This window comes from Danio rerio, chromosome 5 (genome assembly GCF_052040795.2).
Source record: "Danio rerio strain M-AB ecotype USA chromosome 5, GRCz13ab, whole genome shotgun sequence".
NCBI classification, from domain to species: Eukaryota; Metazoa; Chordata; class Actinopteri; order Cypriniformes; family Danionidae; genus Danio; species Danio rerio.
Genome location: NC_141025.1, coordinates 58,342,110 through 58,414,198, shown reverse-complemented (window position 1 = coordinate 58,414,198; position 72,089 = coordinate 58,342,110). Strand labels below are relative to the sequence as shown.

The 72,089-nt window shown below is 38.5% G+C and overlaps 2 protein-coding genes and 1 long non-coding RNA gene across 6 annotated transcripts; 2 read left to right on the top strand and 1 right to left on the bottom strand.

Annotated features, from left to right (window-relative positions):
* Nucleotides 1-26,158: 26,158 nt before the first annotated feature.
* Nucleotides 26,159-56,190, bottom strand: LOC137495523 (G2/M phase-specific E3 ubiquitin-protein ligase-like). 4 transcript variants are annotated; one of them, XM_087254190.1, is made up of 9 exons: nucleotides 55,762-56,190; nucleotides 53,453-53,507; nucleotides 30,533-30,568; nucleotides 30,294-30,383; nucleotides 29,894-30,201; nucleotides 29,626-29,804; nucleotides 29,209-29,381; nucleotides 28,919-29,133; nucleotides 26,159-28,837 (listed from the first exon to the last, which is right to left on the bottom strand). In XM_087254190.1, exons 2-9 carry the CDS (start codon nucleotides 53,473-53,475, stop codon nucleotides 28,602-28,604), a joined length of 1,260 nt encoding a protein of 419 aa, XP_087110316.1. In that variant the 5' UTR covers nucleotides 53,476-53,507; nucleotides 55,762-56,190; the 3' UTR covers nucleotides 26,159-28,601. The 4 variants fall into 4 exon arrangements, with proteins under 4 accessions (XP_087110316.1, XP_087110318.1, XP_087110319.1 ...); XM_087254192.1 differs by lacking the exon at nucleotides 30,533-30,568 and adding an exon at nucleotides 53,817-53,951 and having other exon boundaries at nucleotides 55,762-56,188; XM_087254193.1 differs by lacking the exon at nucleotides 30,533-30,568 and having other exon boundaries at nucleotides 55,762-56,181.
* Nucleotides 36,985-41,838, top strand: LOC141385610 (uncharacterized). Its single transcript, XM_087254184.1, has 2 exons — nucleotides 36,985-37,142; nucleotides 38,025-41,838. Exon 2 carries the CDS (start codon nucleotides 38,040-38,042, stop codon nucleotides 40,986-40,988), a length of 2,949 nt encoding a protein of 982 aa, XP_087110310.1. The 5' UTR covers nucleotides 36,985-37,142; nucleotides 38,025-38,039; the 3' UTR covers nucleotides 40,989-41,838.
* Nucleotides 36,985-45,007, top strand: LOC147844402 (uncharacterized). The gene is made up of 2 exons (XR_015491819.1): nucleotides 36,985-37,230; nucleotides 41,888-45,007. It is a non-coding gene; the product is annotated as an uncharacterized LOC147844402 (long non-coding RNA).
* Nucleotides 56,191-72,089: the final 15,899 nt, after the last annotated feature.

Below are 72,089 nucleotides of genomic sequence, written 5' to 3'. Positions count from 1 at the left end.
TCTCTGCTGGCTGAGAAAAGCTCATTTTCAACGTCCAATTCAGAAAGTGATAAAAACAGATCCAGCCATAAAATGCATCATTCTTTTTTGTTTTAGACAACATTTCATGCACTGTTAAACATGTTAAAGCAAGTTGCAAGTGAAAATCTATGTCTCTGACTGAGTTTGCATTACTGTGATTTGACCTCTCTGCTGGCTGAGAAAAGCTCATTTTCAACGTCCAATTCAGAAAGTGATAAAAACAGATCCAGCCATAAAATGCATCATTCTTTTTTGTTTTAGACAACATTTCATGCACTGTTAAACATGTTAAAGCAAGTTGCAAGTGAAAATCTATGTCTCTGACTGAGTTTGCATTACTGTGATTTGACCTCTCTGCTGGCTGAGAAAAGCTCATTTTCAACGTCCAATTCAGAAAGTGATAAAAACAGATCCAGCCATAAAATGCATCATTCTTTTTTTGTTTTAGAAAACATTTCATGCACTGTTAAACATGTTAAAGCAAGTTGCAAGTGAAAATCTATGTCTCTGACTGAGTTTGCATTACTGTGATTTGACCTCTCTGCTGGCTGAGAAAAGCTCATTTTCAACGTCCAATACAGAATGTGATAAAAACAGATCCAGTCACTAAAATGCATCATTCTTTTTGTTTTAGACAACATTTTATGCACTGTTAAACATGTTAAAGCAAGTTGCAAGTTAAAATCTATGTCTCTGACTGAGTTTGCATTACTGTGATTTGACCTCTCTGCTGGCTGAGAAAAGCTCATTTTCAACGTCCAATTCAGAAAGTGATAAAAACAGATCCAGCCATAAAATGCATCATTCTTTTTTGTTTTAGACAACATTTCATGCACTGTTAAACATGTTAAAGCAAGTTGCAAGTGAAAATCTATGTCTCTGACTGAGTTTGCATTACTGTGATTTGACCTCTCTGCTGGCTGACAAAAGCTCATTTTCAACGTCCAATTCAGAATGTGATAAAAACAGATCCAGTCACTAAAATGCATCATTCTTTTTGTTTTAGACAACATTTCATGCACTGTTAAACATGTTTAAGCAAGTTGCAAGTGAAAATCTATGTCTCTGACTGAGTGTGATTTGACCTCTCTGCTGGCTGAGAAAAGCTCATTTTCAACGTCCAATTCAGAAAGTGATAAAAACAGATCCAGCCATAAAATGCATCATTCTTTTTTGTTTTAGACAACATTTCATGCACTGTTAAACATGTTAAAGCAAGTTGCAAGTGAAAATCTATGTCTCTGACTGAGTGTGATTTGACCTCTCTGCTGGCTGAGAAAAGCTCATTTTCAACGTCCAATTCAGAAAGTGATAAAAACAGATCCAGCCATAAAATGCATCATTCTTTTTTGTTTTAGACAACATTTCATGCACTGTTAAACATGTTAAAGCAAGTTGCAAGTAAAAATCTATGTCTCTGACTGAGTGTGATTTGACCTCTCTGCTGGCTGAGATAAGCTCATTTTCAACGTCCAATTCAAAAAGTGATAAAAACAGATCCAGCCATAAAATGCATCATTCTTTTTTGTTTTAGACAACAATTCATGCACTGTTAAACATGTTAAAGCAAGTTGCAAGTGAAAATCTATGTCTCTGACTGAGTTTGCATTACTGTGATTTGACCTCTCTGCTGGCTGAGAAAAGCTCATTTTCAACGTCCAATTCAGAAAGTGATAAAAACAGATCCAGCCATAAAATGCATCATTCTTTTTTGTTTTAGACAACATTTCATGCACTGTTAAACATGTTAAAGCAAGTTGCAAGTGAAAATCTATGTCTCTGACTGAGTGTGATTTGACCTCTCTGCTGGCTGAGAAAAGCTCATTTTCAACGTCCAAATCAGAAAGTGATAAAAACAGATCCAGCCATAAAATGCATCATTCTTTTTTGTTTTAGACAACATTTCATGCACTGTTAAACATGTTAAAGCAAGTTGCAAGTAAAAATCTATGTCTCTGACTGAGTGTGATTTGACCTCTCTGCTGGCTGAGAAAAGCTCATTTTCAACGTCCAATTCAGAAAGTGATAAAAACAGATCCAGCCATAAAATGCATCATTCTTTTTTGTTTTAGACAACATTTCATGCACTGTTAAACATGTTAAAGCAAGTTGCAAGTGAAAATCTATGTCTCTGACTGAGTTTGCATTACTGTGATTTGACCTCTCTGCTGGCTGAGAAAAGCTCATTTTCAACGTCCAATTCAGAAAGTGATAAAAACAGATCCAGCCATAAAATGCATCATTCTTTTTTTGTTTTAGAAAACATTTCATGCACTGTTAAACATGTTAAAGCAAGTTGCAAGTGAAAATCTATGTCTCTGACTGAGTTTGCATTACTGTGATTTGACCTCTCTGCTGGCTGAGAAAAGCTCATTTTCAACGTCCAATACAGAATGTGATAAAAACAGATCCAGTCACTAAAATGCATCATTCTTTTTGTTTTAGACAACATTTTATGCACTGTTAAACATGTTAAAGCAAGTTGCAAGTTAAAATCTATGTCTCTGACTGAGTTTGCATTACTGTGATTTGACCTCTCTGCTGGCTGAGAAAAGCTCATTTTCAACGTCCAATTCAGAAAGTGATAAAAACAGATCCAGCCATAAAATGCATCATTCTTTTTTGTTTTAGACAACATTTCATGCACTGTTAAACATGTTAAAGCAAGTTGCAAGTGAAAATCTATGTCTCTGACTGAGTTTGCATTACTGTGATTTGACCTCTCTGCTGGCTGACAAAAGCTCATTTTCAACGTCCAATTCAGAATGTGATAAAAACAGATCCAGTCACTAAAATGCATCATTCTTTTTGTTTTAGACAACATTTCATGCACTGTTAAACATGTTTAAGCAAGTTGCAAGTGAAAATCTATGTCTCTGACTGAGTGTGATTTGACCTCTCTGCTGGCTGAGAAAAGCTCATTTTCAACGTCCAATTCAGAAAGTGATAAAAACAGATCCAGCCATAAAATGCATCATTCTTTTTTGTTTTAGACAACATTTCATGCACTGTTAAACATGTTAAAGCAAGTTGCAAGTGAAAATCTATGTCTCTGACTGAGTGTGATTTGACCTCTCTGCTGGCTGAGAAAAGCTCATTTTCAACGTCCAATTCAGAAAGTGATAAAAACAGATCCAGCCATAAAATGCATCATTCTTTTTTGTTTTAGACAACATTTCATGCACTGTTAAACATGTTAAAGCAAGTTGCAAGTAAAAATCTATGTCTCTGACTGAGTGTGATTTGACCTCTCTGCTGGCTGAGATAAGCTCATTTTCAACGTCCAATTCAAAAAGTGATAAAAACAGATCCAGCCATAAAATGCATCATTCTTTTTTGTTTTAGACAACAATTCATGCACTGTTAAACATGTTAAAGCAAGTTGCAAGTGAAAATCTATGTCTCTGACTGAGTTTGCATTACTGTGATTTGACCTCTCTGCTGGCTGAGAAATGCTCATTTTCAACGTCCAATTCAGAAAGTGATAAAAACAGATCCAGCCATAAAATGCATCATTCTTTTTTGTTTTAGACAACATTTCATGCACTGTTAAACATGTTAAAGCAAGTTGCAAGTGAAAATCTATGTCTCTGACTGAGTTTGCATTACTGTGATTTGACCTCTCTGCTGGCTGACAAAAGCTCATTTTCAACGTCCAATTCAGAATGTGATAAAAACAGATCCAGTCACTAAAATGCATCATTCTTTTTGTTTTAGACAACATTTCATGCACTGTTAAACATGTTAAAGCAAGTTGCAAGTGAAAATCTATGTCTCTGACTGAGTGTGATTTGACTTCTCTGCTGGCTGAGAAAAGCTCATTTTCAACGTCCAATTCAGAAAAAGATAAAAAAAGATCCAGCCATAAAATGCATCATTCTTTTTTGTCTTAGACAACATTTCATGCACTGTTAAACATGTTAAAGCAAGTTGCAAGTGAAAATCTATGTCTCTGACTGAGGTTGCATTACTGTGATTTGACCTCTCTGCTGGCTGAGAAAAGCTCATTTTCAACGTCCAATTCAGAAAGTGATAAAAACAGATCCAGCCATAAAATGCATCATTCTTTTTTGTTTTAGACAACATTTCATGCACTGTTAAACATGTTAAAGCAAGTTGCAAGTGAAAATCTATGTCTCTGACTGAGTTTGCATTACTGTGATTTGACCTCTCTGCTGGCTGACAAAAGCTCATTTTCAACGTCCAATTCAGAATGTGATAAAAACAGATCCAGTCACTAAAATGCATCATTCTTTTTGTTTTAGACAACATTTCATGCACTGTTAAACATGTTTAAGCAAGTTGCAAGTGAAAATCTATGTCTCTGACTGAGTGTGATTTGACCTCTCTGCTGGCTGAGAAAAGCTCATTTTCAACGTCCAATTCAGAAAGTGATAAAAACAGATCCAGCCATAAAATGCATCATTCTTTTTTGTTTTAGACAACATTTCATGCACTGTTAAACATGTTAAAGCAAGTTGCAAGTGAAAATCTATGTCTCTGACTGAGTGTGATTTGACCTCTCTGCTGGCTGAGAAAAGCTCATTTTCAACGTCCAATTCAGAAAGTGATAAAAACAGATCCAGCCATAAAATGCATCATTCTTTTTTGTTTTAGACAACATTTCATGCACTGTTAAACATGTTAAAGCAAGTTGCAAGTAAAAATCTATGTCTCTGACTGAGTGTGATTTGACCTCTCTGCTGGCTGAGATAAGCTCATTTTCAACGTCCAATTCAAAAAGTGATAAAAACAGATCCAGCCATAAAATGCATCATTCTTTTTTGTTTTAGACAACAATTCATGCACTGTTAAACATGTTAAAGCAAGTTGCAAGTGAAAATCTATGTCTCTGACTGAGTTTGCATTACTGTGATTTGACCTCTCTGCTGGCTGAGAAATGCTCATTTTCAACGTCCAATTCAGAAAGTGATAAAAACAGATCCAGCCATAAAATGCATCATTCTTTTTTGTTTTAGACAACATTTCATGCACTGTTAAACATGTTAAAGCAAGTTGCAAGTGAAAATCTATGTCTCTGACTGAGTTTGCATTACTGTGATTTGACCTCTCTGCTGGCTGACAAAAGCTCATTTTCAACGTCCAATTCAGAATGTGATAAAAACAGATCCAGTCACTAAAATGCATCATTCTTTTTGTTTTAGACAACATTTCATGCACTGTTAAACATGTTAAAGCAAGTTGCAAGTGAAAATCTATGTCTCTGACTGAGTGTGATTTGACCTCTCTGCTGGCTGAGAAAAGCTCATTTTCAACGTCCAATTCAGAAAAAGATAAAAAAAGATCCAGCCATAAAATGCATCATTCTTTTTTGTCTTAGACAACATTTCATGCACTGTTAAACATGTTAAAGCAAGTTGCAAGTGAAAATCTATGTCTCTGACTGAGGTTGCATTACTGTGATTTGACCTCTCTGCTGGCTGAGAAAAGCTCATTTTCAACGTCCAATTCAGAAAGTGATAAAAACAGATCCAGCCATAAAATGCATCATTCTTTTTTGTTTTAGACAACATTTCATGCACTGTTAAACATGTTAAAGCAAGTTGCAAGTGAAAATCTATGTCTCTGACTGAGTTTGCATTACTGTGATTTGACCTCTCTGCTGGCTGACAAAAGCTCATTTTCAACGTCCAATTCAGAATGTGATAAAAACAGATCCAGTCACTAAAATGCATCATTCTTTTTGTTTTAGACAACATTTCATGCACTGTTAAACATGTTTAAGCAAGTTGCAAGTGAAAATCTATGTCTCTGACTGAATGTGATTTGACCTCTCTGCTGGCTGAGAAAAGCTCATTTTCAACGTCCAATTCAGAAAGTGATAAAAACAGATCCAGCCATAAAATGCATCATTCTTTTTTGTTTTAGACAACATTTCATGCACTGTTAAACATGTTAAAGCAAGTTGCAAGTGAAAATCTATGTCTCTGACTGAGTGTGATTTGACCTCTCTGCTGGCTGAGAAAAGCTCATTTTCAACGTCCAATTCAGAAAGTGATAAAAACAGATCCAGCCATAAAATGCATCATTCTTTTTTGTTTTAGACAACATTTCATGCACTGTTAAACATGTTAAAGCAAGTTGCAAGTAAAAATCTATGTCTCTGACTGAGTGTGATTTGACCTCTCTGCTGGCTGAGATAAGCTCATTTTCAACGTCCAATTCAAAAAGTGATAAAAACAGATCCAGCCATAAAATGCATCATTCTTTTTTGTTTTAGACAACAATTCATGCACTGTTAAACATGTTAAAGCAAGTTGCAAGTGAAAATCTATGTCTCTGACTGAGTTTGCATTACTGTGATTTGACCTCTCTGCTGGCTGAGAAAAGCTCATTTTCAACGTCCAATTCAGAAAGTGATAAAAACAGATCCAGCCATAAAATGCATCATTCTTTTTTGTTTTAGACAACATTTCATGCACTGTTAAACATGTTAAAGCAAGTTGCAAGTGAAAATCTATGTCTCTGACTGAGTTTGCATTACTGTGATTTGACCTCTCTGCTGGCTGACAAAAGCTCATTTTCAACGTCCAATTCAGAATGTGATAAAAACAGATCCAGTCACTAAAATGCATCATTCTTTTTGTTTTAGACAACATTTCATGCACTGTTAAACATGTTAAAGCAAGTTGCAAGTGAAAATCTATGTCTCTGACTGAGTGTGATTTGACCTCTCTGCTGGCTGAGAAAAGCTCATTTTCAACGTCCAATTCAGAAAGTGATAAAAACAGATCCAGCCATAAAATGCATCATTCTTTTTTGTTTTAGACAACATTTCATGCACTGTTAAACATGTTAAAGCAAGTTGCAAGTGAAAATCTATGTCTCTGACTGAGTTTGCATTACTGTGATTTGACCTCTCTGCTGGCTGAGAAAAGCTCATTTTCAACGTCCAATTCAGAAAGTTATAAAAACAGATCCAGCCATAAAATGCATCATTCTTTTTTGTTTTAGACAACATTTCATGCACTGTTAAACATGTTAAAGCAAGTTGCAAGTGAAAATCTATGTCTCTGACTGAGTTTGCATTACTGTGATTTGACCTCTCTGCTGGCTGAGAAAAGCTCATTTTCAACGTCCAATACAGAATGTGATAAAAACAGATCCAGTCACTAAAATGCATCATTCTTTTTGTTTTAGACAACATTTCATGCACTGTTAAACATGTTAAAGCAAGTAGCAAGTGAAAATCTATGTCTCTGACTGAGTTTGCATTACTGTGATTTGACCTCTCTGCTGGCAGAGAAAAGCTCATTTTCAACGTCCAATTCAGAAAGTGATAAAAACAGATCCAGCCATAAAATGCATCATTCTTTTTTTGTTTTAGACAACATTTCATGCACTGTTAAACATGTTAAAGCAAGTTGCAAGTGAAAATCTATGTCTCTGACTGAGTTTGCATTACTGTGATTTGACCTCTCTGCTGGCTGAGAAAAGCTCATTTTCAACGTCCAATACAGAATGTGATAAAAACAGATCCAGTCACTAAAATGCATCATTCTTTTTGTTTTAGACAACATTTCATGCACTGTTAAACATGTTAAAGCAAGTAGCAAGTGAAAACCTATGTCTCTGACTGAGTTTGCATTACTGTGATTTGACCTCTCTGCTGGCTGAGAAAAGCTCATTTTCAACGTCCAATTCAGAAAGTGATAAAAACAGATCCAGCCATAAAATGCATCATTCTTTTTTGTTTTAGACAACATTTCATGCACTGTTAAACATGTTAAAGCAAGTTGCAAGTGAAAATCTATGTCTCTGACTGAGTTTGCATTACTGTGATTTGACCTCTCTGCTGGCTGACAAAAGCTCATTTTCAACGTCCAATTCAGAATGTGATAAAAACAGATCCAGTCACTAAAATGCATCATTCTTTTTGTTTTAGACAACATTTCATGCACTGTTAAACATGTTAAAGCAAGTTGCAAGTGAAAATCTATGTCTCTGACTGGGTGTGATTTGACCTCTCTGCTGGCTGACAAAAGCTCATTTTCAACGTCCAATTCAGAAAGTGATAAAAACAGATCCAGCCATAAAATGCATCATTCTTTTTTGTTTTAGACAACATTTCATGCACTGTTAAACATGTTAAAGCAAGTTGCAAGTGAAAATCTATGTCTCTGACTGAGTGTGATTTGACCTCTCTGCTGGCTGAGAAAAGCTCATTTTCAACGTCCAATTCAGAAAGTGATAAAAACAGATCCAGCCATAAAATGCATCATTCTTTTTTTGTTTTAGACAACATTTCATGCACTGTTAAACATGTTAAAACAAGTTGCAAGTAAAAATCTATGTCTCTGACTGAGTGTGATTTGACCTCTCTGCTGGCTGAGAAAAGCTCATTTTCAACGTCCAATTCAGAAAGTGATAAAAACAGATCCAGCCATAAAATGCATCATTCTTTTTTTGTTTTAGACAACATTTCATGCACTGTTAAACATGTTAAAGCAAGTTGCAAGTGAAAATCTATGTCTCTGACTGAGTTTGCATTACTGTGATTTAACCTCTCTGCTGGCTGAGAAAAGCTCATTTTCAACGTCCAATTCAGAAAGTGATAAAAACAGATCCAGCCATAAAATGCATTATTCTTTTTTGTTTTAGACAACATTTCATGCACTGTTAAACATGTTAAAGCAAGTTGCAAGTGAAAATCTATGTCTCTGACTGAGTTTGCATTACTTTGATTTGACCACTCTGCTGGCTGAGAAAAGCTCATTTTCAACGTCCAATTCAGAAAGTGATAAAAACAGATCCAGCCATAAAATGCATCATTCTTTTTTGTTTTAGACAACATTTCATGCACTGTTAAACATGTTAAAGCAAGTTGCAAGTGAAAATCTATGTCTCTGACTGAGTGTGATTTGACCTCTTTGCTGGCTGAGAAAAGCTCATTTTCAACGTCCAATTCAGAAAGTGATAAAAACAGATCCAGCCATAAAATGCATCATTCTTTTTTGTTTTAGACAACATTTCATGCACTGTTAAACATGTTAAAGCAAGTTGCAAGTGAAAATCTATGTTTCTGACTGAGTTTGCATTACTGTGATTTGACCTCTCTGCTGGCTGAGAAAAGCTCATTTTCAACGTCCAATTCAGAAAGTGATAAAAACAGATCCAGCTATAAAATGCATCATTCTTTTTTGTTTTAGACAACATTTCATGCACTGTTAAACATGTTAAAGCAAGTTACAAGTGAAAATCTGTGTCTCTGACTGAGTTTGCATTACTGCTTGATTTGAACTCTTTGCTGGCTGGGAAAAGTTCATTTTCAAGGTCCAATACAGAAAGTGATAAAAACAGCTTTAGCCACTAAAAAGTATCATTCTTTTTATTTAAGACAACATTTCATGCAATGTTGAACATGTTAAAGCAAGTTGCAAGTGAAAATCTGTGTTTCTGATTGAGTTTGCATTACTGCTTATTTTGAGCTCTCTGCTGGCTGGGACAAGCTCATTTTAAAGGCCCAATACAGAAAGTGATAAAAACAGCTTCAGCCACTAAAAAGCACCATTCTTTTTGTTTTAGACAACATTTCATGCACTGTTAAACATGTTAAAGCAAGTTATTTATTTTGACGTCTCTGCTGGCTGGGAAAAGCTCATTTTCAAGTTTCATGTTAAAGCAAGTTGCAAGTGAAAATCTGTGTCTCTGACTGTGTTTGCATTACTACTTATTTTGACCTCTCTGCTAGATGGAAAAAGCTCATTTTTAAGGTCCAATACAGAAATTGATAAAAAAAAAGCTTCAGCAACTAAAAAGCTCATTCTTTTTTTAGACAACATTTCATGCACTGTTAAACATGTTAAAGCAAGTTGCAAGTGAAAATCTGTGTCTCTGACTGAGTTTGCATTACTGTTTGATTTGACCTCTCTGCTGGCTTGGAAAAGCTCATTTTCAAGGTCCAATGCAGAAAGTGATAAAAACTGATTTAGCCACTAAAAAGCTAATTCTTTTCAATTTAGACAACATTTCATGCACTGTTAAACATGTTGAAGAAAGTTGCAAGTGTAAATCTGTGTCTCTGGCTGAGTTTGCATTACTGCTTATTTTGACCTCTCTGCTGGCTGGGAAAAGCTCATTTTCAAGGTCCAATACAGAAAGTGATAAAAACAGCTTCAGCCACTAAAAAGCATCATTCTTTTTGTTTTAGACAACATGCCATGCACTGTTAAACATGTTAAAACAAGTTGCAAGTGAAAATCTGTGTCTCTGACTGAATTTGCTTTACGGCTTGATTTGACCCCTCTGCTGGCTGGGAAAAGCTCATTTTCAAGGTCCAATACAGAAAGTGATAAAAACAGCTTCAGCCACTAAAAAGCATCATTCTTTTTATTTTAGACAACATGCCATACTCTGTTAAACATGTTAAAGCAAGTTGCAAGTGAAAATCTGTATCTCTGACTGAGTTAGCAATACTGCTTATTTTGAGCTCTCTGCTGGCTGTGAAAAGCTAATTTTCAAGGTCAAATATAGAAAGTGATAAAAACAGCTTCAGCCACTAAAAAGCACCATTCTTTTTGTTTTAGACAACATTTCATGCACTGTTAAACATGTTAAAGCAAGTTGCAAGTGAAAAATCTGTATCTCTGACTGAGTTTGCATTACTGCTTATTTTGATCTCTCTGCTGGCTCGGAAAAGCTCATTTTCAAGTTCCATGTTAAAGCAAGTTGCAAGTGAAAATCTGTGTATCTGACTTAGTTTGCATTACTGCTTATTTTGATCTCTCTGCTGGCTGGGAAAAGCTCATTTTCAAGGTGAAAATCTGTGTCTCTGACTGAGTTTGCATTACTACTTATTTTGACCTCTCTGCTGGATGGAAAAAGCTCATTTTTAAGGTCCAATACAAAAATTGATTAAAAAAAGCTTGAGCAACTAAAAAGCTCATTCTTTTTGTTTTAGACAACATTTCATGCACTGTTAAACATGTTAAAGCAAGTTGCAAGTGAAAATCTGTGTATCTGACTGAGTTTGCATTACTGCTTATTTTGACCACTCTGCTGGCTGGGAAAAGTTTATTTTGACATCTAATGCAGCAAGTGATAAAAACTGCTTCAGCCTTTAAATAGCATCATTCTTTTTGTCTTAGACAACATGTCATGCAGTGTTGAACATGTTAAAGGAAGTTGCAAGTGAAAATTTTTGTATCTGACTGAGTTTGCATTACTGCTTATTTTGACCTCTCTGCTGGCTGGGAAAAGTTTATTTTGACATCTAATGCAGCAAGTGATAAAAACAGCTTCAGCCACTAAAAAGCATCAATCTTTTTGTTTTAGACAACATTTCATGCAGTGTTGAACATGTTAAAGCAAGTTGCAAGTGAAAATCTGTTTATCTGACTGAGTTTGCATTACTGCTTATTTTGAACTATCTGCTGGCTGGGAAAAGCTTATTTTGACAAGTAATGCAGCAAGTGTTAAAAACAGCTTCAGCCAGAACCCATTCTTACCCGGAAGGCGTCAAAAACTGAAGTATGGTTAAGCCCCTTTCGCGTCTGTATGAGGACGCCGAAGGTGCCCCCTGGCGTCACTATACCGACGGAAAAGTAATTCCATTGCTTTTAATGGGTTGCCTGAGGCTTCAGTTGGAGACGCTGAAAGGCTCGTATAGTGACCAATAGATGTCAACGCAATATTTTGAACCTGGTTTATGCCTATTATCGCAGTTTTTTTTTTTTTAATATGTGGTTTTTCTTTTGTTCATGAAAAGCGTCAGTAAAAAGGGTCGAGACGACTGTAAAGGACTCGATCAACGTGACTTTTGTTACGGTGAGTTCAACATCGCTCAGCTATTGGTCGAAATGCAATACTGGTGAGTCCTCTGATGAGTTCAACACTTTCCCAAATGAGGCCAGACACGATACATGATAGGTTAATGCTAAATAATGTGTTTTTTTATTTTTATTGGAGATTAGTTGGTGTTGATAAATATGTTATCATTTACTTTATATTTAATGAGTGAAATTATATTCGATTGCCCAGTTTATGGTAATTATGCCTAATAAAACTGATCGACTCATTTATATTTGTATTATTTTTTACTTTTAAAAAATATTACATTTAAAGCACTAAGTTTAAAAAAAATTGCTGATATTTTTACTTTTAAATTATTTATTGAAGTTGGGGTCATTACATTTTAACTACAATCTATTTTTTTTTACAGTCTATGGTCTCTCATTCCCAAGATTCATTGCTATCCCAAGGTCGACTGCCGTTTTTCACTCGGTAAGTAAAAAGTAAACAAATAAAGACAATTTGTGGATTCAGACTAGGGTTTGTTTAGAACCTTTATAAAAAAAGGGTAGCTATCTCCTGATGCAATTAAATACTGCAGACTTGATATAAATAAAGCATGTACCTTAAACTAACGACGTTATCTAAACTACATCCAAGTTCATTTATTAAAACATATATTTTCCCCACATATAGTCGTCCATAGCTCAGAACAATATAGTTATACATTTGAAGATGAGGAACAGTGTTACCATATCTGTTGTTTTCCACAGCAGTAATCGTCCAAAATCCATTTAAATGATACAATATGCAATAAATATTACCTCTAATAATACAATTGTATTCATAATTGCATCAATATTAAAGCAAATCAAGTGTTTCTCAGAAGTTTAAAGGCTAACATTACATTTTAACTACAATTATTTTCCATGCCTTCCAAAAATGATCAATCTACTATATATATATATATATATATATATATATATATATATATATATATATATATATATATATATATATATATATATATATTAGGGGTGTAATGATATTAAAACCGAACCGAAATATCGCGATACACCTGCCACGATACGTATCGCGAAACTCTCGTGGCGTACCGCGGTACTCTCACGCCCCCTGCTGCCCATTGTTGAGGTTGACGTCACTTGTCTCTAACTAATTGAACCAATTTAAACACATCTTTAATATCATATTTGATTAAATTGAGGATTTGTTCTAAATATTATATTCCAAAATTAGTATTTTAGTGCATGTTATGTCATGTGACTTGAGTAAGCATCACACTCGTTACTACTGGACGCAGGATGGCTGCTTTACATAGTACTGAGATTGCAGATCCCCCAGACACATTTAAGTCATCTGTGTGGAAACATTTTGGTTTTCCAGTTGAGTACAGGAATAGAATTCGTGTCGTAGACAAAGTGCATGCCTGTCTGTCTCAACTGTTTCACGAAACTTACTTGTAAGGAAAAACATTTAAAAAGTGTGGTAATTTCACAATGTGAGGGTGTAAGCAACAGAACTGCCAACAAAAGTGATTTAATGTACAAAAGTAAAACCAGAATAATGCCCAAATGTACAAAAAAGAGAATTATTTACACTAATAAAAATAATATAATAAAGTAACAAATTCAAACAAAAGTATCAAACAAAAATTAGTTAAACTCGAGCAAGGGGGTGATAGTAAAGACAAACAAAAGAAATAAATATAATAAAACAATTCTAACTCATGAATAACCCCTCTTACCTCGCTAAAACTGATGAAAAGAAAAAAAAGGTCTTCAGCGCCGTGCGCCGCATTCTTCCCTATACTGGATAAAATAAACAAAGATGACCTTCACCTCTTACCTGATGTCTTTAACAATACATTTTCTACGTGTTTGCAAAATGGAAATCGTATGACATTTTCCCTATCCACCTTACACTAAGACTGAACTTGAGGAGATACAGATATATTGTCGGAGCTAAAAAATAATATCCAAATCAATTGAAATAAAAATGTACAAACCTCACAAAATTTCTTAAAGTGGGCAAAAGTAATGCAAAATAATTTTACCCAAACGAAAGTTAAGAAAAAACAACGTAAATCATAATCATGTCAGAAAAATACACGAAAAACGAGATCAAAGGAAAAAGCGCTCTCTCTCCCGCTCTTCCTGACATGCTTTTTACATTCCCGCGCTGCGTCGCCAAATGATGATAGATCGGTCTCCTGACCAATCAGCTGTCAAAAAGGCGGACCTACAGAAATGACAGACATCAGCTGTCATGAAGGCGGACCTACATAAATGACCAGCATAGAGAGAGAGAGAGAGAGATCGGGAGGCAAACATACAGCCGGCTACAACCCTAACATTAGTTTCAGACACAACCGCAATGTATTTTACTGGTGAATATGTCATGAAAAAACACTTTACAAACACATTATATGTATATTTTTCATTAATTTAAACGGAAACCAATCTATCTAACTGAAACCATATAATCAAAAATGAGCGTCTGTGTCTGCACAGAGATCAAGCCTCTCATCGGAGAATGTGGATATTATGGTGTTTTTGAAGAAGATCTTTCACTAGTCTACACTGCAGTTATTTATTTAATTTTAGTTTACTTAGTTAAGATGGCTGCACTAAAGAGAATAGTTTTTTTTTCTGACTAGTCTATATTGGAGGTATTTATTTAATTCTAGTTGTTTACTCGGGTATCCTGACTGTACTAAAAATGCGATGACAAAGTTAATAAAGAAAAAGGTAAGATGTTCTTGTTATTAAGTGAATTGTCCCTTAGCATTGCTGTTAACATGACATCAACCCTAACCCCACAGCAAACAGAAACCGAACCGTACCGAACCGAACCGTGGCTCCAAAACCGTGAACCGAACCGAACCGTGCCTTTTGTGTATCGTTACACCCCTAATATATATATATATATATATATATATATATATATATATATATATATATATATATATATATATATTCTTTTTTAAATATTTCCAAAATGATATTTAACAGTTTCTGGAAATTTTCACAGTATGATTTTTTTTTTTCTCTGGAGAAAGTCTTATTTGTTTTATTTTTGCTAAAATAAAAGCAGTTTTTGATTATTTAAACACCATGTTAAGGTCAGAATTATTAGCCCCTTTAAGCTATATATTTGTTTAGGATAGTCTACAGAACAAACCATCATTATACAATAACTTGCCTAATTACCCTATCCTGTCTAATTAACCTAGTTAAACCTTTAAATGTAACTTTAAGCTGTATAGAAGTGTCTTGAAGAATATCTAGTCTAATATTATTTACTGTCATCATGGCAAAGATCAAACAAATCAGTTATTAGAAATGAGTTATTAAAACTATTATGTTTAGAAATGAGTTGAAAAAAGTATATATATGTACCGGTATGTATGTGTGTGTGTATGTGGGATAAGTCTGTTGAGAAAAGTAGGCTGGAAAATTGCCGGGCATGTAATTGATTATGCCCTTATTTCAGTAAGTAAAAATGCAACTTTTCATTATTCAAAGTATAGCATTTGCTCAAGTATAACATAAACTCAAGTATAACATAAACTCAAGTATTACATAAGCTCAAGTATAACATAAGCTCAAGTATAACATAAACTCAAGTATACCATAAACTCAAGTATACCATAATGTCAGAACCCGGGTTTGAACTTTGCCCTCTTTCTTTTCTGACAGCGTTTTCTATCTTTCCTTACTGACAACATTCTAATTTGTCTCCAAATTGCTGTGAAACTTTACTCAGCTGATCGTCTTTTACAATTAGTAGCCTCACATGTTACTGCCAGCTGCCTTTCATTTCTGCTAATTGCTGCTCCTATATCTGAGGGTGTTTCGCTTCTCCTTTTGTCAGAGTGTTGGATTTCTTACAGCCTTCTTGTCGGTCTGTTGTATTATCATTGTGTTCTCTGTCCAGTTCCCTGGATCCATCCCGGATTTGGTATGCCCTACTGGAGAGCTGATCTTTTGCGTTGCCATTGCCTTTCTCCTGCATTACCAGGCCTGGACCAAAAACCAACTTTATTTTTTGATTGAAATTTAGCCCACTCCTGATTTTTCTTTTTCATGTGGTGCTACTAATTTTTGTTGGTATTTTTCCTGTACTGTTGAACATTGCCTGTGGTCCAGCTTTCAGTTTATTTTTTACTAAAGTTCAAGATTTGCTCTGGGATCTCAGCAAGCGCTGAGTCACTTTCTTTTTGCTTATTTTATTAAAAAACCCTATTGAATTGAACTCCTCTGCTTTTGGGTCCTTTATACAGACACTCCTGACAGAACACTCTGACCAGTATGGACCCAGTGGAGGATTCGTCTGTATTGTCTGCTATGGAGTTTCAAGGTACCATGCTAGGCCGCCATGAGCAGGAGCTGACTTCAGCACGTCGTACAGTGGAAATGTTGGCCTCCCGGGTAGCTGAGCTCTCTGATCAGCTCCATAGTCTCCAGTTCCAGCAGGGGTTAGGGCCATCCACAACTACTCGCATCCCTCAACTGGAGCCCAGGGTTAACAACCCACCAGTCTACTCGGGTGAGCCTTCTAATTGTCGATCTTTCCTCACCCAATGTGAAGTTGTGTTTTCTCTTCAACCTCAGACTTATGCTTCGGAGAGAACCAAAGTGGCTTTCATTATTTCTCTCCTTGCTGGTCGGGCCCGAGACTGGGGGGCAGCAGTCTGGGAGGCTGAAGATGTGTGTTGTCTTGACTTTCATCGGTTCAAGGAGGAGATGATCAAAACATTTGATAGGTCTGTGTTCGGAAAGGAAGCGTCTCGACTGCTGGCAGCTCTCCAACAGGGTAAACGCTCTGTGGCAGACTATGCCATTGAATTCCGCACACTTGCAGCAACCAGCGAGTGGAATCAAGCGGCATTGTCAGCTCGATTCTTGGATGGTTTGACAGACATAATCAAAGATGAAATTTATGCTCGTGATCCCCCAGAGCGTTTTGATGAACTAGTCTCCCTGGCCATTCGGCTGGATCATCGTTTTGACCTTAGGCGTTGTGTTTTAATGGGCTCACGACCAGAAGCCACTGAGTTGCCTCCTGCTGCCCAATTGAAGTTTGGTCCAACTGAGCCTGAACCCATGCAGGTGGGCAGACTTCGCCTTACTGCAGAGGAGAAACAACGACGATTGTCTAAAGGGCTGTGTCTCTACTGTGGCGGGCAGGGTCATGTTGCTTCACTTTGCCCAGTAAAAGCCAGTGCTCGCCAGTAATGAGGAGAGTTCTGGCGAGCGGCACTTTCATCTCCTCATCCCTCTGCTCCCGCACCCTACTGCCTGTCATGGTGTCCATCAAGAATGTCCTCCATTCATGCTCTGCGCTTGTGGATTCAGGTGCCGAGGGCAACTTCATGGACTCGACATGGGCTCATCTTAAAGGGGTTAACATCCAGCCTCTAGTGGATGCCGTGTCTGTCTCCACACTGGATGGCCATGAGCTAGCTGTCATCTCCCACATCACTGTGCCGGTGAGTCTGGTCACTTCTGGCAACCACCGGGAGGAATTGGTGTTTTACCTTTTTGAGTCACCAGCTACCCCCATAGTGTTGGGCCATCCATGGCTATCTTTACATAATCCACACATTAACTGGGCAGAGAACACTATTATAACTTGGAAATCTTCTTGTCATGCTAATTGTCTTGTGTCAGCACCTTTGCCTTCTTCTGTTTCTTCTGTTTCTGTTTTGCAGGAGGAGGATGTTGATCTCTCCCGGGTTCCAGGGGTTTACCACGATCTGCGCATGGTTTTCAGTCGATCCCGAGCTGCATCTCTCCCTCCCCACCGGCCGTATGATTGTGCTATTAACCTCCTACCTGGTACCTCACCTCCTCGAGGGCGGCTCTTCTCTTTGTCAGCTCCAGAACGAGCGACCATGGAGAAGTATTTGTCTGATTCTCTGGCAGCCGGCATCATCCGCTCCTCCTCATCTTCGGCCGGAGCAGGGTTCTTCTTTGTGAAAAAGAAAGACGGCTCCTTGCGTCCCTGCATTGATTATCGAGGGCTCAATGACATAACCATTAAAAACAGGTACCCCCTTCCTCTAATGTCAACAGCCTTCGAAATCCTGCAGGGAGCAAGGGTTTTCACAAAGTTGGACCTGCGCAACGCGTACCATTTGGTCCGGATTAGGGAGGGCGATGAGTGGAAGACCGCCTTTAACACCCCCACTGGGCACTTTGAATATTTAGTTCTTCCCTTTGGGCTGTCCAATGCCCCAGCTGTCTTCCAGGCACTCGTCAATGATGTGCTGAGAGACATGATAAACAAATTTGTTTTTGTGTACCTGGATGACATTCTCATCTTTTCTCCCTCTCTCCAGGTGCACATCCAGCACGTCAGACGAGTGTTGCAGAGGCTGCTGGAGAATCAGTTATTTGTCAAAGCAGAGAAATGCCTTTTTCATGCCCAGTCAGTTCCGTTCTTGGGTTCCATACTTTCGGTGGAGGGCATTCGAATGGATCCAGAAAAGGTAAGAGCTGTCTCCGACTGGCCGGTTCCTGGCTCACGCAAAGCTCTACAACAATTCTTGGGCTTTGCGAATTTCTATAGGCGTTTCATTCGCAACTACAGCCAGGTAGCGGCCCCTCTGACAGCATTAACCTCCACCAAATCTCATTTTTGCTGGTCTATAGCTGCTCAGGCAGCTTTTAGAGAATTAAAGTCTCGATTTACAACTGCGCCAATCCTTGTCCTACCTGACCCAGCACGACAATTTGTGGTGGAGGTTGATGCATCAGAGGTGGGTGTCGGAGCAGTTCTTTCTCAGATATGCCCTAAAGACAATAAATTGCACCCTTGTGCTTACTATTCTCACCGTTTGTCTCCTGCAGAGCGGAACTACGACATCGGTAACCGGGAACTGCTGGCAGTGCGGCTGGCTTTGGGGGAGTGGCGTCATTGGCTGGAGGGGGCAGCTGAACCTTTTGTGGTATGGACCGACCACAGGAATCTGGAGTATATTCAGACAGCCAAGAGGCTGAACTCCCGACAGGCTCGCTGGGCATTGTTCTTTGGGCGCTTTAATTTTACTCTTTCTTACAGACCTGGTTCTAAGAATGGTAAACCAGATGCCTTGTCACGATGCTTTGGCACTCCGTATGGCAATCCCCACCCTGATACCATTTTGCCCAGGGGCCATGTGGTGGGGGCTGTTATCTGGGGTGTTGAGGACCTTGTCAGGCGAGCCTTAGCCAAAGTCCAGGTGCCCAAGGGATGTCCGGTGGGTCTGTTGTATGTTCCTGTGTCGGCCCGAGCAGCTGTCCTTCGGTGGGGTCATTCCTCCAGGTTCGCTTGCCATCCAGGCGTAAGGAGGTCGCTGGCTGCCGTTCGTCAGCGCTTTTGGTGGCCAGCCATGGTGGAGGACATCCGCCGGTTTGTGGGTGCATGCTCGGTCTGTGCTCAAAATAAATCCTCTAATTGTCGTCCCGTTGGTCTGCTTCATCCTCTCCCCATTCCCTCCCGCCCCTGGTCACATATTGCCATGGATTTTGTCACTGGTCTCCCTCCATCCAATGGCAATACTGTGATCCTCACTGTGGTGGACCGCTTTTCCAAGGCGGTCCACTTCATTCCCCTCCCCAAACTTCCATCTGCTAGGGAGATGGCCCGGGTGGTCGTGGACCATGTCTTCCGGATTCATGGTCTTCCGGAGGATGTGGTCTCTGACAGGGGGCCCCAGTTCATTTCCCACTTTTGGAGGGAGTTCTGCCGACAGATTGGTTCTACTGCTAGTCTGTCATCAGGATTCCATCCACAGACCAACGGCCAGACTGAGCGTGCAAACCAGGATCTTGGGCGGATGCTCCGATGCCTGGCTTCCCATAACCCCTCTTCCTGGAGTCAGCAGTTGGTGTGGGCAGAATATGCTCACAACTCGTTGCCGGTGTCGTCGACTGGGCTGTCTCCTTTCATGTGTTGTCTTGGTTACCAACCCCCTGTGTTTCCTTCCCAGGTGGCCGATGCTGCCGTTCCCTCGGTCCAAGCATTTATTCAACGCTGCCGCCGCACCTGGAAAAGGGCCAGGCAGGCACTGTTGCGGACCAGGGAACGCACCAAGAGAACTGCTGACCGCCACCGAGCTGATGCACCCAAATATGTCTGTGGTCAAAAGGTGTGGCTCTCCACTAAGGACCTACCACTTCGGGTCCCTGCTCGTAAATTGGCACCCCGATTCATTGGACCATGCCTCATTACCAAGGTGATCAGTCTGGTGGCAGTGCGGCTTCGGCTACCCCGGAGTCTACGCCGTGTCCACCCTGTTTTCCATGTTTCTTGTGTCAAACCTGTCTTGCGTTCTCCCCACTCCCCCCTTTCTTCTACACCCTCTCCTCCTCCTCCCCTGATGGTTAAAGGCTCTCCAGCCTTCACCGTCAGAAAGATTCTAAATTCAAGGAGGCGAGGTAGAGGTTTTCAATATCTAGTAGATTGGGAGGGGTACGGCCCAGAAGAGAGATGTTGGGTCCCAGCTCAGGACATTCTGGACCATGCGCTCATTGAGGAATTCCACCATCGGCAGTTGCCTCAAATCTCGGGTACGCCGGGAGGCGTTCCTGGGGAGAGGGGTACTGTCAGAACCCGGGTTTGAACTTTGCCCTCTTTCTTTTCTGACAGCGTTTTTTATCTTTCCTTACTGACAACATTCTAATTTGTCTCCAAATTGCTGTGCAACTTTACTCAGCTAATAGTCTTTTACAATTAGTAGCCTCACATGTTACTGCCAGCTGCCTTTCATTTCTGCTAATTGCTGCTCCTATATCTGAGGGTGTTTCGCTTCTCCTTTTGTCAGAGTGTTGGATTTCTTACAGCCTTCTTGTCGGTCTGTTGTATTATCATTGTGTTCTCTGTCCAGTTCCCTGGATCCATCCCGGATTTGGTCTGCCCTACTGGAGAGCTGATCTTTTGCGTTGCCATTGCCCTTCTCCTGCATTACCAGGCCTGGACCAAAAACTAACTTTATTTTTTGATTGAAATTTAGCCCACTCCTGATTTTTCTTTTTTATGTGGTGCTACTAATTTTTGTTGGTATTTTTCCTGTACTGTTGAACATTGCCTGTGGTCCAGTTTTCAGTTTATTTTTTACTAAAGTTCAAGATCTGCTCTGGGATCTCAGCAAGCGCTGAGTCACTTTCTTTTTGCTTATTTTATTAAAAAACCCTATTGAATTGAACTCCTCTGCTTTTGGGTCCTTTATACAGACACTCCTGACACATAAACTCAAGTATACCATAAACTCAAGTTTAACATGAGCTCAAGTATAACATAAACTCAAGTATAACATAAGCTCAAGTATTACATAAGCTCAAGTATAACATGTAACAGAAATTAGCTCATTTTATGAATATTAATTAGCAACAATAACGGTTTATTCTTAATTATTAATATTCCGGCTTAAGTTTCAGTCAACCTGGTCAAACAAACATAAGATTGTATCTGATCCTTACCGCTCGACCGAGCTGACTCTCAGATTATGAATATTAATTATCAACAATAACAAATTATCATAAATCCTTTAATATTCTGGATCAATTTATTGTTAATTTGACCAAACAAACATAACTAGAGCCTCTCTTCCGAGCGGCCACGGTAATGATCTATTCATTTAGAAAAGGGAATTGTTGCTACTTCTTGTGAAGTAGATTAATCATTTATAAGTTTTAATCAACTTATAACAGCTAGGCAGGGGAATCTGTATTTCAGTGACATTTTCTCTGAGGCAAACAATACATTTGATTATAATGGGATTTATTGACTAGTCAGACAGATAACAAACAAACGCATGAACATACATTAAACATAGAACAAAGGTAAACTACGTGGCTATATGGGTCCATAAAACATGTAGGCTAACAAACAGAGAGAGATAGTAAAGCGCGAAAATATAGATTTCAGATAAAGAGTGGCAAAATCTGGTTTCAGTTCCACACGCACCATTAAGGATCACCAAGATTATAAAAAACACCTTTTTGATAAAAGGGGCACAGCTTATTTGCATAACTAAAAATACATGGACTTTAATGTCTGGGGTCTCTCTCCTTATGCGAGTCTCTCTTCGGTTTCTTCTCTTCTCTTCTTCCTTTTTAAGGCGTTAAGTTTGTAATACAGTTCGGACGAACACGAACGCAAACTGTAACTGAGTGTACTTTGCCGGAAAATAAGAAAAGTGTGGTGGGAAAAGTCCATGGCCCCTCAAAGGGGCCACCTTTTTCGAGTTCTTTGTCCGGACTTTCTCTCCCCAGGTGTTTGGGAGCAGTCTGGTTATACCTGCGGGTCACGTGACAACCCGTTCAGCATTCTTGACCAATGATTTCAGGGCAAAGTTTGGTAACACTTTATTTTGATGGTCCCCCTTTTGATAGTCTGTTGACCATAAGTTACTTTTCAAGTTCTTATCTGTTTACTCTCATCTGGGTAGTATATGTAGATTGTTTTTTAAATGTTTCTAGGCAATCATTACAATGTCTACAACATGTAAACATTTATTAAACTTGGTAAGTTGTCACCAATATAGGTTCTAGATGGTCAACAATGTATCAGTAAATATGTAACAAATCTTCAACAGGTGTTCAACATAGTATCAGTAGATAAGCAACAAATCCTCAGCATTAAGGATCTAGATTTTCAACAATGTATCAGTAAATATGTACCAAATCTTCAACAAATGTTTAACAAAGTATTAGTAGATATGCAACAAATCCTCAACATTTATTAAACTTTTGATAAGTTACGTGCTACCAAATTAGGTTGTAGTGTATTACAATGTATTAGTAGATATGCAACAAATCTTCAACAAGTTTTCAGTACATTTACCATCAAGATTTTTTTGTTGTCAGTGTCTGCATGTAGTTGTTAATCAGTTTATGAATAGACCTTCAGTAAACATTCAGATGCCTATAAGTAGCAACGCAACATAATTTAAAATGAACTTTAAACAAATATAAAGTTAGGGTTAGGTACAAATTTCATACATGTATTTGCTAACGTGTTCACCTAACTATTTGTAGCGTACAGTCCACAGATAAAATTTCTTATTGATTTTATCACGGTCTGGCTTTGGTCGACAGAAGAGTTTTACGACTCCTGGCTCCAAGAAGTCTGGATTTTCGTGACAGCTTAAGTAATCTAGGGGGACTGGAGAGATAAGCAGGGGAACTTCAAAGGCATTCCTGCCCAAATACACACACACACACACACACACACACACACCCATGAGGCTGTTCTAACATAAAGAAAATGCACTCAGAAAATCCTGAAACAGCACAAAACTAAAGTGTTATGTTTTGTAAACTTTGTACCTCATTTCTGACTTCTTACCTGTGTAACCTCTCTTATAACCTGTATGCATGTTCCCTTTAGGCCTTTGTAAAGCATAAATATGTAAGGATATGAAAAATTATGTTGATGTACCTTTGTTTGGTACCGATGGGTTTCTGCTGACATTTTACAACACATGATGCACACGGCTCTTCACAGCCGCATGGACTTTTCCACCACGTTTACTTTATTTTTCCGGCAAAGTAAACTCAGTTTAAAGTTTGCGATCGTGTTCGTCCGAACTGCATTACAAACTCAACGCATCAAGAAGGACATCAAAGGAGTTTTATCAGGACGGAAGCATAAAGAGAGAGATCCCATTCATTAAGTCCAGGTACCTTTAGTTATGCGATTAAGCTGTGCCCCTTTTATCAAAAAGGTGTTTTCTATAATCTTGGTGGTCCTGAATGGTGTGGTGGAACTGAAAGTTTTGTCACTCTTTTACCTGAAATCTCTATTTCCTCGCTTTACTATTTCTCTTTGTTGTTACACGTTCTATAGACCCGATATCTCCACGTGGTTTACCTTTTTGTTCCGTGTTTAATGTATGTTTGTGCGTTTGTTCGTTATCCGTCTGACTAGTCAATAAATTCCATTATAATCAAATTAGTTGTATTGTTTGCCTCACGAGAATATGTCACTGAAATACAGATTCCCCTGCCTAGCTATTATAAGTTGTTTAATACTTTCGAATGATTAATCTACTTCACAAGAAGTAGCAATTAAATTCCCTTTGTTCTAAATGAATAGATTACCGTGCCCGCTCGGAAGAGCGCCGGCTCTGCTTGTGTTTGTTTGGCCAAATTAACAATAAATTGATCTAGAATATTAATGATTAATAATAATTTGTTATTGTTGATAATTAATATTCATAATCTGGGAGTCCGCTCGGTCGCGCGAGCATGATCATATACAATCATATGCTTGTTTGACCAAACTGACTGAAGCTTAAGCCGGAATATTAATAATTAAGAATAAACCGTTATTGTTGATTATTAATATTCATAAAATGAGCTAATTTCATGTTACATATTCGTTGCATTTAACCTAACTTTCAGTAGACAGTTAGTTTACTTTAAGTTACATTTATCTGCTCATCTGTTGTCACACTAGGCCCATCAAAATGAAGTGAAAACCTAAGAAATGCTGTTAAATGACTGTAAGGAGCCAACATCATAGACAGCATGGTTACTATTCTGTAAATGTTCAGCAGATAGTCAACAGACAGGTAGTAGCAACACTGGTGCAAGTATTTGAAGACAGACACAACAGTACCACACATACAAAAACATAAAAATAAATACCAGAGTCATTAGTTCGTTCAATTGCTTTTAATGTATTGCTGTCAAAAAAAAAAAAAAAAAAAAGAACAGCCCAGATAATTAAGCTAAAGAAAACATTCACTTCAGGACAACTAAAAACAATTGTTACATTTGAAGAGTTTAGATGCAAAACCATATCCGCTTGTTAAGTGATGACGTATGTAATACTGTTTCCGGGTTCAAGTCGCCATTCATTTGAGTGGAAAAATCATTTGTTTATGATCACGTTTTATTCCTATCACACATTAAAGTTAATTTTATATAAAATCATAGTTTACACAACAATCTCTGGGCTTGCTGCATAACAAATACCAAAAATGTAACAATTAAAAAAAATGAATCACTTTCTGACATCGGATATTAGGCATGGACATATATACTGCGATTGAGATTTTCGAAAGCCTTAAATTGCTTTGTAAACGTTTATTATTACCATTTCATGAGTCTCCCCATTCAGTTGAATAGAGCGCTTGGACCCGGAAGCCGCTTCGCGTGACGTCACTACGGTGGCCCAGTAGTGCAAAACACAACAACATTAAGATGAAAATGCTGCAACACTAAGTTGAAAAAGCTGCAACACTTAGATGAAAAATGCTGCAACACTAAGATGAAAAAGCTGCAACACTAAGATGAAAAATGCTGCAACACTAAGATGAAAAATGCTGCAACACTAAGATGAAAAAGCTGCAACACTAAGATGAAAAATGCTACAACACTAAGATGAAAAATGCTGCAACACTAAGATGAAAAAGCTGCAACACTAAGATGAAAACGCTGCAACACTAAGATGAAAAATGCTGCAACACTAAGATGAAAAATGCTGCAACACTAAGATGAAAACGCTGCAACACTAAGATGAAAAATGCTGCAACACTAAGATGAAAATGCTGCAACACTAAGATGAAAAATGCTGCAACACTAAGATGAAAAAGCTGCAACACTAAGATGAAAAATGCTGCAACACTAAGATGAAAAATGCTGCAACACTAAGATGAAAAATGCTGCAACACTAAGATGAAAAAGCTGCAACACTAAGATGAAAAATGCTGCAACACTAAGATGAAAAAGCTGCAACACTAAGATGAAAAATGCTGCAACACTAAGATGAAAAATGCAGCAACACTAAGATGAAAAATGCTGCAACACTAAGATGAAAATGCTGCAACACTAAGATGAAAAATGCTGCAACACTAAGATGAAAAATGCTGCAACACTAAGATGAAAAAGCTGCAACACTAAGATGAAAAAGCTGCAACACTAAGATGAAAAATGCTGCAACACTAAGATGAAAAATGCTGCAACACTAAGATGAAAAAGCTGCAACACTAAGATGAAAAAGCTGCAACACTAAGATGAAAAATGCTGCAACACTAAGATGAAAAATGCTGCAACACTAAGATGAAAACGCTGCAACACTAAGATGAAAAATGCTGCAACACTAAGATGAAAATGCTGCAACACTAAGATGAAAAATGCTGCAACACTAAGATGAAAAAGCTGCAACACTAAGATGAAAAATGCTGCAACACTAAGATGAAAAAGCTGCAACACTAAGATGAAAAATGCTGCAACACTAAGATGAAAAATGCAGCAACACTAAGATGAAAAATGCTGCAACACTAAGATGAAAATGCTGCAACACTAAGATGAAAAATGCTGCAACACTAAGATGAAAAAGCTGCAACACTAAGATGAAAAAGCTGCAACACTAAGATGAAAACGCTGCAACACTAAGATGAAAAATGCTGCAACACTAAAAACGTAACACAATGGAAATGCTCCCAACCACTAGGTGGCAGTGGAACACTGATTACTTCTGATTAAATAGATATTAATTATACAGACCAAAACAATGATTATTACCAAAACAATGATTAAATGACCAGCATCAAAACATACCTTGTCAACATATGCAGTATTTTTTTTCAGCAGGAGTCATTTAACATAATTTTAATTCTTTTTTTTTTTATAGATGTTAGACTCATCTGTCCAATTTTGTGAGGATGATCTTCTTCGAAAATACTTCAGAGATGGACACAGTTACAGTGTCATTCTAGATTTTTTGGCATTGAAACACAACATTAAAATAAGCCTTCGTACCTTAAAAACAAAACTGAAAAACCTGTCCTTGTACAGGCGAAAAAACTACTCACCTTTGGAAATTGTTCAGTCTGCTGTTATTGAAGAGTTGAGTGGTTCTGGACAACATTGTGGCTACCGAACAATGTGTCAGACTTTACGGCAAAAACACAATCTTACAGTTAGAAGGCAAGATGTAATGTTTATGATGGCAGACCTTGATCCATTAGGCATTGAACAACGCTCAAGAAGAAGATTTGTGAGAAGGGTTTACCATTCTTTGGGGCCTAATCATGTCTGGCATGTTGATGGCTATGACAAATTAAAACCATATGGTTTGGCTATAAGTGGATGCATTGATGGTTACTCAAGCAAAGTTATGTGGTTAATTTGTGGAGCTAGCAATAATGACCCAGACATTATAGCTCATAATTACCTACAATGTGCCACTGAATTTGGAGTCATACCGAAACTACTTCGCACTGACTGTGGCACTGAAAATGGAACAATGGCCGCAATCCACTGTTCTTTGAGATCCACACACATGGATGACCTTGCAGGGGCTTCAAGCCATATGTATGGCTCCTCAATCACAAACCAAAGAATTGAAAGCTGGTGGTCATTTTTAGATTGTATTGAACATTTCTTGCTGAGTTTTAGTTGGATATGTTAAATATGTTATAATAAAAAGCCTAATGTGTAAAAGGGATGTTGATGTTGGTCTGTTCATACAGGTCTCAATTTTGGATGGATCTTCTCAATGACTTGAAAGACAGACAGCTCTTTAATGGCAGTCATGAGCAGATATGCTTAATGCGTTTTGCGTTTTTAACTGTACTGCAGAAGGACCTTGATGAATACAAAGAATCATGGAACACTCATACCATTAGGGCAGTTAAACAATCTCGCTGTCCTTCTGGTAAACCTGATGCCATGTACTCTCTTCCACAAAGGTTGGTATGTGAGTTTAAAAAGTTTTTTAACTTTTGTAATGAAATTAAGATTTTAATTAACACAAAAAGCCAAACTTTTGCAACTCTCTTTTGTGGAATAGAAAATTTAGATAAAATACTACTCCACAGAAGCAAACCTTAAGCTTTAGATTGCTTTAGGTTTATTAGTTATATTTTGGGGATGAACAACTAAATTTTTTGATTTAAAGAATAAAATGCCAATAAACTTTGTTATGTATTTAATACTGTAGTTTTTTTTTTTTATTAAACAAAATGGTAGACTTTTTTTACTACCTTATTCAAAGGTTCAATGGAAGAGAATCTGGATTTAGCATCTCACAGGAAGCACATCTCCACATGTGGAGATGGACAGTTGCAGGCACACTTTGAAGAACTACATGCTCAAACCAATCTAACTACACCTCACACTTGGGAGGCTGGTGTGGAGAACTACATAACTTTAAAGAACATGGCCCACATTTAAACAGAAAAAAGAAATTCAAAGGCATAACTCACCCAAAAATGAAAGTTATCAATTTATATAAACCCATACAAGTTTGTTATTTTTGTTAAACAAAAAAGATGACATTTTGCATAATGTTGGTAACCAGCCACTTGATAGCACTTTCTGACTACCGTGGTAGAAAATAAAAGTACAGTGGAGGTCAGTATGTACTGTCAAGTGTCTGGTAACTAACATTACTCAAAACTCATACATGTTTGAAACAATACGAGGGTGAATAAATTATTATTAACTTTTATTTGTGGGTGAACTATCCTTTTAGTATGGATGCCAGTTTTCATCATTTTTTTTAATATATTTTTGTGGAATCTACAAACAATACCACAATATCAATAATTTACACATTTTCTTTCCTTTTTTTTAAACAATAACTAAGGGTAAACAAAAACACTCAAAAACCCTAGTTTTCATCATTAAATAAAAAATAAAAAAGGTTATAAAAAAAATCTTAGAATTCTGAATTTTTCCTCAGAAGTTATAAAGTCAGAAATAAAATTGTGTTTGTATCATGCAATTCTGATATGAAAATTTGCAATAACCTTTAAAAAAAAAAATTCGTTCAGTGGCAAAAACTGGCTTTCCGTACTTTAATACTAATCAGCGCAATCCAAAACCAGGTGAGTTTTGAATTCCAAAATCCATTGCATTTTTGAACTCATCATAGCTTTTTGACACTGGCAATTTGATTGTGTTGGCACAGGTGCTTGCAATGGAAAATTTAGAAGACCTTTCAAAAATGAGTCTGGGCTGTGGCACAATTGTTGAAGGAGGCAGTGAATCTAATCCCGTGGCAAACATCAAAATGTTCTGGAGGGAGACTCCTGTTTCTTGTTCTGAAAAGATGAAACAAAAAACAAAAGAATATCACAAAATTTGTTATCAACAACAATAAAATATAATGTTCAATTCTTTACCTCCAGTGTCAAGCAGATAGTCTCTCCAGTATCCCAGTATTCTTGTTTCTTTTTGTCGTCTGGTGCTTCCAGGTTCACTGAGCTGTGGCTTGAAGACATCCTCCAGAGATACAGATGTTAGTCTGTCAACACTGTAGCACATATAGGGTCTGAATGCAATAGGGTGTTGTTCCAGGGCATTGATGACATCCAGGGTGGAAAGCCCATCCCTAAATCTATAACCCAAATAGAAATCACAAAGTAACAAATAACAAATTATTATATTATCTCAAATTAGGAACAAGACTTACCTTTGTACAGAGTATTGGTTTCTGTATATAATGTACCACAGTATGAAATCCTTCACAATGTTGTCTTTGCCTTTTACACTTTGTGGGAAATCAAAACACCCAGCAGTCTGCAGCAAGCTTTCATACTTCTCAATCAGTGCGTGCAATTCATCTAGTGATTCTGCACTTGATATCTGGGGTAAATGGTTGCAATTAAATTACAAATAACACACACATATATATATATATATATATATATATATATATATATATATATATATATATATATATATATATATATATATATATACATATATACATATATATATATATATATATATATATATATATATATATATATATATATATATAGCAAAAATATATATTGTGCCTTTAAATGAACAAACAAATAAATGACTTAAAAGAAACTTGATGCACCTCAATTAAAGCTGCCTTCATGGTTTCATCTGTTACATCCTCAACTGTTCCATTAATGTCAGTCCTACCAATGAGGTAATCATACAGCATGTTCGATAAAAAGCGAGGACCTGGACCACCATGTACAATAGAGACTGCAATCATCCGGCCAGCAAGGAAGTACTCATCTTCTCTGACAGCTACAAGAAAATATATTTTTTCTAGACTTAGTGAAAAAGACAGTAACGTAAATTATTAAGCAGTTACAAGCTTGAAGTAAATAATTTACCTGCATTATTAAAGGTGAGAAATCTCCCGTTTTCTGGTCCATCAAAAATTCGCCGTGCTTTTAAACAGTCCATTAGGGTTAGAAACTCACATTTTGGACCACCTGTGTCAACTGCATCTTCAGTTGAGCCTTCATCGTCTGTGAATTTGACAAGCATGTCATGCAATGGATCATATGATGCACGTTTAAAACCACGAACTGCTCCATCCCAAATATTTGCTCGATTTTTGTTGAATCTACTGCAAGACGTCCTCATGATTTTCTGTGAGAGATCTGACACAATGTCTGCAGCAGAGATTGCATCTGAGCTGTAAAACACAAAGATTTTGATTAAGCCAATCAATCATGATGCTATAAAAATGGAGTGAATAATTTAGAAACAACATAATTAATAAATTACATCCATTCCTCTTCAACATGTTGTGTACTCTGGTCTGACCCTTCTGAATCACTTTCAATCACTATTGGTGCATACAGACGTGTGTAATTACTGTAAAGACAGCATAAAATGCATACAAAATAATTGTAGACCATTAAAATTAGTTTAAAGCAATTTATTTTTTAACTACAATCTAGTAAAAAAAAAAAAAAAGCAATTTAACTACAAACTTAGGTGTAGCATTTTTGTTGGTCACGTACAAGTTCTTGTATGTTGGTTCTGATTTTTCCTGCTTCCTTGATTTGTCAGAAAGAGAACACATTTTTAAATTAAAACCTGTTTTTTAATTAATATTACATAAACCACATAAAAAATGAATTTCTGATTTGTTGTAACAAACTAAAGGCTTGTGCACACCAGGCCACCAGGTCCACTGAAACCGAGCATATTTCCTAGTCAAGGCATGGAGAGGCTCAGCTATGGTGGCAAAGTCTTTCACGAATCGTCGATAATATGATGCCAACCCAACAAATTGATGAACTTCTCTGATGGATTTACGTATGGGCCAATCCTACACTTTTCGTATTTTAGAGGGGTCAGTGGTCACCCCTTATTTGGAGACAATGTGGCCCAGATATGCTACTTGTCGGCGGAACAGGCAACACTTTGATGGCTTCAGCTTCAAGTTAGCAGTATGCAGCCTATCAAAAACTTGACTTAGACGCTGTAGCATCTCTGGAACATCACAACCCAGCACAATTATATCATCCAGATACACCAGGCTTGTCTCGATCTGCGAACTGGCTTATGCCCTGTCCATAAGCCTTTGAAAAGTTGCAGGGGCATTACATAATCCAAACGGCATTACATTCCATTCAAATAGCCCCTTTCTGGTGCAAAAGGCAGTGGTTCGGTGGGCGTCAATTCCACCTGCCAATACCCAGAGGCTAGGTCCAATGTGCTGAACCATGGAGCCGTGGAGGGTGTCCAATGTATCCTGTATACGTGGCAATTGATAAGCATCCTTGATGGTGCAATCATTTAAAGCACGATAATCCACACAAAGACGGTGAGTGCAATCTTTTTTATGCACTGTTACTATAGGGGAAGCCCAGCTACTATTACTGGGATGGGTCAATCCAGCCTCTAGACCTTGCTTTACTTGTTGGTCAGCATCTTGTTGCTTTTCTAGGGCCATTCGACGTGGGAGTAGCTTAATGACCATTCCCGGCCGTGTCATGATAGCATGCTGCACCAGATTAGTGCGGCCCAAATCGGTAGGTCCAGTTGAAAACCCACTTCCATAATTGCGGAGTAATTGACCTAGCTAAGACTGTTCATCTCGGCTAAGATCAGCCACACTTTGATTATACAACTCCTGTAAATGCTGCGAACAGTATTTTCCCCGGATGACTGAGCACTGGCTGGCCTCCTGACAGACTCTAAAGCTTTAGCAGGTTTAAGAAAACCTGCTATAGATCCTCTTTTGATGGTTACAGCTGTGCTCCCCGGATTGAATATGCGGAGCGGTATGCTCATGGAGGGCTGAGCATCCACCAGCACGCGAGCAACCAGTACTTTATATTTTTCGACAAAGCCTCTGATGGGGCTTAACATCACTTCCCCTTTAGGGTGGTTCTTGGAATTAATATTGCCCCTGACTACATACTCCAAACCTGCCTCAACCACCACTGTTCTGGCCACCCTCACTGCTTGTGTCTTCGGTATATCCATAGCCTGACAGTATGGCACTTCCTCACCGAAAAGTATGATGCAATTATTCCTGAAATCAAGATGTGCTTGAGCCTGGGTGAGGAATGGATGACCCAGAAGTGCCTCCCCACTTGCGATGTCTGCCACCAAGAAGTGCACAGTCACTTGTAGGTTATTTATCTGGACTGGAATGTGACTCTCACCTATCACTAAAACATCGCCAGGACCCACCCCCACAATTGTCTTCACCACTGACGGCTGGAGTGGGGTCTGGAAATCCGGACACATGGCATTGTACAGCTGCAAGGGCAACACACTCTTCCGTGCCCCATTGTCCAATACAGCACAGACATTTAACCCCTGGATAGTCATGTGGATACTCATTTCTTGACTATAATGTTTCAAATGAATCACATTTGAGACATAGAGATGGGAGATGGGCCCCTGGTTGTTTTCCTGGGTGAGGGGCAATTCCTTTTTATATGCCCAACACCTGTGCAGTTATGACAGCGAATTTCCTTCCATTTAATGTCTTCAGAGCCTCTTTGTGAGGCTGGCATGTGCTGACGCTCAGATGAAACTGCTTTAAAACTGGTTGTGGAGGTAGCTTTTACCATGACCGCTTCATCCCCTTCCCTTACCACAACTGTGCGGGGCTTATGATATAACAGTCCATGTACTCCTGTTTCTGTGAGACTAGTGACATGGTTTAGTGGTTTCATAGCAACGAGCGATATCATAAGCCTGGGCGAGGGTGTGTGGTCGTTTCTCCAATAGCTTCTGTACAATCTCAGTATCCCTTAAAGAATGAGTGAACACTTCTACTTCTATAGCATCCTGCTCTCTTTCTTTCCTATCACTATAGGCCCCCGATACCCTCTCATATGTGTCATCCCTTAGTACATGTAGTGATTCCCCTGGTTTGCGGACATGCTGTCTCAACTCACTAGCAACTGCAGCAGCATGCTCCGAAGAAGGGCCATATGCGACCTCAATTTTCTCATCTAGGCGAATGTAGTCCCACTGAGATGATCGTGGTTTCCTATGGACTATTGCTCCTGCTGCACCCATTAAACAAAATTTTAATTGGATGGCCATAGTCTGATGATTTCTGATTGTCTGATGATTAGTGATTCGCTTTTGCACAGCTCTCAAATCAATAGAGAAACTCCCTCCATGGGGTGGTACCATCATATTGACCAGGACACAAAGTGGGGACTCCCAAAGTCCATAGTCATCATCACTCTCAGAATTTTGATACCGTGCAGTACGTGGCCTGTGTGCCCATGACTTATGTGGTTAACATATGGGGGAAGAGAATCCTAACGGCACTGTGGTATTATCATGCTGCTGTAATACGCAAACATATTCTTTGTGCTGGTATGCATTACAACACAGACCATTATAGCACAGAGGAGTGCTATAGGCAAAATCTCCCGTTAAGGCAGAAGAGAATGGATTCATACATGGGGTTCCCTAGTGAAAAAAAAAAAATGCTTAGTATACTTGTATCCGGACTAATTGTCAGTATATTTTAAGTGTATTAATGATTAGTTTACTTAAGTGTGACATTTTGGACATATTAATTTTGTGCAAAGTATATTTTAGTTGTAATAAAATTGCACTGAAGTACAACTTTAAGTGTATTTAGTGTACTTTTGTGTGCTAAATTGGAACAACTTTAAGTATATGAAGTACACTTTAAATAAGCATACTATGTATGCTAATTTCATGCTTGCTTAGTGACATTAAAGTGTATTTTTTCTGTATTACAAGTACATTAGAAATTAATTATGAGTGCATTTTAAACACACACGCAATATACCATAAATATATTAGTTTTCTTACTAAATATATGTTAAATGCAACTTCAATAAAAGTCAAATACACAAAATTGAACAATTCAAACAGTTTTTATTAAAACCTCAGAAGAATTTTTACAAAATCATTTAAAAATATATTTTTATTTTATTAAAAATAGTAAAAAATACTGCAGAAAATGTCTTTCAGAATAAAACATTACAATTTAAGAACAGATCTTTTAAAATGCCATGATATTCCAGAAAGTCCATGACTGTGCAAAGTCTGCACATGTACTGTACAAAATGTATTGTGCTTCAACAAAGAAGTGCACAAAAAACATCAAATATGTTTCACCATATCCTTATAGTAGAGCCTTTGATTAAGGCCCAATCTCAATTCTACATCTTGGCCCTTCCCCCTCAGTCCGCGCGTTGCCATGAAGAGGTCCAGTGTCCCAATTCTCTTCATTAGCTTGGTGGTGTAGAGGTAAAGGGAAGGGCCACATAGCCCTTCAAATTAAGATTTTTCAAGACCACACGTTAAAGAACGTTAAAGAAATCAGGCTCAGCCAAGGATCAATTCTCCTCTGGCCAAACATAAAGGGTAGAGCTGTGGTCTAAAAGACTCTGAAGGGCTTGAGAACCCGTGAGTGTCCGTCATGGAGAAGGTTCAGGTTTGAGTCGGTCAACAGCAGGTGTTCAGAATAGCCCATGAAATCAATGCAGATACTTGTCTGTCACGGTCATGCTCTTGCCTCATCCATGATCACCAGAGCATCTGCTCTGGATACATTAGACATAGACAGCATACAGTATGTCAGTGATAGCATATGTCACATTTATAGCATTTATTACAGTCTCTGTAAAAAGATAATTTTTTCCTTTTTTTTTTGATAAAAGTCAAATTAAAGACCACAATTACTGTATAATAATGTTGAACAATTTAACTATTATTTTAGCATTAATATATTTTTTATTCAGTACTCCCTAACATGTATGTAGATAAATGAAATACAAAATAAATAATTTAACTAAATTAATTTAAAAGGTGATGATGTACAGAATATATGAGCTCGTTGACCTTGCCTGTGAGGGTCCAACATGTCCTTTGAGGACTCAATGGCAGATTTCTCTGTGAGTAAGCATCTTGCCGGAGTTGCTACGGAAAAAAGAGAAACTCATGACTTTTTACCATTTTATACATTTTGGGATAGTAACATCAGAATCAGCCAGAGAAATCAGGAACAAATGAGAAATAAGCAAAATTTTTATCAATTGTAATGTTTTACACAACATATAAAGCAATCACTATGCAACGAAAGCTCATTTGGTGGTCAATATTACACAAAAAGGCAGCAAAAATAAACTGTTTAAATATTTTTATACAGTAATTCTTACATTTTTCTTGAGCTAAAATATGACTTATCTAGTGAAAAAAAGACATACAGATTTGTAACGGAGTGTGAATAAAACAAATATCAGATATGTGTACACATTTGTGTTTGCAAATACACATTCATTAAAAAAAAATAACTGAATGATTATTCAAATTATTTTAACAAATTAATGGGGTAATTCACCTTAAAATTATCAGTTTGTTATTTTCTCACCCTAGCATTACAAAGGAACCTGCATATAAAGTACCAAATAAAAAGTTGTTAGAAGATTAACGCTACTTGACGATAGTAAGAGAACACATTCAGTCAGTTGGAAACAATGTCATACATATGTTTCACAAAAAAAAATGTAAAAAAGAAAATAAGAGATTGATGTGAATACCACAGGGGGGAGAGCATGCTAGGAGCCCGGTGGCTAATCAGCGGGTCAATCAGAAATGATAAATAACACCTGTCTTTCTAGTGATTGGGCCGGAGAGACTACTGTCTTAAAGAGAACAGGAGGAGCAGTCGGGAGAGGAAAGAGCACACACACACATACACCGATACATGTGTGGTGGCATTGAAAGATAATAAAAATATTTGCTTACCTGAATCGCCGACCCTGTCTTCTTCTTCCCTCAACAACAACGAACTTTATTACACACACATTCACAAATGTGTTTTGCATTTCACTTCATTTGTGCCGTCCAGTACAAATTTCCCTCTTTTTAATGTATTTGCAATGACTTGTATCTATTACACTCACCTGAATACTGAAGTTCGCATTTGGTATCAATTCAGCATAAGAGCTCCATCTTTTTAAGGACAGCATCCTCTCTGGTCTCCGGCACATACACACAAATTAAGTCTGCAACACACGCATCGTATTAGAGATGACTGCTTGTGCTCCTATACATGCCTTGTTTAACCCTCAAAACAAACCCTCAAGTACAATATTAAATGTATACTTTACCTTAAGTTCCAGAGTGCAAAAGGCATCTTCAGCATACTTCAAATTCAGACCATATCCAGTTGTGAAATCCAGATGAGATCCCATGATCACTTGACCCTCCAAAAAAATAAGACTGTTGTTTAATGTTGTAGTATTGCTGGGAAAAGAAAGACTGAGTTTGTGAATAAATAAATTTGTTTGTACAAATATGTTGACATTTACATTCCATACACTGCCTATTAAAATGGCTAGTAAAAATTTGCTAATAAACAAAAACTATATTTAAAAAAATATTTTTCTAATATTTACTCAGCACTTGGTAGCCAACTAGCCTAGCTGTGGTTGTTTTTAACACCAGATTTTAATGTAGGAACTATTGCAAGAAGAAAAGGAGTTTGCTCATGAAACTGCTCAAAACAAATCTGTGAACAACTTGACATTTAAAAATCTAATGAAAATGAGGAAGACATCAACATTACCTTTAGGCGAGGGGTGGTATCACACTTTTTCAACATCCATGGCTGTGGCGCAAGGCTGTGTAAGAAATGAGTCTGCCTCGACCCAACTCCCACTCTAAATGGTGAATTGATGCTCATTTCCCAAAAGGGCTGACTTATTAGAGAAAACATAAGTCAACAGGGTCTTGTCTCTGCATTGTTTGAGGTGACTACATCTCGACCAAATGGTAACAATTGTAGAATGGGGATGGGTGTGGTGCACAAAGAACCATCTCATCAATGGTGTTGAAACTGCATTAACATGGAGAGATAGGAAGAACAGCTGGGTCAACAACCAAGGAGCAACTTCATTAACATCTAAAGGCAACATCAAAAACACTATAAAGGTTTGAGTTTAAGAATGTTCAGGGTTCATTCTGACTCCGGTGAACCCAAGGTACTGCCATGTATTTTGAGACTGCTATGTTGAATAAACATCTTCATTGAGATTTTCTTCGTCATCTTAATTTTTTCTTACACTGGCGAGCCATCCAGCGAAGACTTCCAAAACAACAAAGGAGAGAAAGGTAAGAAAAGCAGGTTTTCTTATTAAATGTTTGTTGTTAGGAATCCCCCTCGTTTAAAAAAATCTAGAAAAGAAAATTTAAGACAGAAGTGTCAGGGTTCTGCCACTTTGGTCTTGAAAATTCTTGTTTTGGTGGCAGAGCTCTGACACTTCTCATGTCTGGTCCTGTTTCTGTCTCTGTGTGAGCGCGCGCCGTCGTGGGTGTACGTAGAGTGTGCGCGCTCCTGCTTGACGCGGCCGCGCGCGCGCTCTGCGTCCCTCAGACGCGTGCGCTCTTGTACTCTGTTTGTGTTTTCGTCTGTCAGCAGCATGGTGTTTCATTCCCAGCGTCTCAGTCTTGTTGGTTTCGGTTTTGGTCGGCGCTGGGATGAAGCATGCATGCTGCATATGTGAGCGCATGGTGAGTGTTTTCATTCATCGTGTGCTCGTGTCTTGCGTCTTTTGTCAAAGCACATGGCTCGGTGTTTACATTGGTCATGTGCTTTTGTCATGTGCTTCAGTGTTGTGTTATGTGAGCGCATGGCTTGTATTGTCTCTCTGTGTCATGCGCTCTCCCGTCTATTGTCTAGTCCCACCCTCCTTGTTAACCCATATTTAGTTAATTGTGTTCACCTGTGTTTCAATTTACTTTTTTGCTTTATAATCCCCCTCATGTTTTCAGTCCTTTGTCAGTTCGTCGTCAATATTACTCTGTCTTGTTGTCTCCAGTCCTGTTTTGTCCTGCCAGCCCTGTCAAGTTTGTTTTTGCCTTTTTATTAATGTTTTCCCCTTCGGGGTAGTTTTGTTTTGCCTTTTATTTTTATTTGTAGTTTATAATAAATATTCCTTCATTTTTCTGCAATTGGGTCTGCACTCCTTTTTTTTCCCTCACCGACCGTGACAGTACGAACTGACCATAATGAGGACCCAGCAGAAGGATGACTCCTTCCTCAGCCACATGCCACAGCTTCTCCATCTGCATGCACTGCGGCAACATGGCTCTGAGATAAAGGAGTTTGCGGAGAGGTTCCGTATGGCAGCAGAGGGGCTTGGGTTCAATGACTGGGCTCTTTTGAATCTCCTGAACTTCGCTCTTGATAAACCCCTCTATCCTCTGCAGATACAGAGATTGGTGGGCTACTCGTACAAACAGTTTGTGGACCATATGGTTAATCAAGTTGCCCATGAATGTCCTCAGGAGAGAATCTGCTCTGTTCTTCCACCAACAGACCAACCTGAACCCAGCTCACTGCTGCCTCCCACAGAGAAGAGGAAACTGAGGAGGAGGAACAGGTCTTCCTCTATTGTTACCCCTCTATTGGTGACGGAACCTGCTGCAGCCCACCCAGCTACAACCCTGGCTGCAGCATCACCCAGTGCAGCACCCGCAACAGACACTGCATCAGTCCTGCAGGCAGTGGAGTATACTGCAGTGTCTGAAGAGGTGGCCAGCTTCCCGCCACCCAGACCAAGGAAGCGTCGGAGGAGAAAGGGCTCCTCCACCACAATGGCTCCAGCCCCAGAGCGCCCTCCAGTGTCGGCTCCAGCCCCAGAGCGCCCTCCAGTGTCGGCTCCAGCCCCAGAGCGCCCTCCAGTGTCGGCTCCAGCCCCAGAGCGCCCTCCAGTGTCGGCTCCAGCCCCAGAGCGCCCTCCAGTGTCGGCTCCAGCCCCAGAGCGCCCTCCAGTGTCGGCTCCAGCCCCAGAGCGCCCTCCAGTGTCGGCTCCAGCCCCAGAGCGCCCTCCAGTGTCGGCTCCAGCCCCAGAGCGCCCTCCAGTGTCGGCTCCGGCCCCAGAGCGCCCTCCAGTGTCGGCTCCAGCCCCAGAGCGCCCTCCAGTGTCGGCTCCAGCCCCAGAGCGCCCTCCAGTGTCGGCTCCAGCCCCAGAGCGCCCTCCAGTGTCGGCTCCAGCCCCAGAGCGCCCCTCAGTGCCGGTCCCAGTCCGGCTCCTCGCCCTGCCGGCGCCACCCAGACGTCTCGCCCTGCCGGCGCCACCCAGACGTCTCGCCCTGCCGGCGCCACCCAGACGTCTCGCCCTGCCGGCGCCACCCAGACGTCTCGCCCTGCCGGCGCCACCCAGACGTCTCGCCCTGCCGGCCCCAGCCCGGCTCCTTGCCCTGCCGGCATCAACCAGACGTCTCGCCCTGCCGGCACCATCCCGGCTCCTTGCCCTGCCGGCGCCACCCAGACATCTCGCCCTGCCGGCCCCAGCCCGGCTCCTTGCTCTGCCGGCATCAGCCCGGCTCCTTGCCCTGCCGGCGCCACCCAGACGTCTCGCCCTGCCGGCGCCACCCAGACGTCTCGCCCTGCCGGCGCCACCCAGACGTCTCGCCCTGCCGGCGCCACCCAGACGTCTCGCCCAGCCGGCCCCAGCTCGGCTCCCTGCCCTGCCGGCGCCACCCAGATGTCTCGCCCTGCCGGCCCCAGCTCGGCTCCTTGCCCTGCCGGCATCAACCAGACGTCTAGCCCTGCCGGCACCATCCCGGCTCCTTGCCCTGCCGGCGCCACCCAGACATCTCGCCCTGCCGGCCCCAGCCCGGCTCCTTGCTCTGCCGGCATCAGCCCGGCTCCTTGCCCTGCCGGCGCCACCCAGACGTCTCGCCCTGCCGGCGCCACCCAGACGTCTCGCCCTGCCGGCGCCACCCAGACGTCTCGCCCTGCCGGCGCCACCCAGACGTCTCGCCCAGCCGGCCCCAGCTCGGCTCCCTGCCCTGCCGGCGCCACCCAGATGTCTCGCCCTGCCGGCCCCAGCTCGGCTCCTTGCCCTGCCGGCATCAACCAGACGTCTAGCCCTGCCGGCACCATCCCGGCTCCTTGCCCTGCCGGCGCCACCCAGACATCTCGCCCTGCCGGCCCCAGCCCGGCTCCTTGCTCTGCCGGCATCAGCCCGGCTCCTTGCCCTGCCGGCGCCACCCAGACGTCTCGCCCTGCCGGCGCCACCCAGACGTCTCGCCCTGCCGGCGCCACCCAGACGTCTCGCCCAGCCGGCCCCAGCTCGGCTCCCTGCCCTGCCGGCGCCACCCAGATGTCTCGCCCTGCCGGCCCCAGCTCGGCTCCTTGCCCTGCCGGCATCAACCAGACGTCTAGCCCTGCCGGCACCATCCCGGCTCCTTGCCCTGCCGGCGCCACCCAGACATCTCGCCCTGCCGGCCCCAGCCCGGCTCCTTGCTCTGCCGGCATCAGCCCGGCTCCTTGCCCTGCCGGCGCCACCCAGACGTCTCGCCCTGCCGGCGCCACCCAGACGTCTCGCCCTGCCGGCGCCACCCAGACGTCTCGCCCAGCCGGCCCCAGCTCGGCTCCCTGCCCTGCCGGCGCCACTCAGATGTCTCGCCCTGCCGGTCCCAGCCCGGCGCCTTGCCCTGCCGGCTCCCCTCTGGTCTCCTGCCCTGCCGGCTCCCCTCTGGTCTCCTGCCCTGCCGGCTCCCCTCTGGTCTCCTGCCCTGCCGGCTCCCCTCTGGTCTCCTGCCCTGCCGGCTCCCCTCTGGTCTCCAGCCCTGCCGGCTCCCCTCTGGTCTCCAGCCCTGCCGGCTCCCCTCTGGTCTCCAGCCCTGCCGGCTCCCCACAGGCCTCCAGCCCAGCCGGCTCCCCATCTACCTCCTGCCTTGTCTCCCCTGATAGACTCTCCCTGGGTCGTCCCTCCTGCTCCTCCCTGGTGTTCCCTCCCTGCACCCTGGAAGGACCCTCCGGCTCCACCCTGGCTCCCTGCCGGGGCCCCCGACCCACTGAATCCACCCTGGACTGTCCCTCCTGATCCTCCCTGGTCTTGCCCTCCCATCCCTCCCTTGTTTGTCTTGTTGAGTCCGGCTTGGCTTCCCTCCCTCCCCCCCTTCATGTCGTCTTGCCTGTTCACCCCCCTGTCTTGTGTCTGTTGATGTTGCCTGTTTTGTTGTCTTGTAGTGTTTCTTGTCTGTCTTGTACCTTGTTGGATGTTCCCTTTAGGGACGCCAGGTGGCGTCCCTTTTGGGGGGGGCTAGTGTCAGGGTTCTGCCACTTTGGTCTTGAAAATTCTTGTTTTGGTGGCAGAGCTCTGACACTTCTCATGTCTGGTCCTGTTTCTGTCTCTGTGTGAGCGCGCGCCGTCGTGGGTGTACGTAGAGTGTGCGCGCTCCTGCTTGACGCGGCCGCGCGCGCGCTCTGCGTCCCTCAGACGCGTGCGCTCTTGTACTCTGTTTGTGTTTTCGTCTGTCAGCAGCATGGTGTTTCATTCCCAGCGTCTCAGTCTTGTTGGTTTCGGTTTTGGTCGGCGCTGGGATGAAGCATGCATGCTGCATATGTGAGCGCATGGTGAGTGTTTTCATTCATCGTGTGCTCGTGTCTTGCGTCTTTTGTCAAAGCACATGGCTCGGTGTTTACATTGGTCATGTGCTTTTGTCATGTGCTTCAGTGTTGTGTTATGTGAGCGCATGGCTTGTATTGTCTCTCTGTGTCATGCGCTCTCCCGTCTATTGTCTAGTCCCACCCTCCTTGTTAACCCATATTTAGTTAATTGTGTTCACCTGTGTTTCAATTTACTTTTTTGCTTTATAATCCCCCTCATGTTTTCAGTCCTTTGTCAGTTCGTCGTCAATATTACTCTGTCTTGTTGTCTCCAGTCCTGTTTTGTCCTGCCAGCCCTGTCAAGTTTGTTTTTGCCTTTTTATTAATGTTTTCCCCTTCGGGGTAGTTTTGTTTTGCCTTTTATTTTTATTTGTAGTTTATAATAAATATTCCTTCATTTTTCTGCAATTGGGTCTGCACTCCTTTTTTTTCCCTCACCGACCGTGACAAGAAGAGAATTTGTATTGTTCAGTTTTAGCAGAAAGAGTTCTTAAGTCTATTCTGTACTATTCTGCCAATTTTTTTTTAAGATTCTAACTAAACTGAATTAACCCGACGTAGTGTGGTAGCAGAATTGTATTAAATTGTTGTTTCTAAAGTAATTGAAGCAAAGGGCTGAAGTTTAGGTTTCTAAAGTGAATTAAACTGTGCTGAACTGTGTTGATTCTAGTGGCAGAGTTGTATTGGAAATGTTGTTTCTAAAGTAATTTCTAAAAATATGTTTCTAGCATAAGTGAAACTGGTTTACAAAGTTTTCATAATTCTTTATAAATTCTAAAGTAACTGAATTGATTTGATGCAGTGTGGTCACAGAAAATATATTTGGTAGGGTGTCAGAAACTGTTAAAGATAATTTTCTTGAGGTTTTGCCTGATGTAATGTAGCAGTGTTTGATTTTTAAATTACAAAACAAAGGACTGATGCAGATTGGTTTTATCTGATAACATACAGATAAACATTGTTTTGAGAGTAGAATTTGAGGCCTGACGAAGAGTGTCTATGTTCAATAGACACTAAAGTACAGACATTTTAATGGTCTTGTTTTTTTTTTTTTTTTTTGTTATTATTCATTTGCACAGGAGCAGTGAATACTTGTACCAAGTATTAAATAACTTGGTAATGTTCAGTCAGTAAAGAACTAAAATCTATTGAATTACTCAAGTGAACCTAATAAGACTGTGAATATGGAAGATATGATGGTTAAATACATTGCTAAGCATGGCACAGTTGGAATTTTTGATGGTATAGAGAAAGTCGTAGATAAGCCATATGAATGGGCTATCTCTAAATTTGAAAATTTTTCCAAAATGCCAAAGAACAATAAAGGAAAAATTGCCAATGCACTTTAAGCTGTTCTTGCATCATACAAGGTAACTAGAAAGAGAGTAGTGGAGTTAGAAGCTGAAAATTAAAGACTCAGTGTTGAGATAAATGCTTCAAAATATTACCAGGCTAGTGAAGCATTATGGAAGGAAGAGAAGATCAGAATGCAGAATGAGATAACATGTCTGAAAACTCAAAAAGACTTGTTGGCATCATCTGTAGAAACATTCTACATTAATTTGGAAGAAGCAAGGGCTACTTGTAACTTCTTCATAAAGAATGGCCTAACAGAGAATAACACAAGTGAGACATTAAATGCAAATATAGTTCCAAAAATGACAGACATTCAGGAAGATGATGAGGAATAGGAGAGAGATTCTCAGTCAGTCAGTAGTCAATGGGCAGAGTGTACAGTTAGATTTCCTATGGCACCAGTTCACTCTAATACCACCATGCATATTACTGAAGCAGGGGTTGAATCAACGGCCCATAACACAGTTAGAGGGTTTAACCCAAATGAACTAGAAGCTGTGATTGCAAATATTGGGAAATTTGATCCTACTGAACAAGATCCTTTAGATTTCCTAAAGAGGTTAGAGCAGGGGTCTCAAACTCGCGGCCCGCGGGCCATTTGCGGCCCTCAGTGCAATATTTTGTGGCCCGCGCCGACCGCTGTACTCTGACTGAATCAGCGGAGCGGGGAGAGAGAGCGCTCCCAGCTCTGCTGATTCTATCCGTAAGCAGCGCGCTTGTCACTCAATGCGCGTTGTCGCGAGCGTTCTGATCAGCTGTGTTGTCGCGCGCGTACTCAAGAGCGGTGTTATCGCGCGCCTACTGAAGGGCGGGACCGAGGGTGTGTCGCGTCGCGGGGGCACTTTTGATCATTTTGGAAGGGCACTTTCTATGCAAGACTAAAAAGGGCATGTGCTCTGCACAGGTTGAGCCCTATGTGTGCACGTGCCTGCCCTGCATCTTATATATATTGATATTATAGGTAGATACAGACTGGAACAGACTGATGTGACTGGAGTGGGGTGGGGTTGTTTTATTTATACATATATACGCCTTTTTTTTTAGGTGAGGGAATGGAAGTTTTGAGTGAGTTCCCCCCCCTTTTTTCCCTAGGACTTCAATAAGTCAAAGTACAGGTCTAGACTTAATGATGATCATCTTCAAGCCATACTGAGGGTCTCAACTGCTTCCGCTCTAAAGCCAAATGTGGTTCAGATTTGTGAAAAAAAGAAGCGCTGTCAAGTCTCTGGCAGCAAGGAGTAGGCAAAAGATGCCATGTTCAGAAGAACTGTTCATAATCTTCACTCAATGTTCTATTAATGTTCAGGACACTTCATGTTCAGAATAAATAATTAAAACTGTTGATAATGACATTTGAGGACTTTTTTTGTGAAATCCCTTATGCGGCCCAGCCTCACCCAGACTTTGCCTCCTGCGGCTCCCAGGTAAATTGAGTTTGAGACCCCTGGGTTAGAGGAATATGCAGAGGTGTACAAATATACAGATGGTGATGCATGTGTGTTGCTAAGAATGTGCCTGCCTGAAACTTTGTCTGGAGCTTTAGGTCAGAAAGTAAAAGACAAAAGGCAAACAAGTCAGAGAGGAAACAGACACTGCTTGAAGTCTTGGGTGTGATGTCTGTTAACTGGGATAAAATATCTGAGACACACATGAAGAGAGGGGAACACCCAATAGTATTTTCTGAACGATTGTTAGAGATGTTTAAAACATTTAGTGCCAATCCAGATATTACTTATGATGACGTCAGTTTCAAGTCTGCCTTGATCAACAAGTGTGACCCACACACCCATTCTGCTGTGACAATGCTCGTGACACCACTCTCTGATTTTAATGAAATTATTGGTAAAATGACACAGTTTTACAACAATAATGCAAATTCACAGAGGCAAATGAAAGATGTGAGATATCCTGTTGCTGCCTTTGCAAACAGAGAATATTCAAGCTCATCTAATGGTTTCCATAACAGAGCAAGGAAATTTACAAGTGTGAACTCAATGGGTGTTGTTCTTTGTTATGCATGTGGAAAAGCTGGTCACATTGCGAGAAATTACCAGAAGAGTGCAAAATCTCAAAGCATTGTTTGTCATGCATGTGAAAAAAATGGTCACATAGCAAGACATTGTTTAGAGAAAATGAGGAAAGACCAGAAAGTTGTTTGTTTCAGATGTGGAATTATGGGACACAAGGCAATACAGTGTCATGTTTCAGTCAAAAGAAAGACAAGTTATTAAGATTTACATAAGAAAATAGCCAGGCTAGAAAACCAGCTGGAAGAGTTGAAAGGAATGAAAGAAGGACCCATTCACACCTTTTCAGACACATCCCTGCATGAAAATGACTGTAACTCAGTCTCAAGCAGCTGCTGATGTGAATTGGAGAAAATGTTTCATGATAGTACAATATTATAGTGATATTTTTACTATCAAAACGGGGGTGATTCTGTATAATTTCTAATAAATTATTTTAAATTATATTGATTGTTTAAATGTAATTTATGATACAAGTTTTAATGTATGATACATGTTTTAATGTATTTATTTTTTTAAATAATATTACTGTTGTGTGATCCTTTAATGTGAGAAGATACTTGTGTGGGAAAGGGGGGGCAACCTCTTCTTTTTATTCTCATTCCAGATTGAAAGGTGTGGTGAAAGATGATCCAGTCATGGGTGAGACAGGCCAGTATGACCACAAGGAGATTATGCAAAGAACAAGGTTCTTCAAGAGAACAGAGAGATCCAGAACCCCAGACCCAGTATTAATCAGAACTTTCATGAGAGCCAGAAACCAAAAAGCCTTGATCACAGAAACCAAACAGAGATCCAAAGCTCCAGGTCCAGCATCAATTAGAATTGTCAAGACCCAGATTACATCTAGAAACTCAGAGATGGTGAAGATGATCAAGAAACCAAGAGATGCCAATGAGATTAAGAACCAAGAGATGTTGGGATGCTGATGAAGTTCTAGAAACCCAGAGACACAGAAAAGTTGGAAAAGCACAAATGGAATACCAGTGACTGCTTTTTCAAGTGAGACTTGTTGTCCAGATGGAAGAGACTGAACAGTGGATAAGAGAAAGAGAAGATCAAACCATTTTTAGAAACTTGGAAGTTAATGAAAACAAATGGTAAAAATACGGACCCACGTTGAAGGCCTAAAAGCCTAAGGCCACAGACTGACACATGAAGAAACGAATACATGCATACATACATACATACATACAGATAGATTATATATTGCTGTACAACAAATGCAAAAGTGTGGATGACATCAGAATGTCCACACTGGGGAAAAAAAAAGAAAAAAAAAGGGTTGCATACAGTAATGTAGAGCGTATATTACTGTCCTTGAATGCACTTGGATAAAAGATGTCCATGCTGAAAAAAGTGGACACAATGTGTTTAAAAAAAAAAAAATGTTTGTTGTGTAGGGAGTGCACATTTGTTATCTAGTGGATGCAAATGTGGTGTAGTTAATATGAATGTTTAATGATTCTAATGTTTGATTTTAATGTGGATTTTAATGAGGATGTTAACTCTAAGTCTACACAGAGTGAAAAAAAAAGAAAAAAAAAGGGAAATGCTTGCACTCACAAATGCTTGTTGTGTAGTAAATGTTCATGTGGTGTAGTTAATGCAATGTTTAATGTTTTTATGGTGTGATTTTTAATGTGGATTTAACTTGGATTTTAATGAGGATTTGTACGCTGATAAAATAGACACAGTGAAAAAAAAACAAAAAAAAACAATGCTTGCATAAAATGGACAATACTATGCAATGGTTGTACATATGAAAAAATGTGTACATGCTAAGAAAATGAACAAGAAGAAACGATGCTTGCATACAAGCATGCAGACACACACACACACACACACACACACACACACACACACACACACACACACACACACAATTTTCTCTATTGATTGATGTTCTTGCTCCTTTGGCTTTTGGCTGTAGTACTTTTTAGACTGATACATTAGAACATTAGATGTCATGGTTCTCATGTGCTCCTGTCCTAAACCAAAGAAATGATTTAAATTTTTTAGTTCCAAATTTGAAGAAGAGACTATGACAACTTGCCTAATTGGATGGAGCAATGACCAGTGTGAATGAGGTGATGACCCCAAGACGGGTAAGATTCTTTGGTGCCCAGCCAAGAACAACCTAAGCCAGGGCTTTACCACCACTGGGCACCTTTCCATGAAGGGAGGTGTAATGTGAGAGAGTGGTTGTGATGCATCTTTCTGGGCCAAAGAGCATATGAGAGGGGACTGTAAGAAATGAGTCTGCCTCGACCCAACTTTCACTCTAAATGGTGAATTGATGCTCATTTCCCAAAAGGGCTGACTTATGAGAGAAAAGATAAGTCAACAGGGTCTTGTCTCTGCATTGTTTGAGGTGACTATATCTCGACCAAATGGTAACAATTGTAGAATGGGGATGGGTGTGGTGCACAAATAACCATCTCATCAATGGTGTTGAAACTGCATTAACATGGAGAGATAGGGAGAACAGCTGGGTCAACAGCCAAGGAGCAACTTCATTAACATCTAAAGGCAACATCAAAAACACTATAAAGGTTTGAGTTTAAGAATGTTCAGGGTTCATTCTGACTCCGGTGAACCCAAGGTACTGCCATGTATTTTGAGACTGCTAAGCTGAATAAACATCTTCATTGAGATTTTCTTCGTCATCTTCATTTTTTCTTACAGCTGCAAAACTGATGAATATAATAAGAGGCAAAATAAGACTCAACATTTGAAAATCTAAATATATTGTACCACAATACCATCTGTATGAGTATGATATACACTCACCATGCACTATAGCCATTATGTACACCTAAACCACAAAAAAATAAAATATACAATCGGTGACTCTATACAATAAGTTCTCGTAAGTAAATGTTAGTAATTCATTAAAATTACCCCTAAGAAATATTCAATTAACATGTACTATGCTAATGTTAGCTTAAAATACAACCAAATGTGGTATATGCACACAGACTTTTGATTTTCAGTCAGCCAGCTTAAGCGCATCAATAAAAATATGAAAATCTGAATAATCTTAAAAGACTCTTTAAATGCTAAATAATTATTCACTGTATATTAACTACTTTTATGTTTCAAAAACAAAAACAACTGACCACTGTTATGTGGTTCATTTACTTTGCATTTGCCATAATCTATGACCAGAGATGGGACCAAGTCATTGTTTGGCAAGTCACAAGTAAGTCTCAATTCATTGCCCTCAAGTCCCGAGTCAAGTCCCGAGTCAAGACAGGCAAGTCCCGAGTCAAGTCCCAAGTCAAAGGCAACAAGTCTCAAGTCAAGTCCAAAGTCCTACAGTTTGATTTTCGAGTCTTTTCGAGTCTTTTTAACAGAAAAATAAAATGTAAACAGATTATGTATGGTTGTAAGATCTGTATTTATTAAACAAACCTTTTTTGTGAAAGAACATTGCTCAGATATACAAATATACAAATGTAATTTTCTGAAAAGTGCTAAACAGTGCTGCGTCTTGTCTACACAGCATATTGCACAAGAACGAGTTCCACCACAATAGAGTCCATTTTGCCTCACATCACACAGAAATTGCAGGTCTACTGCTGTCTAGTTCGTTAAGTTTAGTTGTGCTATGTTATGTCTTCAGTGATCAACTTGTGATTAACTAAAACTACATAAACGACCTCAATGAGGCGGCAGTAGACCAACAACTACTGTATGCTGCAAAGTAAAATTGAGTGAACTTGGTATTTTGTCAATTGAATCTCGTGTGTGCTGAAGAGATGGAGATGCAAATCTGTCTAGCAGCAATGTAAAATTATGGCACATATACTAAATGAAGTAGGCTACTTCATACAAACAATTACGTTGTTTTCTTCACATAACAATGAAGAACTTTGCTCTCTACCTTGTGTGATGCTCGTGCACCGATTTCCTCTGTGGACAAAACTGCTTGCGAGCTCTCAAATATACGCTGCTCATGCGCAAATTTTCTCGCTCTCAAATATGCACTGCTCACACACACATTTCCTGCGTGCTCTCAGAGATTATATACAGAATTTGTGTCTTGTGTTCCCTCTTCCTTTCGTGCTTTTTGATATGATTTATATTGAGGCACTATTTATTAACAATAACCAAAATACTAAATCAGACTTACATATTACATTTTTTTATCTAATAAACCATAACATTTTGGCTGTATGTTATATGATGAGATATTTCCAGTTTCAAACACTTAAAGACACAGAGAATAGAGGTTGGATGTAAAGAATGCATTTTGTTTTACAAACATTTATTAAACATCCAAAAGGTGCACCATACTAATCAAATAAAAAACATTTAAACAAAAATATAACTAACGCAAGCAGAAATGTAACTGTGATAAAAATAAGGAAAAACTTGATAAGGTATTATAGCCTACTGTACTATTCACTCTTCAAATAAATCACACTATCAATCCCATTTTATCATGGCAACTAAAATAAAGTGAACACGTCTCTGCTGTCTTCCACATTATTGATGAGATTGTGGAGGACATTTTCCATGTCATCCTCTTCATTTTGAGGAAAAGCTGTTCCACAGGGCCACTGAACACATCTATTGGCATGGACAGGGTTTTGAACAGTACTATAGTAAAGTACTTTAATTAATCTGTTGGGGTCATATTATAGTTGCTACGGTAACACAAGTGTTTTATAAACAAATGACCCAGTGCTGTAGTTTTTTTACAATATAGGGTATATTATACTACAATTCACCACACTTTACTGTAGAAAAACTACACTCTGTATTTCATTTTATTAGTTCACTATTCTTAATACTACAGTATGCTGAAGCATTCATTAACAACTTGTAAATAATACTAGCCTAAAACAGTATACCCAACTCTCAAAACATTAGTATTTATTATAGAATTTACCTTAACCTCATATAGTTTTTCGTGTATTGTTACTAAATAGTGTAGCAATATATAAACCATATCAACATTCTGGAATAATCAATTTACCAGGAGGATCTCTGGAGAGCAAAAGCAGGAAAGGTTTGAGGCGCCAGTGTGGACAAAAGTCAAGCAAACGCAGTGAGACTGAATAAGCGCGCGAGAGACCAGCCAATCAGCTTGAAGTACCTGCCCACTGGTGAAAGTAATGTCAGAGCCAATCAGATTTTTCTTTCTTTTCATAAAGAACGGGTTCGAATCCCACTTAGGCACTTGTAAACTATCATTTTAGACCATTTTGTCAAAAATCACTACTGAAAGAAACAGCTTGAATTAGCCTAGGCTGGTTGGCTGGTTTTAGCTGGTCGACCAGGCTGGTTTTAGAGGGGTTTTGGCCATTTCCAGGCTGGTTTCTAGCCATTTCCAGCCTGGTCTTAGCTGGTCAGACTGGGAGATGACCAGCTAAAACCAGCTTGACCAGCCTAGCCAGGCTGGGAGCCCAGCCAAAACCAGCTATGTCCAGCTTAAACCAGGCTGGTCAAGCTGGTTTTAGCTGGATTTTGCTGGTCAGTTTCCAGCCTGACCAGCTAAGACCAGGCTGGAAATGGCTGGAAACCGGCCTAGAAATGACCAAAACCCCTCTAAAACCAGCCTGGTCAACCAGCTAAAACCAGCTAACCAGCCTAGGCTGTTTTAAGCTGGATTTTTCTGCAGGGATTTGTAATGTTTAACAATTTATTATAGCCACAAAGTATCTAAAACTTGTTTTCACGTTTGAATAGCCAATAAATGTGCTAAATAAATTAAAATAGAAATACCCACAGTGAAAAAGTTATATAAATTTAAATATTAGTTTAAATACATTCATAATGGTTTTAAATATCTTTTAATATGTTAAGTAGAGAAGTTCACATTCAACAAACTGAATAAAACAAGTCTTCGTTTTTAGTTTATTTAAAAACAATTACAAATGGAGTAATTCAACTCACAATTAAATGATCTCATTGAGTGATGGAATAATAAAGGTAAAACTTTAATTGAATGATCAGTCAAGTGTTTCCAAATGAAATCTGTTAAAATAAGAGTCCTACAAAACAGGAACAAAGACACTCATGAAACAAATGTGATTGTTAATTGTATTTTCTATTAGATGGTTGGTTTTAAGTACTTTAAAAAATAGTAGATAATCCTTAAATATAAAGGGGGAAATACAGAAAAACAAACAAACAGAAATTCAACAATATAGATGCATTACATTACAATCTCACAATAAACATTTTATTAAAAACCATATAGAGGACTAAAATATTGCTAAGAGGCATAACATCAACAATAATAAAAATACCTTTAAAGTTTTAAATATTAAATAAAACTAATAGTATCATTCCAAAATATGAAAAAGGTAACACTTTACAATAAGGTTGTATTAATTAATTAAGTTTATGTATGTACTAATGTGAACAAACAATGCAGTGCAGTTCATTACAGTATTCATTATTTTATGCTTTAATTAATGGAAATAAAATTATTGGTTAATTCTTGTTAAATCACAGTGCATTAACATTAATGTTAACAAGCATACCTTTAAATTGTAATAATGCAATAGTAAATGTTAAACTATAATTAATAAAGGTTTAAAAGTATAGTTCATTATTAGTTCATGTTAGTACATAGATTAACTAAAAAAAACCTTATTGCAAAATGTCACCAAAAAATAACAAAACACTTTTTTAACAGTTTTAAGAGCTTTAAAAATAAATTATATATATCTAGTTATTATGGCATGTTACTACTAATTAAATAGTTAGAAAATACTGTCAGAGGATGGGCAAAACACAAAAATAAAACTTAATATGCGCATTGACACAAACGACCAAGTGCAAAAACATAAATTATAGCCATGTTCATTCATAATTATGTGAAATAAATCACTAGAGGGTAAATTTGGTTTAAAAAAACTGAAGTTCATTGACTTATGCACAACAGTAAAACAATGCTTTTGCACAACAGTAACACATTGCGAGTAGTAAAGTCTCTTTCCTTTGACAGATGTTGTAAATCCGCTGAATAAAACAAAAGAAGCAGATCTCGGATGAGTTTATTTCACTCTCCGAGTCAGAATGAAAACGGCATCTTCAAATTTCCCGCTGGTGCAAAAACACGGAAGTGCGCCACAAAGCGCTAGTGGTCGAAAGTATGCGCTCTCTGTCTCACACACACACACACACACACACACACACACACACACACACACACACACACACACACACACACACACACACACATACACACACGCAGAGATAGAGCGTTCTGTGTCAACATACTTTTTATCTTTGGGCTTTTTATAGAAAGTAGCAAGTCTTTACAAGTCAATAGGTGCAAGTCCAAGTGAAAGTCCGAGTCATTCATGTTCAAGTCCATGTCGAGTTGCAAGTCTTTTCATATTTTGTCAAGTCGAGTCTGAAGTCATCAAATTCATGACTCGAGTCTGACTCGAGTCCAAGTCACATGACTCGAGTCCACACCTCTGTCTATGACATTAACATTTTATTGGTTGATGATGGTCATAATGACTACGTGAAGGCCAGCGTACCTTAACTGTATTCCACATGGTCACTTCAATGTTGAGTTAGGACTAATTCAATTAAAGTTAAGAGAAATTTCTTGTTTTTATAGACCTTTTTCTTGGAACGCAAAATTACCCATAATGCTTTGCGCGTATGTGCAAGGAGAATGCGAAGAACTTCCGGTCGGCAGCTGATGCGTGTAAACAGTCACATTTGGACAGCTTTGAAACGATAGTTTTAGTCTATTTTACCTGCTTTTATCCTCTTTGAACTAATACTGTTGTCCAACAGCACCATCTCCTGGACTGATCATTTAAAGAAATGTGATCTTATAGGATGGAAAACAGCTGCTGTAAGGCATTTTCCCCTCATTGTCAGACGGCATCTTCTGCAGTTTAAATGAAGCCTTGTCATCGCTAAAGTCAACATTTTCTCTTTATTTCAAATATATAACCAGCCCAAACAAATGTAATTCACCTAAATGTGAATTTAGCCTGTACTGTGCTACTGACACACTGATTTAATAACTGTGACAAAGTGAAAATATAGGCTAGTGTTATTTTGAAATGAGAGAAAAACACAAACCGTGGTGAATACAACACACGAAATAAAACACAAACGGATCGCGATTAGAATAAACAGCAAATCAGCCAGCAGAGTATCAATAACAGACTTTTATGGTCATTTTTGTAAATTGCACGACTTTCATACCTGTTAAGTTTCATGCCAGTACTCTGTTTTGCTCTCTCTCTCTCTCTCTCTCTCTCTCTCTCTCTCTCTCTCTCTCTCTCTCTCTGTGCGTGTGTGTGTGTTAAAGAGTCGCTGAGCTAACAGCTGAAAGGCCGGAAACGCACACAACACACTATTTCTGACGGCAGACACGTGAACTAGGAGAATGTTTTTCTCATATTTCTGACGTGCTTGAATCACATGTGACAAATTATAACGGCTTTAACAGACACATTTCTAAGTTGTGTGTCACAAAAACACTCTGTTATCCATTAAAAAAGGTTATTGAAACCCAATTTCGGAGCGCAAATTACCAGTTGTAAACGCTGTAAACGAAAGTTATTAGCATTCTACCGGAAGACGCTGGTCGCTATGGCGCCTTCCATGCAGCAGCCATGAAAAAGGTCTATAATAACACTTACCTTAACTTATCCCTCATGGTCATGTGAAGTACCTCACCTTCACTTCAATGTTGTGCTGAAATAGAGAGAGCAGTTAACAGTTAAAGTTAACAGAAAATCACCTTTCTTTTTTTGGGGAACTAACATTATGCTAAAAAAACTCTATTAGTGTTAGCTTACCTCAAAAGCACTAACGCTAACTTACAAGCGCGGTCTGTTAATTTCTTGTTTAAAAATGGTGCTTAACCCGTCTGTTGACGACATGCATGGCATAAAAACCTAACATTACAACTAAAGCTAACTTAATAGGTTAATTCTGTTAAATGACATGCACTGTACAGAAATATACACAAAACAATCATTTAACTGAACTGGACATTTCAACGCTTGAAATGAATCCGTTGAGTCATCGACGGTTATGGATATGGTTCAAATGAGGCGTGCTTGTTTCCGGTCGAGTAGAAATGGCTCGGTTCTATGAATTGCCGCCTTTAAATGAATAGTAAAGAGTCGAATCCACCTGAAAATGATTCATTACTATTTCGTTATATTGCTCGGCCCCCGATCAAACAATTCAATTCGATTCACTGTCACAGGAATACCATTGAACCAGCTGAACCAGTGCAAAAGCGATATTGTTTTAATCAATAGTTGATAGTTTTTGGTTTATTTATTAAGATTGTGTGTCATTTTAAATGAGTCTGTAGCGCAGATTCCTAACCTCCGGGTGTGTTTAACACTTCTTTGGTTTCATGAATCAATTATTTTTGTTATGCTTTATTACGTTTTGGCTAAGCACAAAATTATGTTCATTAAAAAATTTCATATTTACATGTTACCTTATAAGATTTTGTTAGCCAAATTTAAAAATATGAAAAATATATCGTTTATATATAGTAACTTTTCTACTGTATCAATTTTTATGCAAAAATAAAAAGAATTTGAATCCCTATAACTAACTTGCAAAACATATAGCCCTTTGCTGCCAACCTGTCACAATAAAATTTTGGGTAGGCCTACATCATATTATTGTGAATTTTTACAGTTGAATCCAGTAAAGGGATACTATTTAATGTGAAAAAGTACAGTAACGTTGTGAGTTTCTGGGAATTGTTTTAAAAGTGTATGTTTGCACACTATTACAAATGTTTTAAATGGATAGATAGATAGATAGATAGATAGATAGATAGATAGATAGATAGATAGATAGATAGATAGATAGATAGATAGATAGATAGATATAATATATAGTTTTATATATAATTAAATTTAAATAAAATTACAGATTTTTTTAATTAAATGCTAATAATAGAAAATAACAGAAGACAGATAGACAGATCAATCGATAGTTTTATTATACATACATACATATATATATATATAAATATATATATATATATATATATATATATATATATATATATATATATATATATATATATATATATATATATATATATACATACATACATATAATATTATGTAGTTTTAGTTTTATATAATTCAATTTATTTAATTCTAATAATAGAAATTATTAGAAGGCACAAAATATTATATATATATATATATATATATATATATATATATATATATATATATATATATATATATATTTTAATTATCGGAGAAAGAAGTGGGCCCCATTTTTAACAAAATATACAACTTTTTTAATAATGTGCTTTGAATATTCTTACAAGTTAATTTTCAAAGTACAGTTAAAATAGTACTAAAATATATTACCATCAAATGCTAAAAAAATACACTTGTAAAAAATAAACTACGCATGTAATTAAAGTGCATTTTTCTAAAATGTATTTTTAGAAAATATACTAAATTACAATTATTTTTTGAGTGTGTTAAAAGTTGTATATAAAAGTATGGTAATAATACATTTTTAATATATTTAAATTAAGTATACTTTTTTAATTAGTATACTTTCAATGTACTATTGAAATAAAAAATATATTTGCAATACAATTTATTATACTTTTTTTTTCACCAGGGTTGTCACAGTAGCTATTAGTGGTTCTGCGGGCGTACAGCCACCATCGTAGGTGTATGAACCTGGTTTATCACGTTCCACATGAATGCCATAGCTTCTTTCAACATCAGCTTTAAAGGGATTATTGTCAGATAACTGCAACTCCTTATTGGGTTTATGATGCTCTGGCCATGCATTGGTATGCATATGTTTACCACTGCAAATATGCTCATTGCATCCTTCACCTTCATTCCTTAAGTGCAAACAGTTAGTTCTGATTCCAGCGTCTTTCACCAAGACATTGGATGGATTGAATGACTGATCATATTTCCGAATAAATAATGCTTACTTTCAGTTGAAAAAACGCTGACTAGGAGCCGCCATTTTGACTAACTTTTTTGCGTGGTGTAGAAAACGGCGTTTGTATGGTTTAAGTTCAATTTCCAGTGATTTTTCACAGGCTGCTCATCCGTGCTGCAAACGTCATAAAGTCTGTCCCTTCGTGGTCGCCAGTGTAACCCTTTCCTGCTCTGTCCCTTTGCTGTATTAGAAATAGCAGGGGAGATTCACTTATTACTCCAGGGCCGAACAATATTAGTTTTGGGGTTAACTCCCTCCTCCTTTCGTTGAAGCCGGTGTATGTAACTTGGTCTAATTATTTATTACTATCCGTGTGGTACAACTAAATCAGACCATAAAAAGGGAACATTTGTGAACAACTGTCTCATTACAAAAAAACGCTCCTCTCTCCCTCTCTCTCCCTCCGCTTCACACACACAAACATAAACTGCAGCCCCGCCCCTTAAAGGACTCGCACAATTTACAACAATATGTTCATCTTCCCCATTCAGAACACTATTTTTTTACAGATTGATACCTCTTTGATCCTACAACTCTGCAGCCAGTTGTCCCAGAAAACACAAGCAAATGCTTCAACACAATGCCAACATACACTTCTTCCATGAATCCACACTGTAAATGTTACGTTCACAACACTGGAACTGTTCATTCCCTGTTTCGGATTTGGTATTTTTTCTGTCAAGATTTATGGGTCTGTGTGTTCTTCCTGTGTGTTCTTTTTGTGTGTGTGTGTGTGTGTGTGTGTGTGTGTGTGTGTGTGTGTGTGTGTGTGTGTGTGTGTGTGTTATTGGTTGAGTAGTTGCACGACTGACAGCTCTAGGTTTACCTTCTACATCTGTGTGGTCACATGGTATTGTTGTCACCAGTGATTCCTTGTTGCGTAACTACTCAGCTATTTCATCATGTAATTGCTGTGCATTACCACGCTTATATCAAGCCGACGCTCATGATTCTCAGTGTCAGTTAGTTGTTGTTCATGTCTGTGTCTCGTCAGGCTGTCCACACTGAGTTCCTTGTTTAGCGTTGAATCCTGTGGATGGCGAGTTCGATCTCGGATGCTGAATAATATTCTTTGGACTTTTCCTTCTCCCATCAGACGACAGAATTTAGTGATTAACTATTTTTGCCTGTACTGATTCAGGCTTTTTGTGTTTCAAATAAAAAAAAAAAAACATTGTTCACTAGACTTGGGTTCAGTCGTGATTTATGACATTGTTCAGGGATTTCTGTCTTCAATCCATTAACTTTTCTCTATCTAGGATACAAAACACACCTAAAGAGAAAAAAAAATATTTCTGCAAAATCTTTGCAAACAGTCTGCATGAGTTGAATTAATTGAACAAATCAAATTTAGTAATGTTCAACCTAATTTGCTTATCCAAACCCAGCCCAAACAAACTCTTTACAACCACTCAACTTAAACAAACTTAATAAATCCAAGGAATCATCTTTGAATCTTTTTTTCTCAGTGTCGTATTTCAATATCTTACACATTTATCATGCTTTCTCATTCATAAAACAAATAACTCTCACTCCATAATCACCCTAGAAAGTTATCAGTCCAGTACTGCCTTGAACCCTATCACACATTTTTCGTGTAATTAATCATTATTTTTATCAACAGCGCTTACACATCAGTCATTCATTAGTACATGCACGTTCTTGATAGCTGGATTATTATTAAACCAAAATACAAGTTGAGCAATGGAGTGCTCCCTTAATTACCAAAAATAAAGTTTACATTCAAAAAGGGAAAAAATAAATCCAGATAGGTAAAGGTTTTGTGAATTTTCAAATCAAAAACAATTCAAATCAAGTGTTTGCTTGAACTTCAAAATCAAACAATGAGCAAAAATACCACATGACTTGTAATTAAGACAAAATGTTTTTATCATATGAAGAAATAAAAATATAAAAAAGTTACAATTTAAGACATGAAGCTTTTATCATAAAATGGTAAAAAGTATAACATTACACAAGAGCTATAGCTGAAATGCAGTGTTTTTAACTTTTTCAGAATCTAACAGCACTTAGTGCTAAAAATTCAACAAAGTTAATCAGTACCAACGTTTATTAGCCGCACATTAAAGCAATTATAATTTCTAAATTACAATATTAATTGAACTTTCTGCAATGCATCATAGTGAAATAACAATACTGAGATAGTGCGGCTCTAATCTTTTAAGCATAAATGCTGCTATAGTCAGATCTTGCAGTTTTAGATTCTCAGAGTAAAAATGTTCAATCCTTCCTTCCACTCCATTATATAATGTTCAACTCTTCCATTTTACTCTCCATAAACAACAACCTATGTGCAGTTTAGGCTTCCTCAGAACAGTAAATGGCTTGATTCCTTTATAATTACTTTCATTAGCTTAGCACTACTGGATTCAGAAAAATAGACAATTCAAGCAACATATTCCCACATGCTTGCCTCTCTTCACCTTCAATTCTGCATCTTTCGTCAATGAAACTCCTTACAGTTTTAACATTAATACTGTTATATATTTACTATTAATATAACATTAGTAATACAGTAATACTGAACTTTTGAACATTTTTTTTTTTTTTACTGAAGGAATGTAAACACAGACAACTTCTTCTGGTACAATGTATCACTGGAATCAGGGTAACTAGAGCGCCCTCTAGCCTTGCAACATGTAGAGCATACAATACATATTCCTTACCACTCAGTATGGTTGTACTTCAGTTATTGTGGAACTTCAACAAACAATTAGACACCTTTACAACATAATTTTTTTTGTTTGTTTGTTTTTGCAAACTATGAATCTAAAATCCCTACATCTATACTAGAACCCTTAAATAAACCACATTGTGCATTGTGCTCTTTAAGTAGCAATCAACAGTGACAGTTAACAGGAATAGACACAATTAAATTATCCCACACAGTTAAACCTTAAGGACTATAACATGCTGGGGGCTTGATGGTACGTTCAGGATAACGGTTAGTCTCTTTGTGAGGAGTTTGTTGCAACACCTCAGTATCCTTTGTAGACGCATCCTCGAATTGTGCTGACCCAGTTGGAACTGAATTGAAACTGGGGGGCAAAGTCTCTTCAGACATGAACGATCATCTAGATTTGTTTGCTGGTCCTCAGAGAACCTAGTGTTCACTGGACCAATATCCTCTCCACAGTCACCATCACTCCGATGTGCAAACATCTGATCAACATGACGCCTCCAGTGAATTGATAGTCCCACATCCACTCTGTATGATACAGGTCCTGTTTTTGCTAACACAATTCCAGGCATCCACTTCTTCCCCCGCTGGTAATCACGAACCAATACCTTGTCTTTTACTGCAAATGTCCTGACTTTAGCATGAACTTGACGTTGCTGGTACTGTTTCTCTTAAGCTTTTTCAACAACAGCAGCAATATTAGGCTTGATCAGATCAAAACGTTATCGCAATCTCCGATGTAGGAATAACATGGCAGGTGATTCCTTTGTGGTGGTATGTGGAGTATCATGGTATGCTAAGAGAAATGTGTCCAGCCTCTGTTGAATGGATGCTGATTCATTTGAACAGCGTAAAGCCTGTTTTGATGTCTGAACCATGCGTTCTGCCAAGCCATTCGTGGCTGGGTGAAAAGGTGAAGAGCGTGTGTCTGTGACATTTGAGAAATGTCTGGAACTCTAGGGGCCTCATGTATCAACGCTGCGTACGCACAAAAACTTTGCGTACGCCAGGTTTCACGCTCAGAATCGCTCACGTTTGGATTTACTAACAATGAACTGAACGTGGGAATTTGCGCAGGTTCACGGCAGCTTTCTGGCAGGCGTACGCACATTTTTTTGTGCGTGTCTGTTTTATTTCCATTGGCGACTCCTAGAGGCAGTTGTGTTAAATTCTTCTCTACAAAGTGTCTGATCCTTGCAATGGCAGCTGTATGAGACGGGTTCATATAGTAGGTATGTAAGATTTCCATACCATACAGTTGACCAGCTAAACATTAAAGCACAATTTGCAGCGGTCGCCTGTTTTCCCAATGTAATCTGAGCTATCTACTGCATGCACATTGCTATAAAGACACTATGTGAAGATAAATTTGCATGCGTGAATCAGAAACATTTTCATTCAATAAATGTGCAAATAAAATATGATGCACAAACTTATTGATGATTCCTACTGGTCTTTCTCATGATAAATAGTGGGCAAAATCTGATATGTAGCGGGGAAAAAAAAGAAGAAAGAGTTCATCAGACACTGGATTAGAGCCGAGTTTATGCTCGAACGTGTCAGTACATGATCATATGCTTCTTATGAGGTGCGCCACTGAGACTGCGAAGGGTACTGCAACATTTTACAGATATAAATCACACTATTTCTTTTTTAAATGCACTCAGTGCGATGTTCAGACCCAACTGTGTTAACCGTATCAGCTAAACTCTCCCACTCTATTTTTTTTCTTTTGTTGTTAATTCCGCCGAACAAACTTGCAAATAACACCGCTTTTCTCCGGTCTACCTCCGAAAGCAGCACCTCCATTTCACATTCTGTTCAAAGTTTCTCTTTTTGCTTGCTTTTGCCATTGCTTTTTCGTTGGGTTTTGACATTAGCATAGTCATTAGCATATTCATACGGGGGAGGAGGCAGGGAGGGGTTTTGTGCTCGTGCATGTTGCGCTCAGTTTCACGTTCATTCAGATGTACAAAAGAATATGCGTGAGATTCGGCATACGCAGTGTTTCATACATCTGAATTTTTCTCTGCGTACGCACATTTACAGCTTTGTGCGTACGCAATGTTTTAGTAAGATTTCCACGCAAGTCTTCGTACATGAGGCCCCAGGTGCTTTTAGCATTTGTTGGCAGGACTGACAAGTCTTTGATACTGTTCTTGAGTGTCAATGCCTGGCCACCAGACATAACTCTGCGCAACTGTCTTCATTCGCACGACACCTGGATGTCCTGTATGAAGTTCAGACAGCACCCTGGTTCGCAATTTAGGAGGAATAACTACCCTCCTTCCCCACATAAGACAGCCTTGATGGATTGTCAGCTAATCCTTTCTATTCACATATGGGGCAAAAACATTACTAACATCATTAAGGTGTGGAAAATGTCTAGTTGTCACCATCTCCATAACTTGTGACAAGATTGGGTCAGTCCTTGTCTCGCTACAAACATCTGCACACAACACAGGTAGAGCCACCAGTTATTTGATTTGAAGTAACTCCACTGTGTCTTGTTTAACTTGAGGTGCAGAGGGCAGTGATAACCCATCTGCGTTACAATGATGCGCACCATCTCGACACTGGACATCATAAGCTGCTTACAACAAAGCCCAGCGTTGAAGCCTTGCCACAGCCAGGGGTGGAATGGCTTTTGCTGGACTAAAGATAGTTGTAAGCGGACGGTGATCAGTAAGTAACGTTAGTTTCCTCTCAAACAAGTATTGGTAGAACTTTCGTACTCCAAAAACAATACCAAGTGCCTCTCTTTCGATGTGAGCATCGTTTTGCTCTGCCTTAGTCAGCGTTCTTGAGGCAAAGGCGATAGGTTTTTGCTTTCCATCTGGAAGGATGTGCGAGATGACAGCTCCTACGCCTTATAGTGAGGCATCACAAGCCAACTTGATTGGCAGATGGGGATCATAATGTGTCAATACGCCCTGCAACTGCAACAACCTCTTAGCTTCACCAAAATTTTCCTCGCACTCCTGAGACCACAGCCACTTTTTTTCTTTGCACAAAAGAGCATTTAGAGGGGCCAATACTGATGCCAGATTAGGAATGAATCTACTGTAATAGTTTTTAGTCCCAAAAATGAACAAAGTTGGGTAGTATCCTTAGGTGCAGGTGCATCCACAATTGCCCTGATCTTTTCTGGTGACTTGTGAAGGCCCTGAGCATCAATGATGTGCCCTAAGTATTCCAACGAATCCTTAAAGAATTCACATTTCTCACGCTGAAGGCACAGTCCAAATTCGTTCAGACGACTGAGAACTGCATCCACATTTTTGAGATGTTGTTCCTCATTGGACCCCGTCACCAATATATCATCGAGGTAACAGTGCACATGGGGGAGGCCTTGTAAAATCTGATCCATCGCTCTTTGGAAAATCGCCGGTGCCGATGCAATCCCAAATGGTAAACGATTATAACAGAACAACCCTTTGGATGTGGTGATTGTGAGGTACTTCATTGAACTTTCTGCTACCTGCACTTGAAGGTATGCATTTGAGAGATCTAATTTGGTGAAATGTTGACCCCCTGCTAAGGATGCACATAAATCCTCTATGCGTGGAATTGGGTAACGCTCAACACACAGAGCAGGATTCACTGTCACCTTAAAATCTCTGCATATTCTCACATCCTCAATCCTCTTTATAACTGGTACAATCGGTGTAGCCCACTCACTGCACGTCACTGGAGAGATAAATCCAAGCCCAAATAATCGGTTAATTTCGGCTTCAAAGCAAAAGGAACATTGCGTACTTGGCAAAATAGTGGCTGAGATTGCGGCTTAAGTAACACTTTGGCTTCGATACCCTTTAACATGCCTAGTCCTTCCCGAAATACGTCTTTATGCTTTGCCAGCATATTTTCAAGTGAGTTCACTGTCTTAATTTCACGCCAGTTTGGTCTAATTTTCTTTAGCCATTCTCTGCCGAAAAGTGATGGAGCCGTTCCTGCTACCACATACAGTGGCGATTTTGCTTTTTGTTTATTCATTTTCACTTTGACCTTAATAAGCCCTATAGGGGAGACTGCTTCTCCTGTATACGTTTTCAAAATAATATTCGTTGTGCGCAGTGGTCTGTGAGCCAATTTTGCATTTTAAAGAACACTGGAAATTAAAGAAACTGAAGCTCCAGTGTCCAATTCCATTTCCAAAATTTCTCCATCCACTTTTGGTTTCAGACAAATATGTGATAAATCATCTTTATTATTCACCACATGCAGTGCAAGTTCTGTATCCGTGATATCATTGCTTGATGAATCTTTCACTCTCATTTGATGCACTTTCTTTTTATAATGCTTCCGTGAGCAGCCGTTTCTGTATGGACTCAGTTTTCAGTTCGCATACAAAACTATCTCGCAAGGCGTCTTGCAAATGTGTTCCAAATTCACAGTGTTCACTTAGTTTTTTTAGGATGGCAACAAACTGTGTTACAGTCTCTGTGTCATGCTGACTGTGTTTATGAAACCTAAATCTCTCTGCAATCACGATTGGTTTCAGAGAAAAATGATCCTTCAGAAGTCACAATCTCATTATATGCTTTTGTACCCGGCTTCTCCGGGGCAATTACGCTCCACAGCAGGCCGTATGTAGATGAGCCCATGACACTCAACAACACTGCAACTCGTTTGTCATCAGCAATATCGTTAGCAGAAACAAACTGTTCAAACCTTTCAATGTAGGTAGCCCATTGTTCTATCGACTCATCAAAGGCGTCCATATGGGCTAGAAACACTACCATCTCGTCGGGTGTTGTTTATTATTGTTTTACATTTGCGACAGTATTTTTATCCACTTTATGTCAAGTTAGGAGTTTGTCATCACATACATCTGTTAAAAAAGATAATCCTCGTCGCCAAAATGTTACATATTAACCAATAATATAACATTAGTAACACACTGAGACGATGGCTGTATCGAACACACTTATTTGTTTTACTGAAGGAATGTAAACACAGCCAGACTTCTGGTACAATGTAGCACTGGTATCAGGATAACTAGAGCGCCCTCTAGCCTTGCAATATGTAGTGCATACATTACAAATACAATCATTAATGGCCTTTCTCCAGTCAATCGTCGGCCACTCTTTTTCTACTTCAGCCAAATTTCACTCAAATGTCAGGTTCTTTAGGAATTTATTTTTCTGTTTTTCTGTTAATTCTCACTTCTTTCCATATATATATATATATATATATATATATATATATATATATATATATATATATATATATATATATAAATATATATATATTTATATACTGAGATTGCTTCTAAAAGTGTGTTTCAGAACCCACAGCTTTAATCAAGGTCTTAGCCCTTTAGAAATTAGTGAATAAGGGAAGAAAATAGAGAAAAAGAAAAGGATAAGGAGAGGGTTAGGGAGAAGAAATGTGTATTCTTATTGCGATATATAATTATTCAATGGTTATTTCTTTTTTTAGGTATTAATGGTCTTGTTTCTTCATTTTTATCGCAAATTATAAAATTTTCAGAATGGCTTAATAATCTGCATATCCAATATTTTAGTGGAATTTTCGTTCTAGGTACTCACTTTGGTTTGATCCTAATTCCTTACTTTTATTTTATTTTATTTAATTTCCCCATAACCCCTGGCCTGGGCCTTCACAAATAACATATAAATCTAAATCCGTTGCACCATCCAAAACCTCACAGATATAGTAAGTCAACAAAAATCAACCCCGTGTCGCCTCGCGCACATTTCTCAAGCTCCCTTGTGTGGCATCATGCCTCATTGGGTGGCATTCCATTACTGAAACGCATTATTTACAGCCATGCATGCATTCACACATCTACATTTACTTGTTAGTGCATGCAAATTTTCTAAAGACCTGGGAGATTTCTTTTTTTTCTCTTAAAACATTAAACTTTAATCTCTTATCATTTAGTACAATTTTGTTTATCAATCAGATTATTTTCAATTTCTTTTACTTAGTGTTTTGAGTTCTTTTTACTGGTAAGTTACATATAAATAACGAATTCAGGTAGTCGGCCCACCCTCAGTGCCCACCCTCACAGACATCAAATAGCATTAAAGCAAATATGCTTACCTCAGTTAATAGGGCGCCCTTTTTTGGTGTCTGAGTGAGCCACCGCCAAAGGCTACCGGTACCACTTTCGATGTCCTCAATCCAGCTCCACGTTGATTGAGCGCCAAATATGTTGTGGAAAAAGATTCTGGTCTGCAAAATATTCTAAGTCTCTAAGTCAAAGTTTTAAAAAAAGTCTTTAGTCCTGTTAAGACCTTTCATGTTCAGATGCTCAACAATATATCTTGTTAACTGTCCTCTGAGCTGTTAGCTGTAAGTTTAGCTGAAGTTCACGGGTACTCATATTTTTTATCTCATCACAAATGAGTGTGGGCACACGTGTGCCTTATCATAAGTTACAGAACAGAACGCAGGTGCCCTTATGGCCTTGCTTCCATTTGCAAATGTCCTGTCTATAAGGTCTTCTTATTGGAGGAGGGAGATGGGTAAACAAAGCATGCAAATTCAGTATTAAAGACAGCATGATAACTGGCATATAGGTGTTAAAAACCTGCCTAGCAACTGACCAAGGGTGCGTTTCCCAAACAAAAACATTGTTTGGAAAAAGAATGATGTAGTGACAAGTGTTTTCCAAAATGCATAGTTGCTGTCGCCTCACAGCAAGAAGGTCGCTGGGTTGCTGGTTCAATCCTCGGCTCAGTTGGCGTTTCTGTGTGGAGTTTGCATGTTCTCCCTGCGTTCGCGTGGGTGCTCTGGTTTCCCCCACAGTCCAAAGACATGCAGTACAGGTGAATTGAGTAGGCTAAATTGTCCATAGTGTATAAGTGTGTGTGAATGAGTGTTTGTGGATGTTTCCCAGAGAAAGTAAAGGAACGGCTGGAAGGGCATCCGCTGCTTAAAAACGTGCTGGATAAGTTGGTGGTTCATTCCGCTGTGGCAACCCCAAATTAAAAAAGGGACTAAGCCGACAACAAAATGAATGAATGAGAAATTAAAAAAACATAATTTAATAATAATTTTAATAATATTAATGATGATTATTATTTTTTTTATTATTATCAAGTATGTTATTGTTTTTATTTTTTAGAAAAGTCTAATTTTACAATTTGACACATGTAAACCACTCTAGAAAGTTCTAAAACATAGGGCTATGTCATATACAGAACAGACACTTAATAAATAACCTACTATAAATTAAAAGAATTAACGTATGCTTTTTGTTTTCACAAGCTTTGGAGACGTTACATAAACTCCGCTTTTAAATAATAGGCCAGCTATACACTGCAAATTTTAGAAAGTAGATTTAAGTACCTTAGTTAAAATTAACACTCCCTCAAAGTTTATATGCAAACCATATTAAGTGTTAAAAATAACACCTTTGAAAGTCCTTATCAACACTAAAAGAGTGTTAATTAACAAACTCTTTTAGTGTAAAATATCTCTTAAATTTACGAAAAAATACCAGCAGGTGTGGTTGCCAGAATTTTTCTGTGAAAAATTTGGAAGTTTTATAGAATTGTATAAAATTACGAAAAATAACCATATATTTCATGAACTAATACAATATTTAGTTTACAAAATCATAGCTTAGTAAACAAAAATGTAAAATCATAAGGTGCAATAATGTGTGATTGCAATTAGCAAACAGATTTTCACTGCATTAGTAACTACACAGTTAACTTTAAACAAATGAAGATGCAGCACAAAATCAAATACTCTCAGTTCATCTTGGACTTGAACACAGACGCTACTGTCCTCCACAATGGTGACAAAAAAAAAAACTGATTTTTCGGAAAAATACCGGCAGCTGTGGTTGCCAGTAATCTGCTGTTTTTAACATTTTACATTCATATTTCAGTTTACAGAATATTTCTGATACACAGTAAAATCCACAGAGTAAAATTTACTCAGTTCAGAAAATATTTGGTCCCTCTGTAAATTGAGTAAAATTTACTCAGCAGCAGAGTTAAAGTTAATGAGACAATAATGGGGTTAATTAAGTGATGATTGAGGACTGATGATGAACACCGGCTGTTAATAAGCAGAAACAGAGAAGAGAAACACAAAACTACATCTACCTTCAGTGACAGCTATAGATTAAATAAACTAAAATAAAACACATCAAATCTCTCAAAATCTCAGCAAAAGATCATTAAGCTACTTCGCGAACAGCAGCTTTACTTATTAACAACCTGTCTGGCCTTATTTCTGCCACACTCTAAAAATTTCCATTTAGTGAGATAATTAAGAATTAACTCAGTCATTTTTTTTTACAACAGCAATAAAAAAAAAAACATCAGTTTTTTTGTGTTTAAGCTATCACCATTGAGGAGAACAGTAGCTGCTTTACTTGGACTCTGACTCGATTGCTAATGTTAATTTCTCTTTGTTTGCCAAATAGTGTAGTGTGGCAAATATTATATAAAAAGAGCAGTTGTGCTGTGTATAATTGATTGTGTGGTGGTTTAGTTACTGGTTAAATCAATAAAATTGGTTTTGACCTATTAAGTCTAAATAATGTTGTATCACAAAAGGAGCACTGTATTAAGAAAATGAAGCTCACTAATATTTTTATCAGATTATAAAACACATTGAACATCTGGAACACTAAAAACAGACATAAAGAATCAGCGTATGCTTCTCAACTATGTTAAGTTTTTTTCCCCCCTACAGTGCACCTGGGAACTATGGATGAATGTTGTATGATTCTCTTACCGTGCACTGCAACCAAAAATAAATAAATCTTTAACCACTGTTGAGATAGATACGCTGGTTATTGATGTCTGTGTTTCTTAAGTGAATCAGATGCTCAATGGTTTTTAATATAACACCACAGCTGAGGTCCATTCGCTTGAAAAACACTGAATTTTATTTCTTATAAGATTATTTAAACATAATTATCAAGAGTAAGAATCAGGATCAGTCAACATGAACATTTGCTCTCTTTATACTGTATTTATAGTATATTGTCATAGCAAGCAAAGAAAAACTACCATTAGAAATCGAGTCCAAGTAAATCAACCACTTTTCTCCACGATGGTGACATAAGGTGAAAAAAAAAAACTTTTTTTTTTTTTTTTTGTAAAATGTAAATAACTAAAACAGTTATTTCTCAATAAATCTCATATGGACCTTTGTGAACATCTGACAGAAATAAAGTCAATCAGGTAAGCAATGAGCGAAGCTGCTGCTGCTTCTGTTCTGTTTCTGCTTATTAACAACAGGTGTTCATCATCAGTCCTCAATCATCACTTAATCAACCCCATCATTGTCTCATTAACTTTAACTCTGCTGCTGAGTAATTTTTGCTCAATTTAGAGAGGGACCAAATGTTCTCCGAACTGAGTAAATTTTACTCTGAGGATTTTACTGTGTAAAAACACATTCCAAAGTCTGTATTTTTTATCGAACTCACACTGCAAATTTTAGATGGTAGATTTACCTACCTTAGAGTTCAAATTAACAGTCCCTCAGTGTTTATATGGGAACCACTGTAAAAGTGTTAAAATAACTCTTTTGAAAGTGTTAAAAGTTTCTGTATATTTCATCGAACACATTTAACCCCTTAAATCCCAGAGCAAAATCCTCACTAGTGTCCTCACTACAGAGGGTTGAACACTCAAACAGTGATGAAGTTAATGAGACAATTAAGTGTTCAAATAAAGAAGGATTGAGAATTATTGATGAACAACTGTTAACAAGCAGAATCACTAAAGGAAAGAAAAGCACAAACTACAGCCACATCCAAAGATGAAATCAACTGAGAATAAAACTCTAAAAAATAATAATCAATGAAAAATAAACAAATTACACAATAAAAAAATATTTTTCAACATCTTTAAAACAACTCACCACATCAAACAACTCATCATGGAACTTCACTTATTACTGACCTTTGACTTTATTTCTGTCATGTGAACAAACGCTCACTGTAAAAAATTGCTGTTAAAAAACGGTCAAATTCTACGGTAAAATAATGTTTTTTTTCACTTAAACAGTAATATTCTGTTAAAAACTGCATTCTGGGTAACATTTTTGTTTTCGAGAAAGTAACCAACTGCTGAAAACTGTGAGCTTACAGAGTTCAGATTTGAGGTTTTGAAGTCTGTGTTTGAAATCACATTTTGTGCCTTGTGCCCTCACTATTCCATACACTAGTTCACCAATATAGTTCACCTGACAGAGTTAATGAACACTAATGAGTAAATTCAGACACTGATGAACACCTGCTGTTAATAATCACAATTACTGAAGGAAAGAAACACAAACAGTAACTTGAGTTACAGCATTGAATAAAATCAAGTAAAATAAAACACCTTCAGCCTCAGCAGAGGATCATTAAACAACAGCAAACACACTTATTACTGGTCCGTGTACGTTTTGTTAATTTGTTTTCCATTTTTAAACGGAATAAAGGAAATCGAGAAAACGGCAGTTTTTCCGTTTTTCTTTTGCTCACGAGAAAACGAAAAAACGTGATTTTGGCTGGATTTTCGTTTTTTGGTTTAGGGTAGGAAAACGGATAAACGACTTTAAAATTCATTTTACACATGTAGGCGGTGCTGAAACGCCCACTTTCCTCTAATTGGTCAACGTAATCTGCGCTCGTGACGTCGTCCTCAAAATAAAAGCCTTACACGCAGGCTTTTAATTATTATTATTTAATTATATATAAACTAAGTTTACATATTCTATCATTTGAACCACAGACAGTTAGCAGGCTTACATTCATTGCGTATGTATAAATTAAATAAAAACGTAAATCAGCAGTATTCTTAGACATTTGTCATTAAAATAAGGTCATAGTTCACTGCCAAGCTTCTTGCTGCTGTGCAGATGCTGAGCAAAGATAGTCATTTCCAAGCAGCACCTGGTTTACATGATTGTTTCAGAGCTATTGGAGGCCTAAATAATACTCAGTATAAAATAATAATTTATTATTATTATTATTATTATTTACTTAGTTATTTAATGGTTATAAATAGGGATGCACTGATATGGATTTTTTGGCCGATACCGAAAACCGATAATTCTTCAGACTTGGAGGCCAATAGCCAATATGTATAGGCCGATAATCATAAATATTTTAAATTGTTACATTTTTATACAGCAAACTTCATAAAAGATTGAACTGCTCTTATGAACTGAATAGCCTATACACAAAGTAAAAAAGCTATAACTTAAAAATTGCAAGGATATTATAGACCTATGTTCACGATTTCACATAAATCAGCATACAAAAAATTATTTCCTTTTCTTCATTCATAGCAAATTACAGTTTTTCTCAGTCGCTTTGGTGCGTTTCTCATAACACTAGTGCATTTCTGCACAACAGTTAATGCATTTCTCAAAACAACTAGTACAAACTGCAAAACCTAGCTGATAACCTGCAAAAGCGCATCACATGCTAAAAATGGATAGTTCATTCCTTAAAAGCAAGTATTGATGTCAATTAAAGTGTCAGTATCATCAAAATGAAAAGTCCTGACACCACTGTTTATGAACAAGATAGTCAAATGGCTTAGTCATGTTTTCATAATGACAGTTTACTCTGTACATTTTTCAATGCAAAAAAGTCAGATTTTGGTGAAACTTCCTAAAAAAAATCTAAAGATAGTACTATATACTATTAGCACAGCCAATTGAAAACTACAGTAAAGTTAGACATCACTGCATTTAGTGAGGTATCGGAGTACAAGACACTGAATATGTGTGTTTCACATTTTTTCTGCATTTGCTCTTTACAATTTTATTTTTTTCACAGCATTGTGCAGAAGAATAAATACACCCTTATTTACAACAAACATAAACTTCCTTTGGGTTGAGCTGGGCACAACTGTAAACAATATTGCAGAACACATTGAAACTGAACCAACATACATATACACAGGTCTGTAAATCATTCATGAAACTGAAGACATTTTCAGTAAAATAAAGATTTTAACATTTTTTTTTTACAAAATTAGCTTGCAAGATTTTGACAACTAATTCAATATTTTTGTATGTAATGACTCAAGTAATGAAATGAGGACTATTAGTTTTATATGGAATGACTATTCAGCATTTACAAGTTTAGTTCATTTTGACTGACATGACATAAGCAAATGATAATGTTATAAATAGCAGAGAGTTGTATGAAAGCAATTGATGCATGTCCAAAAGCATTTGCAATTTGTTGAAAGGAATGAGAAACTGCTACTAGGATGTGCAAAAATGACTAATTGTTTTGAGAAATGTATGACCTGTTGTACAAATGTAAATAGTGTTGTGAGAAATGCACCAAAGCGACTGAGAAAAGCTGTAACATGCAAGTTGATTGTTGCATAAAAATAATAGATTAAATAACAAAATGGTATTTAATTAACAAGCAAGATACATATATTTAAATAAGATGAAAATGAAAGAGTTAAGGACTGAAACCAGCTCAAATGGTCATGAATAAAACATGTTACAGGGATGTACACATGTACAAATATGTCATGTCTGAAAAAGCCTTTGTTTTGACAGTTTAGAGCCACCGTATAAGCCAACAGCTAAATACAGAGAGTATGTTTTAGTACGTTTAGAAAATGCGGCACAGATTCCTCCTATTAGGCGTTTTGACATGTCACATGTAGGTGCTGCTTGTCAATCAGATGCTTCTGCGCTCGTTCTTGCCGTCAATCGCGGGAAAATGATCGATGAAAAGTTTATGATAAACCGCTGAGAGTTTCACTCAACTGTAGAGGCAGAGTTGCCATCAGTCAGATTTTGATACAAAACCTGCATTGAGCTGACTTTATGACAAACAGAGCAGAATATAAAGACAGAATGAGCAGCTAGTTAAGAACCCCTTTGACTGGATTCATCTCTCGCCTCTCCCCCGTGTGTGTGTGTGTGTGTGTGTGCGCGCGGTGACAGCTCGCCCTCGTTATAATCAATATGAATATTCAGATCAAACTGAATACATCTTACATCAACAAGACATGACCAGCAACGAGTTGATAATAACAAATAATCAGATTACAAACAACCGTTATGTTTACACGTGTTGTAAAATGTGCAGGTCCTTCAACGGGACTGGGCTGCGGTTTGGGGTGTGTGTGAGACAGAGGAAGAGGGAGAGAGAAAATAGGAGCGGTTTTTAAGCTTTGGTGACTTATTTGTTGTACCACACGGAAAGTAATAAATATTTTGGACCAAGTTACATGTGTCCTCTTTCATTCACCAGCTGCAACGAAAAGTTCACCCCGAAACTAATATTATTCTGCCCTGGAGTAATAAGTGAATCTCCCCTGATATCTCTTAACACAACAAAGAGACGGAGCAGGAAAGGTTTACACATGTAATATTTTTCCTGAGGCGATTTAAAGCAAAATACAAAATGACTCTCAATCAAGCACATCTACAATGATAAGGAACGTGCTAACTTACTGAGTTATTAACGCACAGCAATGCCCCGTGAATAAAGGACGGACTTTGAAGTAGGCTTGGGCGGTATCCAAATTTTGAGACCGTCAAACCACCTCCATATTTTACCCCGGTATCCGGTATTACCGGCGTAATAAAAAAATTATGACGTAAGGCTCAGACAGCGTCACCAAACTGTTGGCTTAAGCCTAAAC

What these genes read in the sequence shown, in the direction of transcription:
- LOC141385610 (XM_087254184.1), top strand. Translation starts at nt 38,040, where the DNA reads ATGAGGACCCAGCAGAAGGATGACTCCTTCCTCAGCCACATGCCACAG.
- LOC137495523 (XM_087254190.1), bottom strand. Translation starts at nt 53,475, where the DNA reads ATGACCATGAGGGATAAGTTAAG. An exon ending in GAACCAACATACAAGAACTT is followed by an intron (nt 30,384 to 30,532) that starts GTACGTGACCAA and finishes CTGTCTTTACAG; the next exon opens with TAATTACACACGTCTGTATG. An exon ending in AACCAATACTCTGTACAAAG is followed by an intron (nt 29,134 to 29,208) that starts GTAAGTCTTGTT and finishes TTTGGGTTATAG; the next exon opens with ATTTAGGGATGGGCTTTCCA.